Source organism: Corylus avellana, chromosome 9 (assembly GCF_965113065.1).
Source record: "Corylus avellana chromosome 9, dhCorAvel1.hap1.2, whole genome shotgun sequence".
In the NCBI taxonomy this organism is placed as follows: domain Eukaryota; kingdom Viridiplantae; phylum Streptophyta; class Magnoliopsida; order Fagales; family Betulaceae; genus Corylus; species Corylus avellana.
In genome coordinates this window covers 16,598,799-16,655,957 of record NC_142498.1, presented here as the reverse complement: position 1 = coordinate 16,655,957, position 57,159 = coordinate 16,598,799, and the positions used below count along the sequence as shown (strand labels likewise).

At 34.8% G+C, this 57,159-nt stretch overlaps 6 protein-coding genes across 7 annotated transcripts; 2 read left to right on the top strand and 4 right to left on the bottom strand.

Moving 5' to 3' along the window:
* The first annotated feature begins 1,922 nt into the window (after window positions 1–1,922).
* LOC132190456 (auxin canalization protein (DUF828)) lies at window positions 1,923–4,549 on the top strand. Its single transcript, XM_059605444.2, has 8 exons — window positions 1,923–2,188; window positions 2,295–2,369; window positions 2,504–2,572; window positions 2,862–3,222; window positions 3,428–3,595; window positions 3,718–3,767; window positions 4,069–4,117; window positions 4,273–4,549. The coding sequence occupies exons 1-8, from the start codon at window positions 2,009–2,011 to the stop codon at window positions 4,491–4,493; spliced, it is 1,173 nt and encodes a 390-aa protein (XP_059461427.1). The 5' UTR covers window positions 1,923–2,008; the 3' UTR covers window positions 4,494–4,549.
* Window positions 4,550–5,457: 908 nt separating this feature from the next.
* Window positions 5,458–14,693, bottom strand: LOC148583871 (uncharacterized; the record flags this gene model as incomplete). Its single annotated transcript, XM_088510801.1, has 3 exons — window positions 5,458–5,945; window positions 8,673–8,710; window positions 14,665–14,693. Coding segments are annotated over 3 exons (333 nt in total), but the record flags the coding sequence as incomplete, so codon positions are not given.
* LOC132190336 (Alg9-like mannosyltransferase family) lies at window positions 9,305–13,978 on the bottom strand. Of its 2 annotated transcripts, XM_059605292.2 has the most exons (9): window positions 13,622–13,978; window positions 13,377–13,494; window positions 12,225–12,329; window positions 11,824–12,104; window positions 10,641–10,922; window positions 10,334–10,535; window positions 9,965–10,116; window positions 9,697–9,859; window positions 9,305–9,593 (listed from the first exon to the last, which is right to left on the bottom strand). In XM_059605292.2, exons 1-9 carry the CDS (start codon window positions 13,849–13,851, stop codon window positions 9,510–9,512), a joined length of 1,617 nt encoding a protein of 538 aa, XP_059461275.2. In that variant the 5' UTR covers window positions 13,852–13,978; the 3' UTR covers window positions 9,305–9,509. The 2 variants fall into 2 exon arrangements, with proteins under 2 accessions (XP_059461275.2, XP_059461276.2); XM_059605293.2 differs by lacking the exon at window positions 12,225–12,329.
* An 8,584-nt stretch (window positions 14,694–23,277) lies between the features above and the next one.
* Window positions 23,278–27,811, top strand: LOC132190982 (cation/H(+) antiporter 4-like). Its single transcript, XM_059606005.2, has 4 exons — window positions 23,278–23,395; window positions 23,500–23,753; window positions 25,525–26,532; window positions 26,608–27,811. The coding sequence occupies exons 1-4, from the start codon at window positions 23,278–23,280 to the stop codon at window positions 27,712–27,714; spliced, it is 2,487 nt and encodes an 828-aa protein (XP_059461988.2). The 3' UTR covers window positions 27,715–27,811.
* Window positions 27,812–28,168: 357 nt separating this feature from the next.
* Window positions 28,169–34,544, bottom strand: LOC132190328 (Acyl-CoA N-acyltransferases (NAT) superfamily protein). Its single transcript, XM_059605282.2, has 5 exons — window positions 34,034–34,544; window positions 33,170–33,325; window positions 31,152–31,247; window positions 30,016–30,136; window positions 28,169–28,438 (listed from the first exon to the last, which is right to left on the bottom strand). Exons 1-5 carry the CDS (start codon window positions 34,496–34,498, stop codon window positions 28,269–28,271), a joined length of 1,008 nt encoding a protein of 335 aa, XP_059461265.2. The 5' UTR covers window positions 34,499–34,544; the 3' UTR covers window positions 28,169–28,268.
* Window positions 34,545–53,931: 19,387 nt separating this feature from the next.
* On the bottom strand, window positions 53,932–54,288 carry LOC148583870 (S-protein homolog 3-like). Its single transcript, XM_088510800.1, has one exon. The coding sequence runs from the start codon at window positions 54,286–54,288 to the stop codon at window positions 53,932–53,934; it is 357 nt and encodes a 118-aa protein (XP_088366926.1).
* Between the last annotated feature and the right edge of the window lie 2,871 nt (window positions 54,289–57,159).

Here is a 57,159-nt window from a genome sequence, read left to right as displayed (position 1 = left end):
TTTCTATTTTAAATGACTAATTTGTTTTTTTGACATGTCCACACAAAAGGGGGAAGGGAGGATTCGAACTAGTGACTTCTGCTTCATGAGACGTAGTCCCCAGCCAATTGAGCTACCCCTTAGAAACTTAACTAACTCAATTTATTCAACTGTAAATAGTTCATTCTTATACACAGTTACGGTATAGAGAAGAAATATAGTATTCAAGTTTATATTCTTTAGTTATTCTAACACCTCGTCTTGAAATCTCAGCTAACATTCCTAGCTCTCTAGTCTCTAGCCTCTTTTTTGGTGGTCCTAGCTGCTGATCATCACCCACGATTAAAGTATAGCAAGCAAATATTGTATTTTTCATATATGTCATGAGCGTAATGAGTACAACTTTAAACAAATTTGCAGAGATCCACATAATTTCCAACAAAATAACATCAAGGAGACCCCATGGCCATTTCTCAGAAGCAACTAATTTTCACAACCCTTTTTTTTATACAGAAAAGCTAATCTTGGTGTAGATTATTCAACAAGTTAATCACAATTATGAGTTTATTATAATTGAAAGAATACTTAATCTCAATGATGCATGTCTCCTTCCTTTTCTATCAATGTTCACATCAATCATACATGTCTCCTTCCTTTTTATCAATGTTGGCCCAAGTGCATGCTCGGTGATGATCGATGCCACTCTTCATTTTCTAGCCCTCTTGTAACTTGTTAGGGGTGCTAATAATGTGGTGGCCCTCGACAGCTCCAGCAAAACTAATCCCACCATTTTTGTCATCTCAAAAACCCTTCATGCTTAGCCTGAGTCTATGGTTTTCATTTAAAGATGCAAAAGGGATAGGGCCTCCTTGGTCTTATTTTATAAGATTTTGTCCCACGAGGTTCGATACTCTTTCTAGTGGCTTCCATGTGTTCTCTCCCGGCCTGAATCTTTAGGGTACTCTAGAGAATAGAATTCTATTTCCAACTGTAATATCACCTGTCCAACACCTTTTCTGATAAAGTTTTGGGTATACAAGGGAACACAGGAGCAAGTTGTATCATCCCCTAGCTACCCACTATTCTTTATGGCCTCAACTCTAGACATCTTGATACTAAGCTGGACTAGGACTAGGATTAAGATTGTTCTGACAACGTATGATAGTAAGCAGAAATTTAAAATTGAAAGCTATAGAGGGAACCCGGAGGAGAGAAAATAACTATTAGAGAGGAGAAAGACCCTAGCCGCCCCCTGCCCCCCCCCCCCCCCCCAAAAAAAAAAAAAAAAACTCTGAAAAATTTTTATTTGATACTTTAAGCTAAATTACTAGTTATTCTAAAAGCTTAAGATTATAGGAAGAGGTAAATTTAATAACTTAACAATTACTTTAAAACTTTAAAACTGAATTGAAAAATAATACAGACCATATTTATAGGCTAAGTTCAGTATTTTTCAAGCAAAATATTTAGATTAAAAAAAATAAAGACCCTGAAACTTGGAGACAAAGCAAAAAGATATTATTCTAAAAATAATCCTCAAATCTTATGCTTGATTATTGTCATTCTGGTGCTGATCTTCTTGAGGAAGGCTAGGCTTACAAATAAATTTTACGGAAAATTTTTTACAAACTGATGTAGCATAACATAATTGGATATAAGATAAGTTCAAATTTGTTTGTAAGCATAGCAATCTTCGATCTTCTTTGTCAAGATATTCTAGTGCCATTAATTCAATATCCGACAATTCAGCTGATGATTCTCCTACATCACATCTATACCTACTTTATGGTGATCCAACCAACTATAATGATTTGGCGAGTAAAGTTCCCTTGTCTAGTCGTGCCCCATCTAGATTAATTAATTAATCATATACAACTCGATCCTTACTACCACTATTTATATGGGTATGGAGAACCCACATTAAAGCATTGACAAGATGGTGATTCACCATTTCTAGTATATATGTATATATATTTGAATTAGATAGTAGCACTTGTTATTGACTATATTCCAATTTCTAAGAAATTTCATGGCTTCAAATTTGAATCAAACGCCTTCGAATGCACATCCCGAGAGTATGGATTTTCTGTCGCATGCATGGTGCGACTTTGCCGTACAAGCCTTGCAGCCAGAGCTAGAAGGAGGACCACTCGTTATTCTTGATAACTCAATCAAGCAATTCGAGAGCAACGCCATATCTCCTTTCATGGTGAGTGAAATATTCATCATAAAGGGAAATAAATAGATTAATTTTCTCTTTTATTAGATCTAAAGGAAATCATGAATTATATACCATATATGTTTTGAACTTGCAGAAGATGGACAAGAACGTTAGGATGGATGATACAGATTTTAAGCCTCTACCACCATGGAAATCCGATGATGTGAAGGTATCGGATTTGATTACGATCACAATTATATGGAAATATATTCTACGTCATCACTTACGTACGTATTCATAAATAATTGAGTTTTTTTCTTTTTCTTTTTCTTTTTCTTTTTCTTGTTTCACCTCTCTTTGCAGTCTTTGATATGGATGCAGCAAGCAATGCACCCTGAATTAAACTACAATAGCTATTTCCAGAAGAAATGGGTAAGCAATTCAATAATACTTGAGTTTTATTTTCTTTTAATTATAAACATTTTTCGTTTTATATATTAAAGTATTGATTAAATTTATTATTTTTTATCGGCTTAAACTTTTAAAAAAATTGATAATTTAACATGTTCTCAAACTTCTGAGTTTGAACCACTTTTGAGCGTGAGAATGTTAAAGTACAATTAATTAAATGATTAACTTTGCTAATTCTTATCGGCTTAAGTCAAGTGTTAAAAGCATATTTGTCTACAAGACTACAAATAAACTAAAAAATTTTATGCAGTTGCCATGGAAGAATATACTTCCATTCAAGAATGTGTCAATGAAGAAATGGTTGAAAGAAATAAAACAAAGGCGCAAAGAAGAGGGGAGGCTACGAAGAGCTGAAGTGCATGCAGCAATATCAGTGGCTGGCGTGGCAGCGGCACTCGCCGCCATCGCCGCCGAAAACTCCGGAAAGGACGAGTCAAGCACTGCCAAGGAAGCCGCAGTGGCCTCTGCGGCTGCTCTGGTTGCAGCAGAGTGTGCAAAGGTCGCCGAAGCCATGGGGGCGAAAAGGGAGCAGCTCGGCAGTTTGATAGGTTCAGCCATGAGTGGTACAAATGCAAGTGACATCTTAACACTCACAGCTGCAGCTGCAACATGTAAATTAAAACTATCCTTTTAATTCTCTTGTATTTGTTAGCTAAATTAATGGGTTAGAAGGATAGAAAACTTCACTTACACTTGATCCCCCCGAAATATAAACGATTTTGTAATCATAACCTCGAATTTTATAAATTTACAACGTCAATATCTCATGTTTCGGCCCCTTTTTTGTTAAAATGTCCAAAATGCCTCATTTTGCAGCATTAAAAGGAGCTGCCACACTGAAAGCAAGATCAGGATGCAAGAAGAGATTAAATGGGAGTGCACCTGTACTCCCTATTGAGGACACCAATGATTTAGACTTCAATTTTGAGAAGTATAAAAAGATCCTTGCAAAGGGTGCCGATCTCACTGTAGAAACACCAGAAGGTATATAACGTACATCTAAAGTCATTATTGAATCATGCGTATTTGTTTTTCAACCCTCAAGAAGTTCTTTCTCATGTGTTTTATCCCAAATTTATTTGTGTATTTGAATAATGTGTAAACAGGGAAGTACTCGGTGAAAACTGTGTCAGTCGCCCTCAACAGCGAAGCCAAGGTATCACTCGATCGTATGCTAATATTGTGTCAACATGTAAATTAGCTGTAAATTTTGTGGGGCATAAATATAAAGCTTAGAAGAATTAACCACAAACTCAATTGGCCCATGACAGTTAGCTAGCTCTAATGATTGACTGACTCATTTGATTAATATCACGAGATCAGTTGTTCGACTCCTTACTCAACCAATATACAGTTCTTGTGGGCAGGATATGTTATTGAGAAATTAGAGGAAGTCTAGCTAGAGAGCAGGCTCTATTTCATTCAACCCTTTAATTCTTGTTTCAACTAATTTACAGGTTATTCTTCAAATAACAAAGCACAATCTGTGGAAAAGTAAGAAAGAAAGTATGTCTCTTTCTTTTACTTTCCCTCTCTATACATTTCACCTTTTTGATAATTTGATCATTTTCAATGGAAATGGTATAAATCCTATGCTTTATATAGATTACAAAAAATAAAGAATCATATTGATTAATGAATATGGAAATTGGTTATTTAAGGTATTGTGTTGGACCTGCATGCTGAGCTGTATAAAGATTCAGAAGCTGATCAAGACGCCAACACGTGTTATCTCATCGTGCTAACAACAAGTAGGGGGGCTTTCAAGCTAGATATGGCGGAAGATTATGAGCGTTACAAGACATGGGCCACGACAATCAATCATATGCTGATGCTGTCGACTTCGTTCACAAAATATGAGCTTCAATTTTACAAAAGTTAATGTTAACTCTACCTTTGACGTGTTGTACGTGTACTTGTGTAATTATGATAACGCAATCGTACGTTGTTCTGCTCATTAATATTCAGTTGAAAATTAAAGTTCATATATCATCAAATTTTTTTTTTAGGGACATGGAGATTCGAACTAGTGATTTCCACTTCATAAAGCGTAGTCTCCAATCGATTGAGCTACCCTTTGAGAACTATATATATCAGTAATTATTTAGGTTGCTTTACGATCCCTATGTTTACACAGTAGTATAGGTTAAAATTTGAGTACCGGGATTATTGTGAACAAATACCAGCATGAGTACTAGGATTTAAACGGTTGAAGAATATTTTTGCAAGGCTAGACCGAATGATGGGGCTCCTTCAAAGTCATCAAAAAGATGTCGGGCCTCGAGACTCATAAACCAGAAAGCCTCCGATGCTTACTTCATTAAATGGCTCTGAGAATAAAACTAAATAGAGAGAGCTCTGAGAGAAATAGCGTAACACATATTTTCTAATAATGGTGACCCTTTTAATGTGAAGTTTCCTATAGGTGATCCCGGGTGGTGTTGCTTGATTGTTTGCCATGTGGCGAGCCCCTTTTTGTGCACTAGATTGTTTGCCATGCTCTTGTAACAAACTATGTTCAATGACAGGAGATATTATAAAAAAAAAAGCTTTCAAGAGCTGAAGCACCTGTCCTCACTCTTCTTACAAAGTCAAAAGGTTTTGTTGTATACAACAACAATAAATCCAACGTAGTCGTGGAATCGCTAAGTGAGAAGTCCCAAGGTGAGGCATCGACAGTCATGCCTTCCCATTCACAACTCAACTAGAGATGGAAAAGCTAGCCTAAGCTTGGACGTGGCTACATGATAATGATAAGATTCTAGCATGATTACATGAGTAGATTATGATATCATCTGATAAGGAAATTATACAACTTAAATATATATAAAGAGATCCTATATATGAATCCTAAACAACGTATACATATTATTCAACCAAGGACAAACTCTATTACATTATAAGCATGTAATGTTTGGCTGCTCACACAATTTCACATTTAGTACCAACTGTGTTAACTGTATTTAAAAAAAGCAAGCAAAAGATAGATAATGAAAACATATATAGAGGCTTAAAGCATGTTTAATTATTGATAAACTTACTTAGACATGCCATGAAACACTAGCTAGCTAGAGATTGGTGAGGCATCTAAGGATATGAAGTTGCAATTCTAGTTTTATTATATGCTCCATTGTCTTCAAGAACAAAGTTGCAGCATCCACCTGCTCGCACCCAGGAATGATACCTCGCAAAGTATCAAGATGACTTCTCTGTCGTAATTGTGCTGAATTTCTAGCAACCTTGAACTTCTTTCTACCTCTCCAACGCATTGTCTTCTGCTTTTGGAAGTTTCTATTGCCACTGAAGAAGCAAGCTCTTCCCATGAATACAGAGAATTTTCAGGAGACCATGGTGACCTTAGAGATTTTATAGATGAGTGTCTCTTACGTACTGGGGACAATACTTTAACCTTCGGGGGTTGGGGGAAGGAAAAGTAACAATATACGACAATTTTACAAGCAGAAAAGATGGCAGAGAATTGTGAGATGGCATCTCATGAAGCTCCTTGTTCGAGGAGGTCTCGGCATCTCAAACACCTGTTGGGATAGATGGGCCCACAAGGACCCTCTCACAATTACTTGTCTAAATTCTAAAAAATATGGTCAGATGATTACACTGGATTTCAATCTCCTTTTCGAAGGCTTTCTATTCTCGTCATCTATCTCTATCTTCCTTACAGTCCCTCAAATTATATGAAATAGTAATACTAGAAATTATATTTTTATCCTATAATTATCCCACAATGCTGATGTAAAAGATAAAAGAATTTAGAATGCAACTACAAAGAAGGAAAAGACTTGAGTTTCTACTCTTTACATAAAACATGGGTGTCAGTCCGTACAAGTCATGGGAGGAAAGGGCTGCTGTTGAGAGGTGTTGATGAGCATAAAACATGGATGATGGGCAGCTGTCATGCCTGAAAAGAGGAGCTATTGTGGGTTGGGATTAATCCTTTATCCGCGATTCAACCGACCCTTGATCAATTTCTTTTAGTTTTTTTTATATAGATATTTATATGTTGTGAATGAAAGTAGATATTTAAAAGTTAACATGATTGACTGAAAATATAAGAAATTAATATTTTCTAATTTTCCATATGAGCCAAACCCTGTAAAATGTTTTCGGCTTCTGAAACATGATTTTAATTGAAAATTTTTTAACATAAAACATTTTATGGCGAAATAAATGAGCTTTAAATTGAACTTACCATTCAAGAAGGCAACACTTGTCTCTAACGGAAATCACCATAAAGTTGGCAAAGCAAATTTCCTAAAGAGAAATGCTACGGTTCTTCCTTATGTTCTCTTGATCTTACATGAATATTGCTTTATAAAAATAAAATAAAAAATTACCCCAGCGGTTCATCATATTTATTTTAGAAAGCAATATTCACATAGGATTAGAAGAACACCAAGAGGAACTGTAACATTTTACTTTCCTAAATATGGTCTACTCGTTGAATCCCAATATCCAATTGAAGAAGTTTGAAAGAACAATGATAACCTCTTAGAGTTCAGTAAAGATTCCTGACCTGAGCTTGCATTTTACCAATAGATCAATGGCTAGTTGTTGGATATGCATGCATGAACTGATTTATGTAACATCTTCTGTAACACCATCACTTTTTTATTGTCAAGGGTCCTACTATGTTCAACTCTGTTAGGTATGCAGGAGAAAAATTCTAAGAGAACAGAATGCAAAGTTTTTGAAGCATGAATACGAATGTAAATTTTCAGGACAGGACAACCTAGTGTTAGGTTGGTGGGCTTCTCTTCAATTCCTGTCTCCCCATCTTGTTTCCCCTTCTGTAATGTCATGTCATTTTCATTTTCCAAAGGAAGACAGGATTAACCCTATTTCAGATAAAGAAACTAGTGAGGCTTCTTTGTTCACAAGTGACCTGTTTGTATTATGTGTGTTAGGGAGGCTGAATCTTGACATGTTCAGCCTTTTTCATTCATGAATCTTGTGTTTCAAAATACAATATATTTTCCTCGCACGTCTTTTCCCCCTCTGTATGTGTCTTTTCTGAACTGCCAACCACAAGTGGCTTGAGTTTGGTTTAAGACCTGGCAATTTCAGCTGGATAGATAAGCTTTTGGACTTAGTCATGGGCGAAGTGTGGCTAAACCCAGTGCCCATAATAGGTGTCGCAAGTGCTTGATTTCATTCAGTGATAACTGTGGCAGTGCCATTGTATGTCTATAGCGAGCCTTACATGGAGGCATGACTCAAATAGGTCTAGGTTTTTTTTTTTTTTTTTTTTTATTATTATTATTTTTACATGAGAAAGAACTACAAACAACATAAAAAAAGAAGAAAACTAAATGTAAGCAACTCAACCGCAACACTTAAATTAAACAGACAATTAACATTTCACTGCACTGGATGAAAACTAGATAGGTAAAAGTTGAGTGAGAATACAACCAGAGAATGATGCAACTCAATATGATGGATAAAACCATTGAGAGCAAGAGAATCCCATGTAACTTAGCCATTGACTAGTTTCCAATGAAACTAGAGAAACTAAGAAGAGAAAACACAACGGAAGCATAATCTCTTTTTGGGGTGTGGTTAGTTTGAAGCCCAACCAGATCAACATAGGGAGAAGCTCAACTCTAGAACTGAAAAAATGGCGGCAATGAACGTGTGCGGGGAGCGCGTGGAGGCCACGCATAGGCAAGTGAGGAACATGAGCCGGCATGGAGGGTGGCATTGGGAAGCGTAGAGGTAGAGGGAGTGCTTAGTTAATGGTTTTTTTTCAGAGTCTTTGATTATTTGTCATACTACACTGTTTTCCTCTTTCTTTCTTTTTTTTTTTTTTTTTTCAATTTTATATAAATATATATTTTTTATATTTCATATTTAATATTTTTTAAGTAATTTTTTTTCTATTGTAAGTGACACGTGTGACACTCTATTTGGTGCCGATATGGCTCATTAACGAATTACGTCAACTTTTCTAACGACATGAACTAATTTGGTTTCGTTTTTGCTCAAAAAGTGAGCAATCAATCAATTTTTAAAACTCAATGAACTATTTGTCAAAACCCCAAACTACATGGACCAAAATTGCATTTATCCTTTCTTTCTTTCTTTCTTTCTTTTTTTTAACAAACGAAGAAGAACTGTTATGAGCTCCATGCTCAAAGCAAGACCTTTACTTTCAAAAAGAGGAAAAGTGACACTAAGTTACAATCAATAATGAAGTGTCTTTTATATTAACATTTAGCATTATGCATTTTTCTATTTCTTTTATCATTACTATAGTGACTTTTAAATTTAAACCTAACACCCTTGACTTTATTGATATTGTACAAGATGGAAATAATTATCCTTTAATTTTCTTCAAAAACAACTTTCTTAATATTACAAAATTTTAGACACTAGTACTGTGTAGGAAATGTTGTGAGAAATATTGTGGGGTCATTGTGAGGCCATGACAATTACTAGTGCTTCTTTCTTTACTTAGTTTTTTCTTTTGTTCTATTATCGTATTTATCATATACTTTGTATACAACAGAACATAGTATATAAAGAGAATTAAAAAGTTATTTTATTATTACATTTTAGATCAGCCTCTTAAAAATTAAATTCCCAGCTCCACCACTTGCTACCCTAAGAATGGAGGGACAAAGAAAGGGACGCGACCATCAAGCTAAGAAAGACTTGTAAAAGGGGTACACACACAAATATAACATCTAAATATTTCAGATTAGAAAATTAATAATTGGCCATAAGTATTCCTGCTAACTGTAGCATTACTATCATCAAGGTTGTTTGTAACATGATATATGAAAAGATATCTTCGTAAGGAAAAGACAAAAAAAGAAAAGAAAAGAAAAAATCAGAGTGCAAAGAACTAGACTAAAAAGACAAATGTCATAGAAGACAAATGTCAGTGGCCTGTCCAAACATATACCACAACTGATGCTTGAAGATCACGGTCCACTTTGAAGTGAGAATGGAAAAACCTTCTTATCTGCCATTATAATCTAGATTTAGCCCCCCAAAAAAAGGACTAGTGCTAAAAAGCAACAGGAGATATAATAAGAACATAAGATTAATAGAGACTTAGAATTTACCTCTCTGAAAGAATGTGAGATTAGAAAACCCCTCAATAATCTCTCTTCTGAATCAAATAACACAACATGACTAGGTATTGACCAATTTCTTGCAAATTCTGATGCAAAACTGACGGGGTCCATCATAAAACGGTCAGATTCATCTGGAATTCCGTTCTCCTCACTGTTGAACAAAACATCAAAGAATAAGAATCATAAAACACGTTCGATTAGAGATAGCCTGGACAAAAGAAAAATTATTTCAGCCAAGTTGCCAAGAAGTCCAGACCTCGGTGAGCAGTCGAGAAAACGCATTGGTAGGTTGCGATGCAAACTCGAGTAGTAAGGTGTGGCATGGCATGGCATTAGAAAAAGGATGCTTTGAACTTTCTCATTGCGAGCTTCTTTGGATAAAAATATCATCACATCCTCAGTTCCTCTCTGTATAGGACGCTTGCACGTAAGTATCATCATAACAACTGTAATTCCAATCGAACATTTGCAGATGATTTTTCTGCCCTCCTATACTACTTTAACTATATTTATACAAAATAAAAGACACAAAAAGATTAAGTGTCTTGCCTATCACCTCTCCAAGGAACATTATAAGAACAAAGAAGTGATTTACTTGGGTTCATTGAAGAGGAAAACAGTGTACCTGATGAACCAAACTCATATAGAGGGCCATTGGTATATTGGTGGCAAGCAAGAACAAGATGGAAAGTTGCATTTTAAAAGAACCTTTGACATGGGAGCGCAAAGATCCTTTCTTTTTAGTATCTGGAGAATCAGGTGCCTTCATCTTAGCTAATGCATATCCAGAGAATATCAAAGCTATCGGGAGCACAGGCAGGACAAACCTGTAACTCATAATTTAACTAATCATTTAAGAAGAAGAGTCAAGGTTCCAAAAATGTATTTTAAGTTTTATATATGTGCAAAATAAATAATCTCAGACACACTACCTGAACTCTTTGTGACCTAGTACACTGTAAAGTCCTAAAACCCACGCAATAAGGCCAGACAGCTTCCATTGTTTGGACCATATGATTCCAGCTATGGAAAATGGTAAGAATGAGAAGAGCATGACAGGAAATCCCTGAGTGAAGTACCAGTGCCACTTGTGAGTGCCATAATAATCTCCCCCAGAGGAAAGAAAATTGAACTTGAAAAAATTAAGAGGTACTAAGACCCACGAGCCATACACCAAACGATCCAATAAACATGTTAGTCCAAGCACCAGGACCCTGATACCATAAGTCAAACTATAAGGGAAACAATGATACAATCGTCCACAAATAGCAAAAACAAAAGAAAGAAAGAGAGAGAGAGAGAGAGAGAGAGAGAGAGAGAGAGAGAGAGAGAAAAGGGAACTAATATGGATTTTTTCCATGTTTGTTGTGAAGGGGCTTACAATACTAACCTATCCTGCATATTTTATGCTAAAATGTTTTCACAAAATCATTGTGGACTTCAGATAGAAATGAGATATCTGCCTTTAGTGTCTTTTACTAAGCATTTGTCCTCTGCCTCCTCAACATAAGGTATTAAGTTAGATCCACCAACGTTTAGTATGCACAGTTACAGGCTGCAATCTCCCAAAACAGGCTCCATGGCAACTCTTACAAGGAATTTCACACCAACATTACTATCAGCTTCATCATGTGCATAAAAAAATCCATTTACTAGTACTAAAGAATTCAGACTTCTTTGAAAGAACATTTATCTTTGAGTGCACGTACAATTAGCACAATGAGAGTGAAGAGGCATTTCATTCTCTTCTGCCTTATAAAATGTGAATTTCCCAATCCTGGCTAGTGGCCTTTTTAATCTTTCTTTTTTTAATTTTTTTTTTTGGTGATCAAATGTTGGCATCAATCAACCATAAGAATCTCATCACAGCTGCATTAAATATTGGAAAACACTTCAAATATCAACTTATTGTTTGACAATTTTTACTAACTGTTAGATCATTGTAAATCAAGAAAGGAAAAAATAAAATGATTAGTAGAGATTGTTAAAGATATTTTCTAAAAGCATGGACAGAGAAAAGAATAAAATAGCCAAATGAATTCATGCAAATTAAGGCACAAAAGAAATGATCATAAAATTGCGATAACAAACAAAGAAAACTGCATTAATACCTACCCAATGGGGGCCACCTCTAGAAAAATGAATTTCAGTCTATCATGAGTCACAAACAGTTCAAGTAGGCCGACATACACCCATATAATAGCGCTAGTTGGTCGAATAGCACAAGCCAATGCTGCTGCTGCCAAACTCCACTTCCTTGAAACCAAGGGAATGGAAGAAACTCTCATACAAGGCCAGTGGTATAGGCTAACAAGTGTAAGAACAGTCTCCAAATTGTTTGACAACGTACGAGGGAAACAAAATATCATAAACCAATTTGCCAATTGTGAAAAGAGCTGCAATAAGGTTAAGTATGCATTCCATCATAAATTTCTTAATCTGTATAATAGTACTTGTATATAATAAAAATGGAATGAGAGCTCTCATCCTGTAACGAATGCAAATAAGAAGGATACTGCCCATTTCGCAACACAGTCACCAAAGAGGACATCTGACAGTTTGAACAAATACAAATCGCCAACTGCAGAAAATATGGACTGTAACAGCCGTGGAGCCCTTGTCTATCAAGCATGGAATATAGGAAATAAGTATCTTTAAAAGACAACAAACACAAACTTCAAGATTTAATGCATTTATGGAGGTAATCCAAGCAAAAATAAATAAATACATAATGTTTCTAAATAAATGAATGTGGAATTATTTTTGGGCCACATGCTTTCACTACTAATTTTATTAATATTCAAAGGAAATTAAATAATAATAATAATAATAATAATAATACTCAAACTTCCATAATAGAAACAAATAAATGTAAAATTCAATCCTATATCTCTAAGACCAAAAAGGAGACCTATACATTTCCAAAAATTAGCATAGATTGCAATTATTTACATGGCACTAATATATGTATTGGATGAAATGATAGGTATTCATATCCCTCATGCTTCATAGGAGAATAAGCCAATTAAGTTGCTGAAAGAAGGTTATGATTGGAATCACTCACTTTTTATAGATAATTTCATTAGAAGATTGCTTTAAAATGCATCACTTGGATCCCAAAATAGAACTCGTTCTATTAATTTTCAAATTCGTTCTTAAATACATGTGGAATCAAACTTTGTCCAAGTGAAAAGTAGCAGTATTGAAGAAATGACTTTCCAACTGAAATAAACCGGTAGAATATGCTTTTCTGAAACCCCCTCCATGTTAGGAAATCATTATTTCATTCTTTTCATACATTGAACACAAATCCTTTAAGCTTTTATTGATTATTCTGACACATGCTTGGCGCTAGGCCCAGTACTATTATGCACGTTAGACCGCTCCCAAAGGCAGGTGACATTAATCAATGTTTGATTTCATCAGTAAGTAAATTTCTACACTTTCAAATAGCATCAAGCCTATCAAAAACACCTTCTCTTGTTAATGCAGTTTTGGGAGGTGGCATAAGAATGAAATAGCAGGGAAGAACAAAAGTCCCAGAACCAAATCAATTTCCTCACAGTTCCTGTCCATGCCAGTCACACTTCAATCTAATTTCACCCATCATGTGAAATGCACAAAACGGAAATCGCTATATATATATATATAAAACCATACATGATTACCATTAACCATGGTGTATCAAGACCCAAAAGGGCAAGAACTTTATAGAGAACAGCAAACAGCATCGGATGCAAATAGCTACGGATCCCCTTCTCCCACTCCCACGTCAAATGCCCATACCTTCCATTTTCATGAACCAAAACAAACACAAACCCATTATTACTATGCTGTTTTGAAACCATATTCCACTGCTTCCCAAAGCAAGATAAACAAACAAACAAAAAGAATTGACCCAAATTGAAGATACCCGAAAGCAATGCGGTGAGCGACTTCGAGAGCCTGCCAGTGTTCATCTGGATTGAAATAGGTCTGCACCAACAAAGCATTGGCCACCCTGAAGGCCAAGCAGATTGCAAACACCGTCTTGGATGAGGAAAAGAGATCGGGTTTGTGGTACTCTGATGTTGGAAGTTTTGGGTTTTGACTTGTGCGTGGATTGGGTGGTGGAACGGTGGGATTTTTCTGTCTCTGTCTCATTGCTTTTTGCAAATTTGAGATTCAGCAGAAGATATCAAACTTGAAGAAAGTTGAAACCAACTTCAAGCTGCCTCTGATAGATGATAGATCAGATGCTTTCATAATACTTTTCAAAAATAAAAACATTTATTCGTTCTCACGTTGGGCATCACTTTTTCCAACTTGTTATATAAAAATAAGGGTAAATTTATTAGTTTTCGCTATTTAAATAAGAGTTAAATTTAAAAAAAAAAAAAAATTATTTTTTTTAAATTTGAAGATTCGCTTTTAAAATGAATTAAATATCAAACTCATTAAATAACTTTCACTTTTTGGCACTTGGTATTTGTAGAACCTTGTTAATCAAAGTTAAATTTGAAATAGAGTAAAGAGATTGTTAAATGGTTCTTTTTGTGAGTTTTTTTTTTTTTAAAAAAAAAAAGCCAAATTTAAAGAGCACAATGGGAATGCTCTTATAAATCAACATGCCAAAACAGAAAAAAATTTCAAATTTTTACTCGTTAGGTCAATTGAAAAGGCAAATTAACCCTTAACGTTACATTTTCGCTCAAATGTTTAATGCCCATGAGTCCCAACTAAACGCACTATTTTGCCACGTCAGCATATTAATTTTTTATTAATTTAATTTTAAAATATATATAAAAAATAAAATAAAAAATTAGGAAGGGGTGGCCGGAAAACCACCCCTAACCCCTATGGGGTGGCTTGCGGCCACCCCCGAAGGGGTTACGGGTGGTCAGAAAGCCACCCCCAACCCCTATGGGATGGCCGGAAAGCCACCCCATAGGGGTTATGGGGTGGCTTTCCGACCACCCCTTAAATTTGATTTTTTTACATTTAATTTTTAAATTGAATTAATAAAAAATTATTATGCTGACGTGGCATAACTGTAGTGACTCAAATAATTAACTAAGCTTAAGTAGCTTAGTTAGATGGTTAAATTGAGTTTTGGGTCACTAAGGACAACTAAAGGGGCATTTTGAGAATTTTGAACTTTCTGACCAGACGTACGCCTAGGGACCACCGGACGTATGCTGCTTTTAGGAAAACTTATGGATAATACCTAAACGTACGCTACAGCCTTTGGATTGCTATGTAGATTGTAGCACCCCAGATTTTTAAAGTCTTATTTTAGAGATATTAATTTGATGCTATGATTATATTAATATTCATAGTAGGCAATGATATTAATTCTTGAGAAATTTATGATATTGTATGAATGGTAATTGGTGAAATAATAGGATAGTAAATGGTAGGTATAAGGATGGTAGAATAAGAAGGTAGAATAGTATAGAGTAGGTAGAATAGTATAGGGTTGGTAGAATAGTATAGGGTTGGTGAAATAGTATAGGGTTGGTGAAATAGTAAAATTAGTGTATAATTGTAAATTGAAGGTAGAATAGTATTTGATTTTCTCCTATAAATAGAGCTCTTCTCCTTCACAATTTTCACCACTCATCTCCTCTCCCATCTCTTGCATATATTCTTCCTTCTTCCGCTTTTTACTCGGTCTTTCTTCTTTCTAAGAGTGTTTACTCAGAACATAGAGAGAAAGGGCGAGACCAAGCGCTACAAGAAAGAAAGAACACAAGAGAAACCGAGAGTGAGATGGGAAATTTAAGACAGAGAGCTGAAGAGGAAGAAAGAGAGTTTAGGCGAGAGAGAGAGAGAGAGAGAGAGAGAGAAAGTCAGTGAAGGGATTGTTATGGGTATGGACCAACTGCAGCAGAACGGGTTTCAAGTAATTACCTTTGATGATCCATTCATGTAATCCACTGTAAGTATTCTTACTTACTGAGTATGATATTGATATCCAATAATACGGATTTTTGTGGTTTTATAACTTGTCTAGCATTTTGCTATATATATGATTCAACAATGATTTATATTGTCGGAAATCAATTGACTCACTACTTCACAGTTTTTTGTAGTGCTTGCAAGAATGGAAAATCAAGGTAATTATGCAGTTGTGATTAGAGATTCATATTGAGATGTACAGAGATTCCAAGTTGGTTAAGTTTTGTCTAGAGTTTAGACTGTCGGATAGATTTGTATAAATGCCTTGTACGACATAGCTTTGGGTATTTTTGTATAAAGAAAAGTATTTTAACAGTATTTTTTTTGTATTGATAATTACAGTTTTTCCGCTATATGAGATTGTTACAATAATGGTATCAGAGCCACCTAGTAACGCCAGGTCATGTGGTATTGAAGCACTGCATGACGTGACCCGGTCCCATATTGGGAAGATGAGAAGAAGCCCACATTGAGTGGGTAGTTTATAGAGATAGTCATGGGTGCTAAGTCCCACATTGCCTAGTTACTAGGTGAAACTGGGCTTTATAATGAATTCTAGGGAAACTCCAAATTGACTAGTCCTTTTGGGGTAATAGCGCAGATGTGGCTAGCGCTTTTTCCCTGGGATGTTACAAATGGTATCAAAGCATTACCCAGCCTGAGATGGTGGGAGTGTGCACAAGCCTATGAGGGTCGCTAGTGGACACACGTTGGTGATGCCAAAAGTGGGTTATATTATAATGGTGTCAGTTAAGACACAATGAAATGTATAAGGGCCAAAAGTTAAGGGCCGAGAATGAAGAAATTCCCTGAGGATTGCCAACGGTGACACTGGTGCCCAAGAAGAGTGCTTGTAGAGTCTCACATCGCCTGGGTATGGAATATGTTATGATATTTATTTATGAACAGATTGAATTTAAAAATTTTTTTATAGTAACTTGAGTAAGTTATGGTTCAAGTATGATTTGTTTTTAATTTGGGTTGCTCAATTTGAAGATAGGTGGAAATTTATGGGCTTTAATTTCGAGAACGAAATTCTAATAAGGAGGGAAGATTGTAGCACCCCAGATTTTTAAAGTCTTATTTTAGAGATATTAATTTGATGCTATGATTATATTAATATTCATATTAGGCAATGATATTAATTCTTTGTAACAATCTCATATAGCGGAAAAACTGTAATTATCAATACAAAAAAATACTGTTAAAATACTTTTCTTTATACAAAAATACCCAAAGCTATGTCGTACAAGGCATTTATACAAATCTATCCGACAGTCTAAACTCTAGACAAAACTTAACCAACTTGGAATCTCTGTACATCTCAATATGAATCTCTAATCACAACTGCATAATTACCTTGATTTTCCATTCCTGCAAGCACTACAAAAACTGTGAAGTAGTGAGTCAATTGATTTCCGACAATATAAATCATTGTTGAATCATATATAGCAAAATGCTAGACAAGTTATAAAACCACAAAAATCCGTATTATTGGATATCAATATCATACTCAGTAAGTAAGAATACTTACAGTGGATTACATGAATGGATCATCAAAGGTAATTACTTGAAACCCGTCCTGCTGCAGTTGGTCCATACCCATAACAATCCCTTCACTGACTTTCTCTCTCTCTCTCTCTCTCTCTCTCTCTCTCTCTCTCGCCTAAACTCTCTTTCTCTGTCTTAAATTTCCCATCTCACTCTCGGTTTCTCTTGTGTTCTTTCTTTCTTGTAGCGCTTGGTCTCGCCCTTTCTCTCTCTGTTCTGAGTAAACACTCTTAGAAAGAAGAAAGACCGAGTAAAAAGCGGAAGAAGGAAGAATATATGCAAGAGATGGGAGAGGAGATGAGTGGTGAAAATTGTGAAGGAGAAGAGCTCTATTTATAGGAGAAAATCAAACACTATTCTACCTTCAATTTACAATTATACCCTCATTTTACTATTTCACCAACCCTATACTATTCCACCAACCCTATACTATTCTACCAACCCTATACTATTTCACCAACCCTATACTATTCTACCTTCTTATTCTACCATCCTTATACCTACCATTTACTATCCTATTATATCACCAATTATTACAATCATACTCTAAATTATACCAATCAATCATCAATTATCATATCTCTTAAATCTCCCAATAAAATAATCAATATAAAATCATCATCATGATATAATAACCTCAAATCAATATTCATTCCAATAATATTCATAAGATCTAATAAATTCCTCAAGAATAAATATTATTACCTAATATCATCAATAAATATCTCAACCTCAAAGTAAATGCCATTACCTAATATGAATATTAATATAATCATAGCATCAATTTAATATCTCTAAAATAAGACTTTAAAAAATCTGGGTTGCTACAATCTTCCCTCCTTATTAGAATTTCGTCCTCGAAATTAAAGCCCATAAATTACCACCTATCTTCAAATTGAGCAACCCAAATTAAAAACAAATCATACTTGAACCATAACTTACTCAAGTTACTATAAATTTTTTTTTTTTTCAATCTGTTCATAAATAAATATCATAACATATTCCATACCCAGGCGATGTGAGACTCTACAAGCACTCTTCTTGGGCACCAGTGTCACCGTTGGCAATCCTCAGGGAATTTCTTCATTCTCGGCCCTTAACTTTTGGCCCTTATACATTTCATTGTGTCTTAACTGACACCATTATAATATAACCCACTTTTGGCATCACCAACGTGTGTCCACTAGCGACCCTCATAGGCTTGTGCACACTCCCACCATCTCAGGCTGGGTAATGCTTTGATACCATTTATAACATCCCAGGGAAAAGCGCTAGCCACAACTGCGCTATTACCCCAAAAGGACTAGTCAATTTGGAGTTGTGCTTAAAAAGCATTTAAACAAATAGAAACTTTCTAGATAATTTTTTTAGAAATCCTTCATGCATGCAACATAACTTCATAATACGTAAATAAAATATTCATTTACAATTTACTAAAGAATGAATAAATAGCATGACATGAAGTAATTTTAGAAGGGGTAGTGAATTTACTTACCTCTAGACTGAAGCTAAAAGTGGTATGAAGGAATCTAGTTGCTCCAATATGACTAACACCACTAGTATATCTTTTGAAACTAATTTCTAAAGTCCGCTATCTCTTGTGTTCTTTCTTTCTTGTAGCGCTTGGTCTCGCCCTTTCTCTCTCTGTTCTGAGTAAACACTCTTAGAAAGAAGAAAGACCGAGTAAAAAGCGGAAGAAGGAAGAATATATGCAAGAGATGGGAGAGGAGATGAGTGGTGAAAATTGTGAAGGAGAAGAGCTCTATTTATAGGAGAAAATCAAATACTATTCTACCTTCAATTTACAATTATACCCTCATTTTACTATTTCACCAACCCTATACTATTTCACCAACCCTATACTATTCTACCAACCCTATACTATTCTACCAACCCTATACTATTCTACCTACTCTATACTATTCTACCTTCTTATTCTACCATCCTTATACCTACCATTTACTATCCTATTATTTCACCAATTACCATTCATACAATATCATAAATTTCTCAAGAATTAATATCATTGCCTAATATGAATATTAATATAATCATAGCATCAAATTAATATCTCTAAAATAAGACTTTAAAAATCTGGGGTGCTACATAGATAGTACCGGATGTACACCCCAATAATACTAGACTTCCGCTACTTTTTAGAATAGTTGATAGCGCCCTCTGCTTTTTCTCACCTATAAATACCCCCCTTATCTTCGCCCAAGCTCCCTAAAACCTTTTTTTTTTTTAGTGTGTTCTTGTGAGGTTGTGTGTCTTGTGAAGAAGGAGAGGTGATTTCTTGAAGGCTTGGCTTTAAGGAGGTAACCTTCTAAGCCACTCTTGTTGTTAAGTCGTTATTACTCTTTTTGCTTTCTAGATTAGCTTAGTTGTTGGTTTGAAACTTTAGCTAGATTATGCCTTTGATCTTGTTTAAAGTTGGGTTTAGCATTTCATTATAATCGAACATGTTTTCTATTGCATGGAGACCTTATTTGGAGATAGGAGGCCTTAGAAATCCGTTTAGATGGATTTATAACCAGTTTGGAAGGATAGGTGGAATTTAGAACAAATAAAGTTATACCTGAAATTTTCTAGGCGGACGTACGGCCTCGAGCCCAGACGTATAGTCAGAAGCATTTCAGGGGAAACGCCATCTTGACCAAACCGTCCAATAGCTCATGTTTTCATGTTTTAGGATTGTTTTAAGTTAGACTTAGGACTAATGGAAGTTTTTCCACAGATTTGGAGAACCCAGATCGTTTGGAAGAATATTCGGAGATTTTGTTCGACTCAAGTGAGTTTTAACTCACATAATGCTTGCCATTTATTTTTCCACATGACTATGGCTATTTTGTGTACCAAAACATGAATATTTACAACTCTCACGATATATATACTTGTTGCACATAAACTCTACATTTTTGTGAAAAACGTGGTACTTAATATGTTAATGAAAATGAGGCTTGTAAAAGCATGCATGTAAAATACCGATAAGATAAATTGCATCGTATGACATGGTACACCGGTACGTGCGATATAATGGTCATGGACTTACTATAATTGTTAGTTTTATGGTCAAATGTGTGTGTTATATGGGCCTTAGATCTAATGGTTGTTTCGTGACCAGCGCAGCCTTAACGGGCAGTCACTATAGAATGTACATCATTAGAGCGTGAGCCATCCGAGGTCGAACTTGGTCAGACTGCTAGTGTTATGGACGGTAGCGTATAATATCCGGGATACCGGTGTTGTATTATAGGTCCCTCGGGACAACGACAACCCTGCTGAAAATGGATAATATTTCGAGTAGACCATACTGTTGAACTATCTATGAAAAACGGTCATGATTAAATTGTTGTTTACCTTATAAAAATAGAGTTCATCATTAAACTGACATGGGTACTATTTGCGTTAACATTCACTAAGTCTTTAGACTTACTCCATTTCTTTTATGTTTTTTCCCTTCCATTATAAATAATTGCGCGGTTTAGCTAGCTTTGACGAGGATGCATTCGGACCAGACATGGGTGATTACGCAAGACCTGATCCGAGTTATTTTTGAGGATATGGACTCAATTTGGTTAAAGTCCATGTGGGATGACGAAGGAACCACCTAGGCAGAGATGATCTAGATTATTATCTCTTTAGCATTACTTAAACTTAGGATTTGATCTGTTGATCTTTTGTAAGACAATTATGTCATAAAATGTAATCTTTTATTTTGATGATGGTTTGATAACCGATACATTTAGCGACTACTTTTATATTATGAGGAATTATGTTTAATCTGGTGTATGAATGTGTGATTGCTTCATTATTACACTCTATTCCTATAGTTTAGAAAGTCTTTCGCTGAGGTCGCTTGCTTATGAGAAGTTGTGATCTCTGAGTCTTGTCTCGTGAGGGATAGGGATGGGAGACGAACTATGGGGTCAATTATCAGTTAATTGATTTGCCCATCGGGGACGTTACAAAAACGTTACGTTTAGTTGGGACTGACGGGCATTAAACATTTGAGAAAAAATGTAATAGTGAGGGTTAATTTGCCTTTTCGATTAACCTAGAGAGTAAAAATTAAAAAAAAAAAAAAAAAAAAAGAAGAAAGTTTAGAGAGTTTTCTGTTTTAGCGTGTTAACTCAGGAATTTATAAGATATATACCCTAAAAATAATGTTTTTTTTTTTTTTAATAAAATGTGAGATACACATGATTTTTAACTAGCAAAAAAAAAAAAAACATATTTCCCGTCAAATTAACCCTTAATTTGCAACGTCTTTTCAAGCTAAAGATTGCATCAATGTTCTTTCAAACTACTAAAATTTTATACTGTACTCAAAATAACAAAATACCCTTAATAATAAAAATAATAATAATAATAATAATAAGTGCTCAGAAAAAGGGGTGCCATTTGGGGGCCTCCAAAAAACAAAAGAAAAAAAGAAAAATAGTCATTTAGTAGTGGCCGAACCATCCCCAAATATGGCTGAAATGGGTGCTGAATCATCTCTTAACCCGGCCAGTCAAAGGAGGTGGTCGAACCACCCATGGCCTTGAAGGTGGTTCGGCTTCCCCTCATTTGGCTAAAGGGATGGTAATGATATGTTTATGCTACCTCGTGGCAGGGTAACAGTTTGTTACAAATCATTTATATTAAGGACCTGGTATGTTTTGCTAACCTCAATTTTACAAGGGTTATGGTACAAATAAACATGTTACCTTGTGGCACGGCCGCACGGGTACCGATATGTTATAATAACCTTTATCGTATGAGGATTTATATATGGGTATGCTATTATGATGTGATAATATTAGATGAACGATATATGAAACACTGTTTTTCTCAAATTCAAACGTATTTATGCCTCAAGATAAAAATGTCATGAGTCATGCCTTACTTTATCAAACACTCACTTGTCATTCTCTAACAAACATTTGTGAAAATCCCCTAATGGCATGATGTTGTGAAATCTCATTGCTTGATTTATTTTCATGTGGTACTTACTCATTAAGTCATGAACTTACACTTATATTTTTTTTACTTATGAAATATGTGTTATTTTTATAGTTAGACTACCTTTAGATTTCGAATTCGAGATGAACCTCAAGGCAAATGCGGCCATTTGATGTAATGATATCAATCCAATGGACGCTTGAGAACTTATTGTGAGATTAGGTTGGTCGCTCACAGTATGTTGTAGACGAGTTTTGAAGCGTGTTTGTATATTAAGGTTTAGTCTGGATCTTTTGTAACGATGATATGTATAATATAATTTCAGTTAATGTAAAGACTCTTAGTAAATGTTTTGATTGTAATGATTAATATTGATAAAATGATAGAAAATCATATATTTTTGCCCCCTAGCATTCTCTTTTTATTGTGTGATTAATATATATTTTTTTGGACACTTGTTACATCCACATAAAAATGGTAGGAAATAGGAAAGTTTAAAAATGGGAAGGGATCGCTCTCAATTAGTTAAAGAAGGTAATTAACACCCATGAATTCATGGATCTGGATCCCTTTGAATTCTAGGATATTGTAACAAGTAACAAAGTTTGTTTCCTCAAATCTCTACCATTGTTTTAGGATTTTCCATATCAATATTTTAGTATTTTTCACGTGATATTTTCAAAATATTTTTCACATTTTAGATGAGTTGTTAAATGTAAATATGATATAATAAATGCTGAGATGGCAAAAATACGATGGTGGACAGTTGGAAAAGAGTAATGTTAGATATTATCTTTCTATCCTCCTAAAGTTGATGTGGCTTTTAAAATCACCATTAAATTTTAGATTAATCATACTTGAATTTTGATTCAATGGTAATTTTAAAAGTCACATTAGCTTTAAGAAGATTTTATGAAGATAAGAAAATGGTACCTAACATTACTCGTTGGAGAAACCTACCGGATAAAATGAGTAATTATTCTTGCTTCTATATAAAATTGATGTAGCTTTTATAATTAATATTAGATTCGTAATAAATCATGCAAACATAAAAATAACATTTATGAATATCACATGAATTGAAGTGAAACAGACAAACAAACAACGGTTACAACCATCTTCTAAGCTCCCATGGATTCGGAAATAAATATGAAAGGAATGAACCACAACCCATCTGTCCCACTGTCGGAAAACGGCATTGAAACTGTTAATAGTTGTGGAGGGCGTCATTGGTCGGCACAGTTGTTGTGTAAACTAACGCTGCATCATATTTACCGGCGAAGGGGGCGGCGGATTTCTCTCTCTCTATAAAGTTATTGCGGCTGAATTACTTCAATATTCTTTGAACATTAGTTTGCTCTGTTTCTGGCTCTGTTTCTGTGTCGGAACTGAATTCAATCATGAATGGGGACACAAGAGAAATTTGCATTTCCCTCCCACCCCAAGTCAATTCAAATGGTGTGTGGGCGACGAATGCCAGTTTACATCTGACAAACTTTTCCATGCCACTGCTGGAAGTGCAGATGCTTACCATTTTCAGCACCACCCAAGTTTTCCATTTTGTTCTCAATAGATTTGGGGTGCCCAAGATTGTCTCTGAATTGTTGGTAGGTTAAACGCTTGATTTTCCTATTCTCATTCGTTACATATATTTCTTTGTTTCTTCCACAAAAAGGGTTTGATAAAGGGGTCTAGATTCTTTACCCGAATTGCTAACAATTTAATCAGTAAATGTAAAAAAAGTCTATAGAGTAAGTGGGTTGGCAGCTGAAGACTTGTTTGGACAAACGCCCCCATAGAGACTTTCTTGGAAGTGGCAAGCTACACTCATCCATTGTTTGTGAATTGCTTGGCTAATCAGACGGTGGGTGGTCGATCCACCATTTTGGTTTTTTTTTTTTTTTTTTTTTGGTATTTTTGTCATTAGTGGGTATATTGATAATTATTTATTATTTAGGGAAACATTGACACAATTGATAGAGCAGGAAAACATTAACAATAAGATGATAGTCGAAGGAAATATGCATACTTATTGTTTTCACCTTTTCTGATTTTGGAAGGAAACCAAACATAATCTATGAGTCTAAAAAAATTAGTTGTGTTTAAAAGGTCCTTAATACTCGTGCATAAAAATAAAAGCCTTAGTGAATTGATCGGCGTATAAAAATGGTGTGGGTTTTATGATTTCGTTTTGTTACAATTTCTTTTCTTTTCTTTTTTTTTTAAAAAAAAAAAGAAAAAAAAGAAAAAGAGCATTTGGCGCCATTACAATCCACGAAGCAAGAAAATATGAAAAAAAATTAAAAAATTAAAAAAAAAATATAAACCCATACAACTCTACAAGACTTTAAGAAATATATGCTTCAGAAATATCTAGTTATTTTACGATGATAAACGGTGTCTATCAAAGGCTCCATAAATGTTAGAATAATGCTACTTTTCCCACATATTTATTATACATATTTTATATTGACCGGCGGACGTGACATGCTTTTCATATTGACTTATAGGACGTGACATGCTTTAAAGTAGCTTTTTTTTTTTTATCTTTTATTTTTGGGGAAACTTCACTTTGGGTCTCTAAATTACCACCCGTTTTAACATGTCTCACAAACTTTAAAATCTCTCAATTTGGACCCCTGAACTTTCAATTGCAATCAATTTGATCATCTCTGTCATATTTTAAACGTTAAAAGTTAGACAATGATGTTTATACCCTTGAATTTTTTATAAAAATTTTAAATTTATCCTTAATTTCAAATTATATATATAATCACAAAGTGACCAACGGTTGGGCCACCTTGCGACCCTTTTTTTCAATTTTTTCTTTTTTAATAAAAAGAAAATTGAAGTGTAATTGTCTTTTTAAGGGTTTTAACAGCAAAAATTGACAGAGGGGTTCAAATTGACTGCAATTGAAAGTTAAGGAGTCCAAATTGAGAGGTTTTGAAATTTGGGGGATGGGGGCATGTCAAAACGAGTGGTAATTCTGGGGTACAAAGTAAAGTTTCCCCTTTGTTGTTGTTGTTGTTGTTGTTTTTTATTTTTATTTTTAATTTTTTTTTAAGTGTTTAATATAAAAAGTAATTTAAAACATGGCATGTTAGCCAATGTGAGATAGGTTTAATTGTATAGAAAGTAGCATTTCTCTAAATGTTAATAGTCGACAATCTGAAAAGACTTCGTAATGTGTGTCATGATATTTAGAATTTATGCATATTTTTATACTAATTTGGCTGTGATTCTATCGTTTGGTTATTGAAAAAGATGTAGTAACCATCTTGTTGCTCCAAGAACCTATTTTTGTTGCAATTTTAAAGATGAGATTGTTTGGTTTGAAGAATTGTACTAATATATGTGATTTTATGCATGAACCAGGCAGGCCTAGTATTGGGTCCTCAGTTACTTGGGAGCATAGACACTTATCGTGAATACTTGTTCCCCGTTTTAAGCCAAGACCTTATTGGTATCCTAGCTTCGTTAGGCTACACACTCTTCCTATTTCTAGGTGGAGTGAAAATGGACTTGAGCATGATATTTAGAACAGGAAGGAAGGCCATGTGTATTGGTGCTTTGACCCTGTTAGTGCCTTTCCTACTTGCTATGGGAATGCAAAAGGTCCTCAGCGATCGTTATGCTCTAAATGGCATAGACAGACTGAAAATCATCATGGCAGCGGCGATACAAGCTTCGACTCCATTTCCGGTCATTGCTTGCCTTCTAAGTGACCTCAATATTATAAATTCTGAACTTGGTAGACTTGGACTATCTACGGCAGTGGTTTGTGACCTGCTAAGCGGGTTTCTTGTTTATGGTTTCTCATTGGCCAAAATTGCCTATTTTGACAAATATAGGGCTTTGAAGGATATTGGGATGGTTGTAGGGTATGTCATAGTTGTCGTATTTATTGCCCGGCCGGCTATGTTTTGGATGGTGAGACAAACCCCTGAAGGCAGGCCTGTGAAGGACCTCTATATTTTTAGCATTATTATAGTAGTGTTGAGTGTTGCTTTGGCATCTAATCAGTTTGACTTGTCGGTGGTGTTTGGGCCTTTCATTTTGGGTTTGGCCGTACCAGACGGACCGCCACTGGGATCAACTCTAGTCCAAAAGCTGGATTGCATGGTCTCCGGGGTGCTTTTACCACTCTTTGTAACCATAACCATGATGAAGGCAAATCTATCAGACATCAACTTCAATGGCGATCAGTTGGTAATGCCCAATTTAATCATTACAATTATCATTGTCATTGCCAAGTTTGGAGCCTGTATGGCGCCTGCACTGTATTGCAAGATGCCAATCAAGGATGCAACCACACTAGCTCTCATTATGAGTTGTAAAGGCGTTTGTGAAATGGCCTACTATAGCATTTACAGAGCCAACAAGGTACGTTAAATCCCATTTTTCTTGTTTCTTTTTTATGCTGTCATCAAACTCTAATATTTCCCTAACTAAATGTAGAACATAACCTCGGAGATTTTCTCTGTTGCAATGTACACAATTCTTGTAATTGCCATCATTGTGCCAATTCTGATCTCGCGCTTATACGATCCTTCAAGAAAATATGCTGGTTATCAGAGAAGAAACTTAGTTGATCAGAAACCAAATACAGAGCTAAAGATACTTGCTTGCATCCAAAGACCAGAACACATACCTGCCATCATCAACCTACTTGAGAATGTATCACCAACAAGGGAAAGCCCCCTTGTTGTTTATGCTCTTCACCTCATTGAGCTAGTTGGTAGAGCCTCCCCGGTTTTCATTTCCCACCAAATGCAGAAGAAAACTCTTTCAAACCGCTCCTACTCTGAAGATGTCATTCTTTCATTCACTCATTTTCAGCGAAATAATCCTGATAGTGTAACTGTGAATGCCTTCACAGCCATCTCCCCATCCAAGCTAATGTATGAGGACATCTGCATGCTTGCATTGGACAAAGTTACATCTCTTATAGTCCTCCCATTCCATCGAAAATACTCCATTGATGGGTCTATTGAATTGGAAGACAATACGCTAAGGATCCTAAATTGTAGTGTCATTGAGAGAGCACCTTGCTCTGTGGCAATCCTTGTTAACCGCGGCCAGTTAAAGCGCTCAACAACTGCCACGCTAGAGTCGTATAACGTTGCCATGGTCTTCTTGGGAGGCCGTGATGATAGAGAGGCAGTGACTTTGGCTAAACGCATGGCGAAGGACTCTAACATTTGTCTAACTGTGATACGGTTGATTCCTGAGGGTGAAGAAGGCATTACTGATTGGGATAAAATGCTGGACTCAGAGGTACTCAAGGACCTCAAGTATAGCACTTCTACAGGTGAAGAATATGTAGTTTACATCGAGGAGATGGTAAGTGATGGACCCGAGACCGCAATGAAATTGAGAGAAATAGTAGATGACTATGACCTTTTCATAGTTGGAAGAAGATACAACGTGGAGAGCCCTCTTACAACTGGTTTCGATGAATGGAGTGAATTCCCAGAGCTAGGGGTTTTGGGAGACATGCTTGCCTCAACAGATTTCAATGGCAGATGTTCAGTCTTGGTGGTGCAACAACAAATGACAGTGTAGCAGGCAGGAAAAAAAAAATGTGAATATAACTATTTTGCAAACATATAAATGTAGATAGTTAACCTCTTTCTCCATTTTTCCACTCCCCCATGTTTGCATAGCCAAGTTTTTGAATCTAACAAACCTAATGAACAAAGCTAAAACGAATGATGGTTAGGTGATCCAAGGCTAGAGCTTCTCAAATCCCTAGCAAAAAGCACCTTCATACAAACCATAGCATTAACCGGTAGAACACGAATATTTACTTGCTAATGTTACATTTCATAGGAAATGTTGATTTTTAGCAGGTTAATATTACTTAGCTCAGATAAACACACTGGAGGATATCACTCATAATTTTCCAATTTCATCACACTATATATCAGTCCCTTCTATCAGAAGGAGAAATGGGCAGGCTTTTCATCTACTACTTACATCGAGACTCCAGAGTTCATATTTTATGGAAATGTAATCAATTTTTCAGACCAAACATCATTTAAAGTTCACTTTACAGTTAAAAATATAAAGGAAAAGAAAAGAGAAAAGAAACAACCATTGAGATTCTACAAACAAGGTCATAGCTCCATACCAGGGAGACCAGTCCACAGAAGAAGTCTTCGAGGCCTATCTAGAAATCTAGCTTGCCAGGCAGGCTCATCATTTTCATATACAAAACCACTTTTCATATATAAGTTCTTTGCTGCTTCATTGTCAACAGCTACATGGACATACAGATCAGTTATGCCTGAATAAATTCCAGAAAACCAATTGAATTAGTACCTTAACTTGATCCTTTTCAACACTTTCACAGTTAACAATTGATAAAAAAGAAATCAACAAAAAGAGGACTAATTCAATGTACTATGTCGAGAGCCAGAAAAGGAAAAATAAAAAGGAAAGAAAAACATAACCAATGAAATTGAAATTAAAAATAAAAATTAAAAAACCTTAAAATTGAGGATGCACACACATGCGAGACAGAGGTTGAAGAATTTAAACTGATCTAACATTTCTAACAAAGATTTTTTTTTTTTGGTATGCCCCTTTAGGCGGGGGTACCTTCGCTCCACTTCAAAAAAAAACAAAATCAAACTACAGTTGATCTAAACTTGGTAGTAACTAACAAGATCAATGGAGTCAGCTGTAAAAAGAGTAATAGTGTTTTACCATTTTATTAATAACCCCAACCCCCAACGAAACAATTATGCATGCTTAACAGAATTTTTATGTATTTTCCCATTTTTAGCTTGCACAAGATATGAGATAAATACTCATTCCATAAGAACTAATATACAAAATAAATTTTCATTTACATAAGAACAAATGATAGGAAATAATTCACCCAAAATCAGATTAGTCAGTTGCATAATATTCCCCTACTCCTGTGAGAAACTTTGTATAGGAAGAATAAGAACTTGAGAAATGCTAGGGGTACTAAATTTTTTACCAAGAGATGGATACCAAGAGGATGTGGAGCTGTTCATTGAAGATGATCAAAACAATTAGGGGAAACTTCACTTTGGCCCCCTGAACTTCTACCCGATTTTACAAACCCCCCTGAACTTCTAAATCTCTCATTTTGGACCCCTAAACTTTCAATTACTTTCAATTAGAACCTTTCTGTTAATTTTAACCGTTAAAAATACAAAAAAAGACCAAAATGTCCTTAATTTTCATTTAAAAAAAAAAAAAAACGTTTTGGAAGTTTAAATTTTATACAAAAGTCAAGGGTATAAACATCATGTAACGTTTAAAATCTGACGGAGAGGTTCACATTGAAAGTAATTGAAAGTTCAGGAGTCCAAAATGAGAGATTTAAAAGTTCAGAGGGGGTTTGTAAAATCGGGTGAAAGTGTAGGGGGCCAAAGTGAAGTCTTCCCAAACAATTAATTAAGAAAAATGCTACTGAGTACCAATGAATAAGCTCCACGTCATTTTGGTACCCATCTTTTAGTAAAAGATTTGGTCCCTATAGCATTTCTCAAAGAACTTTACATAATGTTCAAAGTTTTTCTTATGTTCCTCCGGATAGTAAGCTGTTTCATTCACAAGTACTACCAAAGTGAAGGATAAACATCATAATATAGGAAAAATGTATATCAAGATGGGAAAGACTATTGATTCAGTATCTACTAGTTTTATAGAGTACAATGAAAATTTCAGATGGGTAAATATGAAGTACAATATAGATATCGGCAGCTATGAAATAAGTTAACACAGAGGAGTATGGTTTCGAAGACACAAAGAGCATGCATGTATGGTGCTATACTAATGCAGTGACCACAATGACAGTAAAAGTAAATATAAGAGGTAGGTTCTTACCCCAATCTTGAGCAATTATCTTTGACTTGGCAACGACCCAATAACCTAAACCATTTCTGTGCAACTCCTTGGCAACACATACATTGCTTAGATATGCCCTTAAAAAATCAGCTCCAATCCCCTGTTCAAATGAATTAGGAAAACTCATTTTATCTTATTGCTGTGTGTTCTAAGAATGAGGACACGCTTTTGATTGGTCCACACCCCACCAGTTCCACATTTCATGTGACAACCGGTGAGGCTTGCATGTGACGCATGGCCCAATCAGCACACAAAGTCCAACCACCTCAAAGGTTGTTAACAGTCTCTTTCAAAAACTAGAAGCCAAATCAGATATATTGAAAGTTTTTTTTTATTGGAAAGTTATACACGCACTCGGTGGGACTTGAAGACCTCGCCCTCCACCTTGCTACAAAGGGAGGAGGTACCATTTGAGCTATAGCTCATTGGTAAGACATATTAAGAAGTAAACAATGTTTTTCTATGAGATAACAGGTATGACCATGGCATCACTATAAACCCTAAAACTATATATATTGCCTGTTATTTCCTTTACACATTTGGATAAATATATGTGCATGGAAGCTGGATTGCAGAATATTATTGGATATGTAGGCGGTATTCTTCAAGAAGATCAAACAGGGTTAGAGCCCACCAATCCCTAGATTAAAAACTAAAGGAGTGGGACAAAATAAAAATATCAAAATACTGAAAGCAATTACCCATGGACTTTGTATCCTTGGAAGTATAATGTTCACAATTAACCAACTATATGAAGGTACCATGATCAGCCAGCATCATTATGTGAAATGCAACTCAACTCCACATAATTGAAGAGAATACAAACAGACACATAAAATTGATAGTATATATAATCTTCATGAAGCTACTGACAGAAATTATAGTTTCCTACTCTTAAATCTTTGGCATAAACTTAGCTACATTGCATTCTTTTCTTTCTCATTCTGCAGTTTATTAATCTCATGGCATAGGAGCTACACTAGATTATGATTTCATGCCATACTCCAACTTAATTTCAAACAAGGCAGTTATGACACAGTGCATGTAGTTTTACCAGAAATGACAACACATGTTCATACTATCCAGAAAGTTAGAGCTGAAATCGGATCAAATACCTCTGGCTTCATTCCTATTATCTCATCTGGGAGACTAATGCACTGGTTAAGGTCAAGAGTCCCAACTACTACTCGATCTTCTCCATTGTCAGAAAACTACAAAAGATTAAATGAAACATTGAATAACAATAATTTTACATGGTGACACTTATGCATAACTCCTCTTAATTTCACAGTATCTAATGACATTGTAACAATAGGAAACAGAGGAAATTTAGTAGTGATGATCCTAAAACACAGAGACACAAATGCATAGCATTAAATGAAAATTTCTAATATATAGGAGTACACTGAAATAATTGAATACAAAATCAAATCAAATACTAAATCTCCTAAGAAATTTATTTGTTTCGACGTAAAATAATTTCAGATAGAAAATGCTTTCATTCACAAAACAACTTCCACAAAAATCATATTGATCCATTGTCTGGTTCAGGCCTTCAAAGTAATATCGAAAATGTTTTCTGTTGTTTGGTTGGTAAAAATATTTTTCCATTGCAATTGGAAGCCACTCAAAATTTCTTAACACCAAATATTGCTACCAATAATTTAAAAAGAAAAAAAAAATCCAAAAATGGGTGAGGAGAGCCTACAGTCGCCCAGATGGGTTGGGAGGAAGGGGGGGTGGTGGGGGTGGTGGGGGGAACAAGTGGATGGAGGCGATGCAACACCGGGACGCGCAGTCACAGTAGATGTACTAATACCCTATCCATCTGTATGCCTCCTCTTTGCGTTTATTGCAGTTCTATCTCCATTAGTATTTCTTGTTATTCCAAAATCTATTTCTAACTCCAAGATTATTGTATTGTTTACATAATTCTCATTTATGTGAATATGAATGAAAGGGAGGGGGAAGTTGTTGGGGAGCTACAATGTAAAGGGACGAGGGTAATCATGAAGAGTTAGGAGTGGAGGAAGATTACAATGGGGCAGGGGGATGGCAGGTAACAAGAGGAGAGGGTGGCACCAAGTGGAGGGAGGCAACTATTTTCCTTTGTATGGATGGGGGAGGAAGATTACAATGGGGCAGGGGGATGGCAGGTGACAAGAGGAGAGGGTGGCACCAAGTGGAGAGAGGCAACTATTTTCCTTTGTATGGGTGGGGGTTGCCGTAGGGTGCTTTTCATGTCTTTATATTTTCACTTTTTAATAAATAAAAAAAGGAGGGTCCTATTTGTGTGCATAATTCCTCTTTTGATCTTAATGTTTATGAATCATGTGTGAATTCATTATATGTTGATTATGCAAGAGGAGTTTTGTGTATTGGATTCTTTTTTTTTTCTTTTTTTTTTTTATGGTAAATGAACGGTGATTAATTTATAAAAGTTATTAATTTAAGATTGTCAGAAACCAATACTTTTGCCTAAGTAAAATATTAAATGCTATTTACAAGGAAACATTATGTCCAAAGCTAATTACAAGTGAAACAACAAGGCTTTCAGATCTAAGGAGGTGCTTAATGCCTGTGAAGATTCAAAGATGTGTGTGTGTGTGTGTGTGTGTGTGTGAGAGAGAGAGAGAGAGAGAGAGAGAGAGAGAGCAAGAGAGGGAGTTAAAGAGGGCCCGTGTCCCTGTCTAGCACTGCATAAAATCCAAATTAAGGCATACTTGGAGGACAGAAGTTGGAAGTTAAATTAATGCAGCATTGTCACTTAAATCTGAATTATTTGCAGATTCCAGCATTAACCAACCATTTTCATATATGATTCACATATTATTTTGAATAATTCTAAACTACAAAATACAAGCCTTAGAATGTGTTTGTTTGTCTCTGGAACAACCAAATTACAGAGTATCTGCCATCGTACACAGACAAAGACAGAAAACAGCCAACCAATCCAAAACCTAGCTCATTAGAGTCCACTAAGCTGTAAAGCTTTACTTCAGACACAGATGTTGCTAAGTATTTTTTGTATAGATGCCCTACATGGGGCACACAAATCCAACAAAAACCCAAGAGAAACAATTGAAAAAGTCAAAGCTCTTGCCAGGTCATTCAAAGGACAAGGCAACCAAACCTTGCATTCAGAGCATAGATCATCTGCAAAGTTTGATATCTGTGACAATGGAAGAGTAGCATTTATGCAAGAAACTCTTCTGAAGCCCTCTCTTTTCCCAGCTACACGTTCTTTTAGTGCTTCAAACTCACGCTCAGCCAAGTACCTTCTATGATCCTAATAGAACTTGACAAGGAAAAAGTGCCATTTAAGTATAATACTGTTTCCAGTAAAAGAAGAATAAAAACGCAAAAGAAAGTGACTCCAAAATGTGCACTATTTATCTCATTTGTGACTTGAGGCAGCAAACTGCTTAAAACCAAACATGCTATCAATGAAAAGGAGATTGTAGTATCATAAGCTTCATAAACAGACGAAAGAGAATATTCATAATCATTTCAGATTTGGTAAGAGACAGGTGGAAAGCAATCACAACTCCAAAAACCATGGAAGATTCACTAGCACAGCGCCTTCTTCTTTTGGGACCGAATGACAACTATCTTAAAGCAACTTAATTGAAACTTAACAAGCTTTTTTCACGAGGATTTCGTTCCAATTGGTTGGTTCCATTATAATGATTTCACTCTCTTTTTCAATTCATAAAGACAAGGGGACTAGCAATCACATTAAAAACTGAGCATAAACTCAAGAAATTAACTAACTTAACTTCTCAACCAATGCAACCCAAATTTCCGTAACAACATATTAGACACCCAAAAAGCTCTGGTTCCATTCAATTGCTAATTTGCTAAAACTACCGATTAAACTCAAAGGTTGACTATGACACCAAAACAGAGAAAACCCACATCTCAAAAGTCAATTTTCTTCTGAATAACCCCGGTATCCCAAAAAACAAAACAAGTGAAATGAAAGTCTAGGACTCACACGGATGCCGTAGGCACTGGGACGGAACTCGTAGAAGGAGCGGACGCGGAGGCACGCCGCGGCCCAGAGCTCTTCTTCGGAGAAGGCCTCAGCTAAATTCAAGAAGGACTTGTCGATGGGATTCGTGTCGAGGGTGGAGGAGAGGTGAGAGGAGGCGATTGGGCGTTGGCGGCGAGCGAATTGGGTGGTGTGGAAAGTGAAGGAGAAGATCCCCCAGTTTGAGTTTGGGGTGTGAGAGGGAGAGGCGAAGGAGAGGGAAGGCGTAGAGGAGAGGAGCGCCATCTCTCTACTGCAATATCCAAAAATTACCAGCGCTTTGTCTCTTCCTTGGCGCACCTCTGCTCCATTCTTTTTTTGCACTTCATATCCTCTCCCATCTATCTGATATCGACAGTCGGCGACTCTGCTCCATTCTTTCTTTAGTTGTATGCTTCCGTACAGTAAATTTGTAAATCTATTATTCATCCATGACTTTTCAAAATATGGAAGTTTCTGCCAAACACCGAATATTTGGTGATCCACTCTAACAATCGGCGTCTCCAGATTAGGTTTAAGAGCTACCTTAAGATTAGATTAAGCACGCACGGATATTAGATCAGTTCATAGATTTCGAGTTTATTCGGAGAAGCCTTATGACCTTCACACGAATATTGTAATAATTCTTTTATAATCATGAGTCTTTTATGTAATTAAATATGAATGTTTACAACTCGCAAGAAATATATTTTGCGTAGTGAGTTCTTTTAGTGTAAATGGTCATTTGAAAGTGGAATGATGCATTGTTACAACATATTACAAGATTTGATTTTATATTATGGCATTTGATTTCAACATTAATTATAACCAATTGTTGTCCTCAAGAAGTAGTTCAATTATATGAAACAACACCTAATAAAGTAGATGTCATTAGTTCGAATCATCTTCTCCACTCTTGTGCCGACATGTCAAAATAATAATAATAATAATAATTTGCTAATTATAATTTCTTGACTTGCGAGTTGAGGAGAATGCGTTTCGGCAGGAGGATGTTGTTACCTATGTATCGGATTGAGTCTGTCTGGAGCTAACATGTTGTTACAATTAGTCATGGGTTAGCGGGTGTTGATGTTATAAATAGGTCTTAAATGTAAGATTGTTATGTATCTATCTATGATGTTGTAACCTCGTAGCTTAGGCTATGATTTTCTCAGAGCTTTATACTTTGCGATCTAAAAGCTTTATGCTCGTGATCATTCTTCAATTAATGAGACCAGAATGATTTTTCCTTTTTTTTTAAAAAAAAAAAAAAAGAACTTGATCATATAGATGAAGGTTATAAACCGAACCATATAAAATTATTACCTTTTATTTTTCTATTTAATTATCTTTTCTTTCACGATATTTGATCTAAATGGTCCTGTGAATTTCGAATTGAGATACCCTCAAATTTCCTTTAAATTTGAGATTCTCAAATTCATAAATCTCAACCGTTCATTCATCTAAGCGTCTAAAATAAGCTATATTTCAGCATTTAATAAGGAAACATCGCTTATTAAATTCTTTGAGGGTAGCTTCCTCATTAAATACTGAAACATGACTTATTTTAGACGCTTAAATGAGATAAACGGCTGAAATTTATAAATTTAAAAGGAGTATGGAATCTCTATCGGTGAATTTCTTTCCAGAATTTTGGAGATTTGAGAAATGGTTCCATGTCGGTTCACAGCAGGAGTACATGAATCTCGATAAAAAGTTGCTTGCAAAACCCTTCAAGTAGGGAAAAAGAATAATCTTCATTTCAAATCCCCTTCATTTTCTCTATTTAGTGCATTTTGAAGGATAGTGCATCAATGCAGTAGAAAGTTGGCACAAAAGATTCAGAGACAAAAGCTTGTGAAAAAAAATAATAATAATAAAATCCATAGTCGCACAGCTTGTTGCCCCATTCAGGTGAAATATCATTGAGATTTTCTCAAAGTTTCCTCAACTTTACTCTTCGTACTGTTGCTGTGGGAAAGAGAAATTTCTCTATGTAAAAAAAAAAAAAAAAAAGAAAAAAAAAAAAAGAGAGGAACCCCAAAGGGTTTGGTCTACTGGTTGAGGATTGTGATCTTAGAGAGTATTACCCTTTAGATTTTAAGTTCGAGACTTGTTAGATGCAAACTCCTTTTAGGGCCACAGTACCTTTGGTTATAAAAGACAGTTTACTCTATAAGGGTGAGTCCGAATGGCTATAAAAAAAAATAATAATAAAAAAAAATAAATAAAAAAAGGTCAAGTTATCCACTTTATCCATATTATTTTGGCCCATTATTTAGTTGGCCTCATTTTCAGCCCTTTGTTGACTTTCGTTTTAGCCCATAGCTGGCTTTCTTTTGGCTTATTGTTATTTAAGGAGCATCTCCGATCACCATCGTCGACCGTCGCCATCTCAAAAAAAAAAAAAAAAAAAAAGAGAGAGAGAGAGAGAAGAAGAAGAAGAAGAAGAAAAATCAAACTCAAGTTTCCATAATCTTCCACCTTGAATTTGAAAGGGATGCATGTCATAAGATATTACGAAATTTTATTTTATATTATGGGATTTGATTTCAACATTGATTGTAATTACATTTAAATCTGATTTGATTTTACCTCTCATACTATTTTATATTTTCTCCACCTCCCTATAAATAGGATCCTTTGAATTGTAAATTTATCAAGTGAATAAAAGCAAAATATAGCTCTTAAAACTTTATCATGTGGACGTAGGTCATATACCAAAGCAAGTAAAGTCTGTCTCTATTTTCTTTTATTTCCATTATTGCCTTTATTTTTCCATTTAATTATACTTTCTTTCATGCATCGTGTGAGTTAGTTTATAAAAGTATGCATCCATGTAAAATGTAATGGTTAAATTGCATCCTTTGACATGGTGTTTCATGTACACATAACAACTATGGGCTTACCATTATATGGGTTATATGCACTTGATCCATAGTTTACAGTTTTCAATTGCCTTCGTACCAATGGTTTATAGCATGACCGACAGCCATATTTGACTAGTGGTCACTATAGACGAAAGTCATTAGTGGTGTGGATCACCCGAGGTCAATCCTGGTCGAGCCGCTTTTTATGGATGAGATGCGGCAATGACTTTCATCTATAGTGCATTCACATGAATTATCACTTGATTATCATACATCTTATATTTATATTGCATTCACAAGACTTATAAATCTTACGGAATAATATTGCATATTATTGCATGTGGTTTAAACGGTCTTTACATACAAATTGAGTTCACAAACATAATAACATGAATTTCTTATGTATCTGTACTCACTATGAAGTAGACTTACACTTTATCTTTTTCATAGTAAAACATTTGTGTTTTATAGCTCTTGAATCTTTTAAGGATGGATGTTGGAGATCCGGACATGAGGCCAGCTTTTGATCGCCTTAGTAAGTTGATCTTTGAAGAGTTGGACTGATTCAATTCTTAAGTGGTGAAGTGTGGCATGATTTTGAAAATCCTTTGTATGATAAGTTTTTAGAGTATCTTTGAGAGTATTATCAGTTTTATCGAAACCCTTTGATAGATGAATAGTTTGAGACCGAGACTTTTGATAATTATCTCTATGTTATGCCGTTTCTTAGTTTGCATTGATATTGTTATCATTGTAGATGTAATAGTAATTATCTTGGCGTATTAGAAAAGCCTTTCGATGTAAACTCTTTGATGAAAGCTCTTTACAAATTGCAACTTTTGCTAAAATGATCAGATTGATCATAAATCAAGTGGTTTTCTATTTCTCACTCTCTCTCTTTTTAAGCAATATCCTTATTTAGGATTATGAGTTTTCAAAATTAAAATGCTATCATTAAAGTCATCTAACTTGTTATTTGCATGAACATGTGAAGAATTCCGTTCCAAAAGTCACAATCCATAAGGAAACATCATAAGGAATTATATTTCATTATGATATTATTAAATTATTGTTTTATTTAAATCGCATTCTACCCATTCATATTGAGTAAAAGTTTTTTTTTTTTTTCTTCTGTTGAATACAATAACCTTTTGATTCTGTCGAGATGCTTCTTTTACCGGGATCTTCCTTAGCTAGGTTATAAAATGAAATTATCCTTTCAACCTTTGAAATATGTTGTAACACCCCCAGCCCGTTAAGGTTGAGTTTGCCACTTTTCTTCTTTTTCAACAAAAAATTCTTGCAAAGATCTATAAGGTCTATCAGAGTACTTGATTTTAAAAGATACAATAAATGCGTAAAACATTTTTTTCAAGAGATTTTATTACAAGCGGAATTAGAAAACATTAAACTTTAGTTGCGGAATATCATATCATTACAATAACTTATATGAAAAGACTTTGAAAATTAATAATTATTCCCACCCCATTCCGGCCTCCTATTCCAGCATCCTTTCTACCTGAAAACAAGAAATAAAACTGAATGAGCCCAAAGGGGGCCCAGCAAGTAAAATCCACAACCATAAATAGTTTTACTCCTTGTTCTCAGTTTTGAAAATCATTTTCGCAAATAAATATAATTCTAGCCATAATAATATCTGTATGTACGGTTGCATCTCCCGTAACATATACATACTATTACATCTAGTAATAGATCATCGTTGTAAATCATCTTTATAAATCATCATCATAATGCATTATTATAAATAATCTCTGTAAATCATCATAGCATATCATCGTTGAAAATATAGTATCATTTTCTCATAATAAGGCCCATGTACACTATTACCCCTGTGCACGAGGGTTGCGGGTTCTTGTGACCATGGCACTGAACTGTGGCCACAGCCATGCCCGACCGTCAATTAACTCTTTCTTGGTGCACTCAACGGTCTAGTTGATGGAATACCACCTTCTGGCATAGCCTCCTTCAGTGGTTTCGCCTCCATCCGAGTATCGGTACCGAACTCTCATCTTATCTTATCTTGGGGCCAAAAATACTCTCCTCCATACATGTGCCCTCATTTCATAAACATTTATCTCATCTCTTGTACTTTTCTTTGTACTTCTTTTGATGCATCTTAGGGCAACATGTAGGAGGGTTTATCATCTTTTTTCTTTCTTATAATCATCATCATTTCTCAACTTTCTTTTCTTAAAATGGAAACTTTTCCAAATATAAACTTGTTGTGCTTAAAAAGCATTTAAAGAAATATAAACTTTCTAAATAATTCTTTTAGAAATCCTTCATGCATGCAACATATCTCCATGACAGGTAAATAAAATAATCATTTACAGTTTGATACAAGAATATATAAATAGCATGACATGAAGTAATTTTAGAAGGGGTAGTGAATTTACTTACCTCTAGACTGAAGCTAGAAGTGGTATGAAGGAATCTAGTTGCTCCAATATGACTAACACCACTAGTATATCTTTTGAAACTAATTTCTAAAGTCCGCTATCTCTTGTGTTCTTTCTTTCTTGTAGCGCTTGGCCTCGCCCTTTCTCTCTCTGTTCTGAGTAAACACTCTTAGAAAGAAGAAAGACCGAGTAAAAAGCGGAAGAAGGAAGAATATATGCAAGAGATGGGAGAGGAGATGAGTGGTGAAAATTCTGAAGGAGAAGAGCTCTATTTATAGGAGAAAATCAAACACTATTCTACCGTCAATTTACAATTATACCCTCATTTTACTATTTCACCAACCCTATACTATTTCACCAACCCTATACTATTTCACCAACCCTATACTATTCTACCTTCAATTTACAATTATACCCTCATTCTATCTTTAATTTACAATTATACCCTCATTTTACTATTTCACCAACCCTATACTATTTCACCAACCCTATACTATTCTACCTTCAATTTACAATTATACCCTCATTCTATCTTCAATTTACAATTATACCCTCATTTTACTATTTCACCAACCCTATACTATTTCATCAACCCTATACTATTTCACCAATTACCATTCTCTAATTACCACTCTCATAAATTTCCCAAGAATTAAAATCCTTAGCTACAATGGATATTAAAATAACATCATTATCAAAATAATCTATTTAAATAGCTTTGAAAATTCTGGGACACTACAATCTTCCCTCCTTATTAGAATTTCGTCCTCGAAATTAAAACCTATAATATTATCGTCCAATCTTCAAGTTGAGGGATTCAGATAATATTCCTTTCAATCCTTCATCAAAGCTTACTCTCTTTTATCATATTGAAATTCCATCTCCTTCTTCTATGAGTAAATCTTATTCACAGTCTAAAGTCTCAATTTCTGCAATCATTCATCAATTCACACTAAAATCTTACCTCAAAATCTTTTCCATTGTTTCTTTCCAACCTCAATAACAACAATCGAGTTATTCATCAACAGTCTACAATCAAGGTTTAAACATCAAATTAATAAATCATGTGATCAATAGTTCATACCTCCAATCATCATAGTCCTCATTTCAAGCCTGCAATAATTCTCTCGATCTAATTTAATCAATCTTATCAAAAAGGTATAAAAATCATCCCCGCCTATATTCTCTTTAGTATCTCAGTATTCCAAATCATGCATACGAAATTTTAATATGATGCTCTAATAATTATTAACTTCTCACCATCATAAACCTGTAAAAGTAAATAGCACCAACATTCTACAGTTTATATTTTCCAAAAACATCATTACATGAATATACCTCAGAAATGACATCATAATTCGATTCATTCTAAATACACAACCGTTTCTATTTTCTCATCCCAACTTTTGTGTTGATGCTACAATATCAGCGAAAATCTTTCAGTACTACATCTTTACTTGATAAATCATAACTCAACAATAGAAACTCGTAATTATGATTTCAACTCAAACGAAATACACGATTACATCAAATGTAAGATTCTCATCCATTCTTGACTAATACATATTGTGTTTGCTGCGTTCTAGAGATGAAATTGATAAGCAAGCAAAGTAGGATATGGGTAAGTTTCCAAGCTGGATGTTCCAAAGTACACATGCTAAAATCTTTCTCTCTTGGGTCTTGCAAGGTCAAGAAGAGAAAGAGAGAAAGATAGTCCTGTTGCTTTCTAGAAATGAAGATTTGAAAAGTATTTCAGGACATGATTTGCATGTGAGCTCTTTCCGAGACTATCAAAATACCCACATCGGAAGCTCTCTCTCTTCTGTCATGTATGGATACTTGAAGAGAAGAGAGATATTTAGCCTGAGAAGCATGATCAAGGATAATCTTGCTTCCGCAGGACATGATCAACGATAATCTTGCTTCAATGGTTTACTACTGAGAGTATAAGGTGTTGGGTTTGTGAATCAAATCGTGATGCTTGCATTTTTCTCTCTTTTGAGGATATGCTCAACTGGAAGAAAAGTCGAGCTTTCATTGTATGGAAGGCTATTAACAGAAGATTTCAGGCGAAGGAGTATGATCAGAAGGCATGTGTTGCAATGGAGAAAGAGGTGTGAATTTATAGGAAGGGTTTCTGGATAATGAACGAGCGCGTGGTGCGCGTTGGCATGACAATTCATTCAGTTGCCCGCGCATGGTATTTGAAGTCGTTGATTGAACAGTGGGTTTGAAAAATGAGCTCAGTCAAATTTATGACAGGAGACAAGATCCTACTTCCACGGGATCTTTTGACAAAATTTCCATCGCGGCCCGAGGTCGCCTAACGCTTTGTTGTTTACTGTTTATTTCACCTGAAGTGAAAAATTCCTTTAAAGCCACTCGTCTGCTGCTTCCAGAAACTTCACAAAAATTTCTTCAGTTCCTAACGCTTAGTCTCTTCTCAGTACTTCATCTCTCCCAATTTCTTCGTATTCTCAACTATTTTTCCTTACTCTCCTAAATATGGGAGCATCATCATCATCCGTTAACAACCTCGATTTGAATGTTGCTCCTGCAGCACAACCCATTGTTATGCCTGACGTGCAACCGGATGTGCCTGTTGTTCCCCCTGAAGTGTCTGCTATTCATCCCGTCGTACCTGTTACACACCCTAATGAACCTGCTGCATATCCTAACGTATGGCAGCCAACTTTTGTCTTTGACAATCGTCCTATCACTATTCACGATTCTGTCATGCTCCATGATTCTACTGCTGTAGCAGTGGCCAAAGGTTTCATAATTCCACGGGATCAAACGTTCTTAGCTGATAGGTAGGATACTGATGCTATTAATAACTCATTGGCATTCAGTATCCAAGGTGCTGCTTCAGTTTCTGACATGGCACAACGTTTGAGTGCCAGAAATGTTGAGCTGAAAGTCTCAAGAAACCAAATCGGGGTCTTACAGCGAATGCTCAAATACTACAAACGAAAACACGTGGATTTGAAGCAGGAGAATACTCAGCTGAAAAAGATGGTGTTATCTTACGCAGAATACTTGGGACCAAAGATGCTAGAAATGGAGAAGAATACCGAACGTCTCCAGCGACAGCACGAAAAACTCCGGGTCGATGTTCAGGGGTGTTGCAAGTCTCTCCGCACACGCTCTAGTCAGGTACCTCATTAGAAATAAATATTCTCTTTGATAATTCAATTATATAAATATACGATTATGCTCATACTAGGTTTTCTCTGTGCAGAAATAATCTTCCTGGAGCAGCTCTGAGGAATCATCTGCTCATCATTACCACGTATCTCTTTATGCAACAAATTCCCTTCTCTTTTTTTTTTTTTATTTTTTTTATTTTTTTTTTTTTTATGGACACTGGTATGTAATATTATAAGGAGCTTGTTCTCCAAACATTTCTTTTCGTAATCATTCAGTGCTCATTCAATATTCATTATGAAATCATTCTGTCATTGTAATAACTTCCTTTAAACAAACAATCTGTTTAAAAAGTTAATCACTCAATAAAACATCTAAGTATGCACCATCACATGTTATCAACCTCTAAAATACTTTAATATCATTGAACATATATCTTATAAGAGAAATTTAGATCATGTCACTATATTATATCACTGTATCATATTGTCTTTCAACTCTTACCTTTATGCTTCAATTTACCTCAAGAATAATAATCCATTATCTTTACTTAGTAAAAGAAAATTATATCAAAAGCTTTGGCATGTAACTAAAATTTCTCATAATTTCATATCCACTAATGCCTCAAAATTTAAATATTATCCACAACCTAGGAGCATCAATTCATCCTCAAAACTTTAAGCATCACTTCAATATAATTTACCTCAATTACAGAAAACCTAGCACCTCAAATTCTAAGAATCACCTCAAAGATTTCATGAATTGTACCTCAAAGTCATCACAATCATTTGAAAATATCAAAATCCTTAAACCACAACTTTATATATCAAAATCTCTTATAGATTCTAGGGTATACCTCATTTGCATTTATCCCTGCGATACTTAGGCATTCACTTCATGCCACTACGTAATCCTTATTCATCAATCCATATATTATAACATCAATCATAGTATCATTATTGTCATCGACCAAACCTTAGCCATTACCAAAAACTCATATAAACTCTTATATCATTAATTCAGTTCAAGAATCATTTCACAACCGACATCCATAAGACCATTCATTACCAAATCACTTACACAATTTGTCTCACAACCTAAATCCATAAAACCATTTTGTCACCAAGTTAATTTCACAAATTAGCTCGCAACCTAAATCTATAAAATCATCATACGATTTTGAAATCATGATCAATAATCTTTTCTAAATCCTCGAGACACCTTAAAATATACCATTATCAATCGATACTCTAGAAAACTGCCGCAAATCCAAATAGGCAGATACTATAGATCACAACCTATCTATAAAATAAAAATTCATCTCCGTCATTAACATGATCACAATAATAAAATCCTCCAAATTAATCACACTAGGATGATTTTTTTTTTTTTTTTTTTTTTTTTTTTTAACAAAAAATTAACCATTAGAAAAATGCTCATGCATCATTTATTAGAGACCACACAACAATGCACACTCTACTTGGCCGGAATGTGGCTTCTCATTAACCCCCCAATTTTTTTTTTTTTTTTGAAAAGTCTGCCAGAACCTTATAACCTTTGCTCTGATACCAAAATTGTAACACCCCCAGCCCGTTAAGGCTGAGTTTGCCACTTTTCTTCTTTTTCAACAAAAAATTCTTGCAAAGATCTATAAGGTCTATCAGAGTACTTGATTTTAAAAGATACAATAAATGCGTAAAACATTTTTTTCAAGAGATTTTATTATAAGCGGAATTAGAAAACATTAAACTTTAGTTGCGGAATATCATATCATTACAATAACTTATATGAAAAGACTTTGAAAATTAATAATTATTCCCACCCCATTCCGGCCTCCTATTCCAGCATCCTTTCTACCTGAAAACAAGAAATAAAACTGAATGAGCCCAAAGGGGGCCCAGCAAGTAAAATCCACAACCATAAATAGTTTTACTCCTTGTTCTCAGTTTTGAAAATCATTTTCGCAAATAAATATAATTCTAGCCATAATAATATCTGTATGTACGGTTGCATCTCCCGTAACATATACATACTATTACATCTAGTAATAGATCATCGTTGTAAATCATCTTTATAAATCATCATCATAATGCATTATTATAAATAATCTCTGTAAATCATCATAGCATATCATCGTTGAAAATATAGTATCATTTTCTCATAATAAGGCCCATGTACACTATTATCCCTGTGCACGAGGGTTGCGGGTCCTTGTGACCATGGCACTGAACTGTGGCCACAGCCATGCCCGACCGTCAATTAACTCTTTCTTGGTGCACTCAACGGTCTAGTTGATGGAATACCACCTTCTGGCATAGCCTCCTTCAGTGGTTTCGCCTCCATCCGAGTATCGGTACCAAACTCTCATCTTATCTTATCTTGGGGCCAAAAATACTCTCCTCCATACATGTGCCCTCATTTCATAAACATTTATCTCATCTCTTGTACTTTTCTTTGTACTTCTTTTGATGCATCTTAGGGCAACATGTAGGAGGGTTTATCATCTTTTTTCTTTCTTATAATCATCATCATTTCTCAACTTTCTTTTCTTAAAATGGAAACTTTTCCAAATATAAACTTGTTGTGCTTAAAAAGCATTTAAAGAAATATAAACTTTCTAAATAATTCTTTTAGAAATCCTTCATGCATGCAACATATCTCCATGACAGGTAAATAAAATAATCATTTACAGTTTGATACAAGAATATATAAATAGCATGACATGAAGTAATTTTAGAAGGGGTAGTGAATTTACTTACCTCTAGACTGAAGCTAGAAGTGGTATGAAGGAATCTAGTTGCTCCAATATGACTAACACCACTAGTATATCTTTTGAAACTAATTTCTAAAGTCCGCTATCTCTTGTGTTCTTTCTTTCTTGTAGCGCTTGGCCTCGCCCTTTCTCTCTCTGTTCTGAGTAAACACTCTTAGAAAGAAGAAAGACCGAGTAAAAAGCGGAAGAAGGAAGAATATATGCAAGAGATGGGAGAGGAGATGAGTGGTGAAAATTCTGAAGGAGAAGAGCTCTATTTATAGGAGAAAATCAAACACTATTCTACCGTCAATTTACAATTATACCCTCATTTTACTATTTCACCAACCCTATACTATTTCACCAACCCTATACTATTTCACCAACCCTATACTATTCTACCTTCAATTTACAATTATACCCTCATTCTATCTTTAATTTACAATTATACCCTCATTTTACTATTTCACCAACCCTATACTATTTCACCAACCCTATACTATTCTACCTTCAATTTACAATTATACCCTCATTCTATCTTCAATTTACAATTATACCCTCATTTTACTATTTTACCAACCCTATACTATTTCATCAACCCTATACTATTTCACCAATTACCATTCTCTAATTACCACTCTCATAAATTTCCCAAGAATTAAAATCCTTAGCTACAATGGATATTAAAATAACATCATTATCAAAATAATCTATTTAAATAGCTTTGAAAATTCTGGGACACTACATATGTGCTTTGATTTAATGTATTTTGGCCCTTCAATAGGCTCTTCACATTTTAATTAACCCAAAAGTCACAACTATTAGAAATACTTATCTGAGCCAAATTATTTTAAGAATAAATTAATTTTGTTGAATATATATAAGGGCTAAGCCCTAATCATCGCTTTGATTATACATCAAAATAAAAAGTTGCTAAAGTGGAACAAAATCCATGGCTTACAAATGTAATAAAAAATTTGTTGTAGTGTTGATGGAATCGCTTATCCTACCTTTCCTAACCGTGCAAGCTAATGACCATGCCAATATCTCTTTCTATACATCTTCACCTCCCATCCAATTTTCGTATTTCTCTGAACTTGATAAAGTTCAACACAACGTTCTTGCACCTATCTCTTTTTCTCCCTCTCCATTGCCCATCCTCTATACTCACTCCTTTGAACTTGATGAAGTTCAAGAAACAATACACACATGCCTTGAAAATAAAATTAAAATTTGTGACGAAACATTTAAACATAAACCCATTGCATTGAAAGCTTGTATATGGTTTTCTCATGTTGATTGCTTGAATGAATATCACCCAAAATTTACTATCCAATCTACGCGATGCTTATTTGATTGCTTAGAGCATTCAAGTGATATAGGGCCCTGCTTCAAAGAATGTTATGAAAAGCATTTCTAGAAGAGCTCAGATGCATTTATGCGAGGAATCCCTGGCGTAAGGTTTGGTAAAGATTTCTTAACTACTTTCTCTACTACTTACTCTATCTTTAGCACTTAGGAATTAAAATGTAACTTTAAATACTAAGAAATAAAGATATGCATAAAATACACACCAAGGCTATGCCCAAAACGGTTGATCGAGTTTGACGCGATTTGACTTTATTAATTTGATGAGTTGCATTTAATGTGAGCAAGATGTCTTGATCGCCTCTATATATCCATAACTACTGATTTTAGTATCACTGGAATGAGCAAGTATAGATATACATACTTAGCTACAGTAAGTAAATACTGAGATTCCGAGAATATTTTAGAGATAACAAAAGTGTTTGTGTTATAATAGAAGTTGATAAACTAGGCTTTGTGGTGATATTACGATAAAAGTGTAAGTTTGGGCTTGCATGGCAATTGGAAAAGATGCATAATATGTTATTATGCTGCCCAAATTTAGTTAGAATAAAAATATTTTGAAAAAAATGAAGATTTTTGTAAAAACTAGGGTTTTGGTTCAAGCTAGGGTTCTGAAGTTTGGAGTTTTAAATGTTTTTATCGGATGATTTTAAGTTGCATAACATGAGCCAATAGCCCATCACCGAGCCAAGGAAGGATGCTGAAAACATTTAGCCAAAAGCACAACACATCAAACTCTTTGCAGAACATGTAGCAAGGTGTTCAACAAAATACTCTGGCAAAATGTTTCTTACACCTAAGACTAAGACTGAAGAGAGTACTTAGCATTTTCCATGACCCACAATCCACAAACCCAAAACCACAATGGAAATATCCGGTATCTAGCAGGCCCCGCATACATGAAAGCCGAACGAACTTGAATTAATTTAATCGGGTCTCAGAAACAGTTTTTGTAACCCAACCTCCACTGGGTGGGTTCCAAAAAACCCATATACCGGACCCGTGCCCACCCCTACGGCCCTACCCTTGGTAGCGAGTGAATATTAATTACCATAACTAGGCTAGAACTATTTTCATTATTAATGCCACCTAGGTATCTCATACCAAACAATAATAGTTTGTCATTCTTCCCTTAGCTTCTAAGTTATGATGACAAGAATTCCGTAGAAAGGATATTATCTTAACTTAGTCAAGTGTATAAAGGGGCGGAACTATAATTTTAAAAAACCATGTTTATTAAAAAATATTTATAATTCTTTTAAAATTTTTTTTTTTTTTGATGACCACTTTATGGCTTTGGGGGGGGGGGGGGGGGGGGGGGGGGGGGGGTGCGGCCAAGCCCCCCAAGCCTTAAGTTGGCTCCGCCCGTGAGTGTATGCCATTGTTTAGATTCAATGTGATCCTTGAGTAACTCCACAACATCGTGGTTAGTGTAACGCCCAAGAAATTCAACCCCTTGAATTAATTGTAAAATATGATGATAATAATGATGAAATATTATCATTAATTGCCAAAAGTACGTTTTGACCATTTTTAATCTTTTTGGACCCTTAAAAACGCTTTTAATTTTTTTACCAAACGAGTACCTTTTTCTTCAAACGGGCTTTTTGAGTGTTAAAAGCACTTTTATGATCCTCAAACGCAATCTCAAACAGACTCTAAGACATGATACTGGATTTAATAAGTATATATATTATTTACTGTGTTATTTTATAAATGTGAATTGTAAGTATAATGCCTTACTGAGAATGATATTATTTATAAATATGTATAAGTAAGTATAGCGACTTACTGAGATGAGACACTATGTTTAGATAATGTTTCTTATGTTGTTAATGAACTTTATGATCAAAGATAAATTTTTGGAAAAATTTCACAAAAGCCCTCTGAACTTTCACACTTTTTTAGAAGACCCCCCCCCCCCCCCCCCCAAAGTTAAAGAAAAAAAAAAAAAGGGGGAAATTTCAGAAAGCCCCCCTGAACTTCCAGCCAATTTGAAAAAAACCCCCTAAATTTTCAAAACTCTCATTTAGGCCCCCTGAGCTTTGGTTTTCTCTCACTTTGGACCATTTTAACATTAAACTACGTCGTTTTGTATCCTAAAATTAAACACCTACCCAGCCCAAAAACGACGTAGTTTAATGTTAAAAGGGTCCAAAGTAAGAGAAAATTAAAGTTCAGGAGGCCTAAATGAGAGTTTTGAAAATTCAGAGGGGTTTTTCAAATTGGCTGGAAGTTCAGGGGGGCTTTCTGAAGTTTCCCCAAAATTAAAAAATGTCAACCCCCCATTAGGGTTTGGTGTTAAACAGATGTTAAAAGGAATAAAATGACCTTTATACCCCTGAAACTTTTATAAAATTCTAAATTTATCCTTAATTTCAAATTAATTAATTTTTTTTTTTTTTTTTAAAGTGACTCACGCTAGGTCATAGGTGACCCACAACGAGTCTGGTCGTGACCTAGCCGTGGGTTAGCAGACCCACGATTCGGTCTGGCTGCAACTTAGTAGGTAAACAAAACCCAAACGGATCTAGCCGCAACCCAGCCATGGGTCAACAGACCCACACAGGTTTAGCCGTGATATAGTTGTGGGTCAGCAGACCCATGCGGGTTTGACCGCGACCCAACTGTGGATTAATAGACCTACGGAGATCTAGCTGTGACCTAGTCATGTGACCCAATTATTATTATTTTTTTTAAAAAAAAAAACGAAAATTCATGGGTATTGTTGTATTTTTCTTAGCTTCCGTTAAGAGTTAGCGCTTAAAAGAAACAGAGTGGGGTAGATTGCATCAAATTAGAAGTACAATTGGTGAAATTGAAAGTTTTTGAACTTTGGAGAAGTCTTCTCAAAACGTGTTGAAGTTCAGATGGGCTTTTGTGAAGTTTCCCCTAATTTTTTTTTTTAAGAACAAAAAGCACAATATTGCTTATTGTCTTATCTTTATTATTGCTCAAAAATAAATAATAGGGGAAAATGCAATTTACCCCCCTGAAGTTTTAGGGGTTTTTCAATTTTAACCCCAAAGTTCAAAAATTGACAATCTACCCCCCTGAAGTTTCAAAAATTGGCAATTTAAACCTTCCGTTTAATTTTTCCGTTAAATTGGACGGAAATTTTTTTAAAAAAGTCTGAGGGTAGTGATGTAATTTCACAGATTTCCGTCCATTTAGACGGAAAAATTAAACGGAGGGTTTAAATTGCCAATTTTTGAAACTTCAGGGGGGTAGATTGCCAATTTTTAAACTTTGGGATTAAAATTAAAAAACTCCTGAAACTTCAGGGGGGTAAACTGCATTTTCCCCTAAATAATAAAAGAAATTAATTGATTTGGGGTTCTAGTCCCTTGACTGGTGATTGGAGTCCAAGTGCTGAAAGATAATAAAAAAAGTAGGTTATAGTTTCCAGACTGGTGGTTGAAGTTCTTAGTGCTGAAATATTATAATAGGTGGGTGAAATCTCCGCTCTAGTGGTTTGAGTCCGCAGTACTGCTAGTAAAGTGAGAACGTGGGGTTGGGGTCCCTTATCAGCCAGGGATTGGATTCCCCTAAAGTAATGCATTGTGTGAATAATATGGAAATTATATAACTATTTATATGATATATGGAAGATAATGCAATCAAATTGTCCTTTCCGTGTTTAACTTCTTTTTTTGTAAGAAAACCTAACATAGTTGTTACTATAAACATACGTCATGAATCCCTTTTATAAATTCATTAATTCTTATACGTGTTCATACTTTGGACTCACTTATCCACCTATGTAAATGTGGTAGCCCCCACAAAATTACAGGTATCACCACCCATATATCTCCACGTGTTATTCTGGTTGAGGCTAACGTGTGCCTCCTTTTTGCAATAAACTACCACGCTCAGTCTATTCCCTTTTGCTTTATACTGATCTATCTTGAGTTGTATAACTACTTTTACTTATATTTGCTAATGTGCCGCCTGTGGCACCTATGTTATTTGATGAACTAGTGTGTATTTAAAATGTAAGAACATAATGTTTATATTTACTTAATTGAAATCTATTCAGCATATTTGAAGTGTTATGTGAGGGTTTCCCTTTAAAAGAACAAAAATATTCTTTGATATAGTAGTGTTAGGTGCAAAATAAATATTTTTACTATGCCCTTATTGTACAAGAGCTGGCGTCATAGTTAGGACGGTAACTTGGTTCATTTACGCTCATCACAAGCTCGAGCTTAACTTCAGCCCGTGAAGAGTTTCCAAAGTCGAGCTCAGTTCAGCTCACCAAGGAAAAATCCTTATGTAAACTCAAGCTATTAGGTGAGCAAGTTTATTATTAAACACTTAGTTCGAGTAAGTTTTTTTCAATTTTAAAACTAACTTTTAAAACCAATAATGATTCTCGATTAAAAGAGGAATAAGTTGTGATCAAGGTGTGCCTTTATACCTTTGTTCTACAAACTGCACCTCAACTGTTGATAATGGTCCTCTGGGCTCAATAGCATACTAAGTGGAAGAAAATCATTGAAAATTATACACATGTTCATCAACCAATTAAAATGAGACTTGATTTCTTTTTTTTCTTTTTTTCTTTCAAGAGAAAGCTCTCGAATATTTAACTAAATAGATAAATTGTTTATTGGAAAAAATATAAAAATGCCCTCCAAACTACAAGTCATTTGCAATATAGCCCTCAAGGTTCAAAAGGTACTCGAATATTTAACTAAATAGATAATTTTTTTTTTTTTTTACAATTATTTGTTAAAAGAATATGAGTATTATAGGAATATAAAAAAATAAGTGACATTTTTGACACAATTTGGTAGTTTGGGGGCTACTTTAGTAATTTTTGAACATTTTGAAGTTATATTGCAAATAACTAATATTTTGTGGGCTTTTTTATATTTTTCCCTTGTTCATTTATTTATTTATTTCTAGGGTACGGTTAATATCATACTCCTACGGTGGGTTTTTGAGCGAGTTGTAATATGTTAATTCAATCTGGATTGACAGAGAAAGTGATAAAATGAAAAGGCAGCCCAGTTTTTTTTGGCCCATTTAGTTTTAAACCCTAACAAAAGCATAAAAAACATTTCAGGAACTTATGGCCCAACCCAATCAGCTATTAAAAAAAATTGCTTACCCCAATAACACAACTCCCACCACGACACAAAATTCTGACTACCAGCCTGTGATGGCGGAATTTGGCTCGGGGTAGGTAACAAAATTCTTGTTAATGACCCCCTCAGGTTGGTAATCGAAACGAGTAATGATATAAAGAGGACTAGAGTCCTCTTTGAGTAATTTAAAATGTGATGTGACTTTTAAAATCATTAATATATCAAAATTCAATAATAATCATCTTAAATTCAATGGTGATTTTAAAAGACACGTAAGGCCTCCTTATATCATTACACAGTCGAAATAGCCTATTTCTGAGCCATAAGGTCGGGTTGGTACCCACCTTTTTTTTTCAATAAAAAAGACAATTTATTTGTTTGAGAAAATTAAGAAAAAAATAGATGAAAATTTTAAATCCAAAAATTTTGGTAAACACGAGCATTAAAGCATAGTTTTTCAATCCAAACACGTCATACAATAGAGGTGGAACTAGAACTTTTAGTTTGGTGAGCGAAACTTTAAAAAAAAATTAAAAAAAAAAAAAATTGAGGGGAAAAAATTAATTTTTAGAGGTATATTTTATAAAAATATATACTTTTTTAAGAAATTTTTAAATTTTTTTGGGAACCACCTTACCCCAAGCCATAAGGTGGTTTCACTATGCATACAATAGTTTTTTTTTTTTTTTTTACTTCTATTTTTCTTTATACAATTAAAATATTATTATTATTTTTTATAAAATACAAGTTCTTTATTTATTCTCATTTTTATTTTTAGAAAATTTTAATATAGTCCCCAATAAAAAGCGAAGAGAGGAAAGAGAAATATTATGTGTTAAATAATAAATAAAAAAGCTATAGAAAATTAAAGTACTACCCAATGCATTGAATAGCACTGCAACATAATATTTCGATGCATTTGATTTTTATTTTTTTTATTTTTTTCAACTTTTCTGAGATTTTTGTTCTTCCATATTTCCAGGAACAAATAGGCATTAAAAAATCTGACCAATTTAAAAATTAGAGTTAAAAAATTAAAAAATTAAAAAAAAAATGCTGGAATTGATGTGGATCATGAGTCAAGTGGGTTGAACATGGATCAGGATCTCCAGCAGTAGCTGAAGAATTTTTCACAAAGTTTTTTTGTCAATCTAGACCGTCTAATTTCATCCAACCATCTAAAACTCGCCACGTGTCCCACTGAATATAAAATAATAAAATATTATTTAATTTTAAAAAAATTAATGTAAAATAAAAAAAATAATAATTAAAAAAATATGGGGTGGCTGGTAGGGTTGGAAATTTTGTCACGACCCACAAACCCGACATGAAAAAATAAGTATTGGGTTTGACCTTATCGGGTTTGGGTCTTACTTAGTCCCGATTAAGACCTGGTTCCTGTTCGTGTCTGGCGGGTCAACCTGCCAGACCAGTTTTTTTTTTTTTTAATAAAAAAATCCTAAACTAAACTAACCCTAAGGTCCTTTTCCAAGGAAGGAAGATCCTTCTGTCAGTGGCATCTATCAGTGTTTTTTTTTTTCATAAGCATAAAACTTCGGTTAAAAATTATATGATAATTAAATGTGTATGGGATATATTTTAAAAATAAATTTTAATTTATTAAATTAAATTGAAGAAATTTTCCTCAACACAGTTCAAAAAAAAAAAAAAAATTATGTGAGAGATGGATGATAATACCACTAGGACCCTTTTTTTTTTTTTTTTTTTGTCCTTGAATGGGATACATAATCCGTCAATTTATTTCATTCACCTAGTTGTTATTCACTTAAGCAATGAAGTGGTTCCGATGACACTCAGGTGAAGAAAGAAGTCAGCCATATGTAATTCTCGATCTGTATGGTTACTTTCATTGTTGTAGCGTACAGTTAAAGATTAGTAGTTGTTCTCCTGCCCACTCTTATTCTGTTGTAAGTGACATTTGGTTTAATTATGGGCTTTGTGTGGGCTTTCCACACAAATCCAAACAATAAAAAGAAAAATATCTATAAGAGAAATCTGAATGATTTCCAAACAGTCTCCACATATATATATATATATATATATATATATATATATATATATATATGGCAAACTACAACATTAGTTAGAATATTGATAGATTGATGTAGTATGATTTACACCCGTGCCAGCCGGAGCTCTTGCAATCAATCAGATCCATTTAAAGCACACATCATAATTCTTGGATGTATAGTTATATTCACAAGGACCATCACTCAAAATATGCCAAACGCAAGCCCTGCAAATGTGATGATCCCTGTACGTCATCGTTGTAGATCTGAAACGAGAAAGGTTTAACAGTATCCCACGAAAATTGACACGTGAATAGTGTCGCCCCAAATACATTTGGTCTAAATGAGAAGCTGTAGTTGGCACCTGTGCTGATATTGTGTTGACCAAGATTGTCATCCCCTGACTTACAGGCAGCATGAAGTTGTGTGCTGTTTCCTAGTGCATTATTTATTGTCACTCTTACTCGCTTGCGTTGGAGAAATGAATCTATCGATGTTGCTGCAACATTATCAAACGTCCCACACATGGACAAATATATCATCAACACCATCGTCATCATCGCTACCAACGTTACATTTGTGCTGGAATATGATGTTACCATGTTGATTGTTTAATGTCTAATATACCAGGAATCTCAATGAGATATATGACTTTCAAATCGTTCACACATGGTGCTGGTGAAAATTATAGGGTAAAGATAGATAAGGTTAAAAAAAAAAAAAAAAAAAAAAAAACACAAAAACAAACAAATTAAGAATTTGAAGTATATATTCTATTCCAAGGAAATGTGAACGAGTCCACCTAGTGAATACCTAATTTACTTATCGATAAAAGTGGAGTTCAGTTAGATTAGATTTATGTTTCCTAATTTAATACATATTTCTTCTGATAACTTTAGCTAACCCTTAGGCTTTTTTTTTTTTAAAAAAAAGTAAATATATTATAAGTCCCTGTATCAACTCCCAAAACTAAAAACTCCTAATTTTTTTTTTAGAATTTTTACTTCCTCAATCAATTGAAATGCTAATAAAATCCTTACCTTTAGATTTTTTTTCAAAATGGTTAACGGCCGTTAGTCTCATTGAAACAGTGCATTTTTCCACGTCAACATAATAATTTTATATTAATTTAATTTAAAAATTAAATTAAAAAAAAAAAAAAAAATTAAAGGGGTGGCCGGAAAGCGAACGAGAGCGGAGAAGGTTCCCTTGTTGGCGTGAAAACAAGGGATTTTTCTTTAATTGGGTCTTGATTTGATTTATGTGCAGACTAAATTATTGTTATTTTGCCTTCAAATCGGTTTTGTTTGGCTTAACTGTCTTTGATTTGGTGGATTTTGTTGGTGCGATGCGGGGATGAAATTAGGGTTTTTTATTTAAAGGTTTGATTTTTTTGGTTTGCAGTCTCCACAAACGTAAGACTTGCTCTCAGACTTCTTTCCTTCGTATCTTAGATTTTCTTGTGGATTTTCTCTCATTCATGGAAATTTCGAATCTTTTGTATGTGCTAGGCTATAGGGTTATATTATTACTAACCGGCTGTCATTTCTTCAATGGAGAAGGACAATTAGCTGAAATTTAATTTAGATTTCACCTCACCCTTTTCCTATGTCAGTTGGTATAAATACATGAGACTTATGGAGGCCGGTTTCACAAGCTTCTCCTGACCAATCTAAGAAACGCGAATGCCAGAAATCGGATGAGCCGACGGCGGTGCTTGTTTCGCTAGCTCCTATCACTCCCGATTCCGTCGAAGAAGACAATGGGGATTTCTCACTTGATCATTTCAAATCCCTGATCACATTGCTTAACAATAAAGTGGCTTCGTTTGATTCTAAATGCGACAAAGATGAGGACACATTGGTTTGTATCGAGGATTGCCAATGCCCAATATCCACCAGACCCTTCTACCTAAGAAGGTCGGCAAAGGGAAGGCCGACATTGGATCTGCTTACCACCCCTTCAATTTTTATTTATTTATTTTTTAGAATTAATTTTTGAATTAAATTAATAAAAAATTATTATGCTGACGTAGCAAAATGCACCGTTTCAATGAGACTAACGGCATTTTGAAAAAAATCTAACGATAAGGATTTTATTGGCATTTTGATTGACCTAAGAAATAAAAATTCGAAAAAAAAAAAAAAATTGTATATTTTTTAATTTTTGCGAGTTGACTCAGGGACTTATAATATATTTACCCATTAAAAAAAAAAAAAAAACTAAATTGCTTGAATAGAATAGGATAACCTCTTGTCTTAATACACCACGGCAAATTCAACGGTAGATCATATACATTGAAGTTTGATCTTGAACATCAAAGGGCTGAGAAATGGTTTTCTATGGCCAAAATTGGAGCATCATCCGCTATGACCGAAACTTGCACTTCAGCAACTTTGTCCAGTATTGTCTAATCTTGGCCGTGACTTTAACATTGGCCTTCTTGTATCTTCCTTGGGCTAGTGACACGTCCTTTTCTCACTCCTGGCCGTTGGGATAACCAAGGTCGCATGAGGGGAGTCTTCATGAAGTGAGCCCTAGGGGCGAATCTTCCACTTACAAGAGAGGAGATTGAGTGGTGCTCCCGGGTTAGGATAAGTGACGACATTGGATGAAACTGGGCATAGCTTTGACTTGGGCCATTCGACCGATCTTGGGAAAACACAGAACTTTTAGGCCCTGGGCTTCTCAAGTGTGCTGGTGCCTCCGAATCAAACGGGTCTTAGGCTCCTATGATGAATAGGCTTCAGGTAGTTCTAAGGCTTGACAAGAGTCCCCCAATTTCATTAGATGATTTGAGAATATGTACACAAGAATTTTGTCGGGTGGTCCTAAGCTTTTTAAGGGTCTCTGGCGATTCCTAGGCCTTACACAATCTATAAAATGATCAGATTTAATTTGCTCCTCTTCTCCAATTCATTTGGGTTCTCTTATCTGTTGTAGAAATTTATTTAGTAGTTGCATGGCAAGAATTGTAATCCTCATAAATAGTAGCTAGGAATTTAACAAAATAACCCAATTCATAAACCCTAATTACATGAAAATCAAGAACTCCTCAATCGTGGGTTTTTTTTAAAAAAAACCACTACAAGCTTTCTAACCACTGAAGTTAACGATTTTTGCTTTTTCGGAGAATTATTGATTTTTGCAGCTAATGAGCAGTAACAAAAAAAAAAAAAAAAAAAAAAAGGCTTCAGCCACCAGAATTACAAGTGGAAGCTAGGTAGAAAAGTTGTCCAAAAGTTTTGTAGCTACTATGGTAGAAGCAAGTAGGTCGTATGCTTGGTATAAGGAAGTTCTGTGTTACAAAGGTTTTGTAAGTGTGTCCTTCTTGTAAACTAAGCCTTCTATTAGTGGATGAGTGATGTACAAATTATAATTACTTGTAAGTGCACGAGTCGTGTGTAGTACAGATTATGCAAGTGTGA

Coding starts and splice junctions, on each gene's coding strand:
- LOC132190456 (XM_059605444.2), top strand. CDS start 2,009: ATGGCTTCAAATTTGAATCAAACGCCTTCGAATGCACATCCCGAGAGT. Junction 3,223..3,427: donor CACAGCTGCAGCTGCAACAT/GTAAATTAAAAC, acceptor CTCATTTTGCAG/CATTAAAAGGAGCTGCCACA. Junction 3,768..4,068: donor CCCTCAACAGCGAAGCCAAG/GTATCACTCGAT, acceptor ACTAATTTACAG/GTTATTCTTCAAATAACAAA.
- LOC132190336 (XM_059605292.2), bottom strand. CDS start 13,851: ATGAGACAGAGACAGAAAAATCCCACCGTTCCACCACCCAATCCACGC. Junction 13,495..13,621: donor GCTCACCGCATTGCTTTCGG/GTATCTTCAATT, acceptor TGAAAATGGAAG/GTATGGGCATTTGACGTGGG. Junction 10,923..11,823: donor CTAGAGGTGGCCCCCATTGG/GTAGGTATTAAT, acceptor TTATGGTATCAG/GGTCCTGGTGCTTGGACTAA.
- LOC132190982 (XM_059606005.2), top strand. CDS start 23,278: ATGGATTCGGAAATAAATATGAAAGGAATGAACCACAACCCATCTGTC. Junction 23,754..25,524: donor AGATTGTCTCTGAATTGTTG/GTAGGTTAAACG, acceptor TGCATGAACCAG/GCAGGCCTAGTATTGGGTCC. Junction 26,533..26,607: donor GCATTTACAGAGCCAACAAG/GTACGTTAAATC, acceptor AACTAAATGTAG/AACATAACCTCGGAGATTTT.
- LOC132190328 (XM_059605282.2), bottom strand. CDS start 34,498: ATGAATAATAGATTTACAAATTTACTGTACGGAAGCATACAACTAAAG. Junction 31,248..33,169: donor ATCTATGCTCTGAATGCAAG/GTTTGGTTGCCT, acceptor AATCTTTTGTAG/TTTTCTGACAATGGAGAAGA. Junction 28,439..30,015: donor GATAATTGCTCAAGATTGGG/GTAAGAACCTAC, acceptor GAATTTATTCAG/GCATAACTGATCTGTATGTC.
- LOC148583870 (XM_088510800.1), bottom strand. CDS start 54,288: ATGACGATGGTGTTGATGATATATTTGTCCATGTGTGGGACGTTTGAT.